At 37.8% G+C, this 72089-nt stretch overlaps 2 protein-coding genes, 2 long non-coding RNA genes and 1 other non-coding gene across 10 annotated transcripts in view; 3 read left to right on the plus strand and 2 right to left on the minus strand.

The window, feature by feature from the left end:
• LOC112167765 overlaps positions 1-544 on the minus strand; it is a 1804-nt gene extending 1260 nt beyond the window's left edge. The window contains exons 1-2 of one of the 3 annotated variants that reach the window (XM_024304835.2): positions 344-544; positions 1-167 (exon numbers count right to left, since the gene is read on the minus strand). The exon at positions 1-167 is cut by the window's left edge and continues 544 nt beyond it. In XM_024304835.2, the coding sequence (XP_024160603.1) occupies positions 1-90 (90 nt within the window). In that variant the 5' untranslated portion in view covers positions 91-167; positions 344-544. Of the gene's footprint in view, positions 168-319 lie in introns of all 3 variants that reach the window. The other 2 variants (XM_024304838.2, XM_024304836.2) reach the window with 2 other exon arrangements.
• Positions 545-6376: 5832 nt separating this feature from the next.
• LOC112202601 lies at positions 6377-11899 on the plus strand. 4 transcript variants are annotated; one of them, XR_002937482.2, is made up of 7 exons: positions 6377-6642; positions 7301-7402; positions 7504-7578; positions 10437-10528; positions 10697-10840; positions 10934-10996; positions 11633-11899. It is a non-coding gene; the product is annotated as an uncharacterized LOC112202601 (long non-coding RNA). The 4 variants fall into 4 exon arrangements; XR_002937481.2 differs by having other exon boundaries at positions 10697-10751; XR_005799076.1 differs by having other exon boundaries at positions 10447-10528; positions 10697-10751.
• Positions 11900-35229: 23330 nt separating this feature from the next.
• LOC121049224 lies at positions 35230-40230 on the plus strand. The gene is made up of 6 exons (XM_040505890.1): positions 35230-35586; positions 36244-36355; positions 36632-36739; positions 37391-37440; positions 37693-39522; positions 40089-40230. The coding sequence occupies exons 1-6, from the start codon at positions 35230-35232 to the stop codon at positions 40101-40103; spliced, it is 2472 nt and encodes an 823-aa protein (XP_040361824.1). The 3' UTR covers positions 40104-40230.
• On the minus strand, positions 35875-35981 carry LOC112168532. Its single transcript, XR_002924293.1, has one exon. It is a non-coding gene; the product is annotated as a small nucleolar RNA R71 (small nucleolar RNA).
• Positions 40231-55324: 15094 nt separating the features above from the next.
• Positions 55325-58685, plus strand: LOC112167150. Its single transcript, XR_002923610.2, has 6 exons — positions 55325-55457; positions 55546-55615; positions 55718-55765; positions 56917-56968; positions 57200-57275; positions 58655-58685. It is a non-coding gene; the product is annotated as an uncharacterized LOC112167150 (long non-coding RNA).
• The last annotated feature ends 13404 nt before the right edge of the window (positions 58686-72089 follow it).

A 72089-nucleotide genomic window follows, 5' to 3' on the forward strand; every position in this document is an offset into this window, starting at 1 on the left:
TTCAACAAGGACACTACTAGTTGGTTTGAGATGACTGTTTGATTGGTGGGCTCTAAACCAAAGGAGATTACCAAGAAACCCAAAGTTCATTTTGTTAACAACAATTTGGCCACCACCATCACAATATGTTCAACTTAACCTATCAATTAATTTGCAGAGCTCTCTATCTGCACAGAAAAAACCAACAATTCAATCAAAATACATGGGCCAGAGTGCATCAAGGCGCTTCAATTCTATCTAAAAAGGTGAAAAACAAACCAGCAACAATTTCCAAAATCATAAAAATTGGCAGAATTGAGAAGTAAAGGAGAGAACATACAACCATTTGGAGAAGGAGACGCACCTCCGATCAACCAAAGAGACGGAAAACGTCAAACCTCAGCCGGAGAGATGGATCGCGAGTACAGACCAATACCCAGAAACAAAATTCCAATACTGGGTTGGACCTATGTACAAAGGATATCCTATCACTACAAATCCCATTCCAACCCTTTTTTTTTTTTTTTTTCCTTTCTGAAATAATTTTTTTAGAAGTTTTGAGAAACAGATATTTTTTGGTCAGAAATTGATATATAATCCTATTTTCTAATATAATTGACAAATGACCATACATAGCGACAAAATATCATAAATACCCTTAATGTTAAAATCTTACCTCACTTTCCCACTCTTTTTTCTCCAACAGTCTAGTTCAATACACATACGACACTAGGGCGGGCAATGATATAAGGCCTCAATGAGGCTCAAGATTATTAGGACCAGATTTTTCTTACTGTGCAGCCATCTTTATTCACCAAATTATTCAAACCAAATCATGAAACAGGTGCTACCTTATGAGAATTTTATCAGCAACTTCTCAAATTCGCGGAAAATGAAAACCTCGAATAAAATGAAAATCATTTAGATATAAAAACATAATTCAAGTACATTCGGATCTAACCATCTTGTGATCACATTTTTCCCCAAATCCAGATTCTGGAGTCTCTTGTTATGAGCCAACTGAGCAGGGAGACCCTTGACCCAACACCGTCCTAACAATGTTTCTTTGTTGCCTTTGCAGGACAAAGTTCCTGCCTATATCATCCCTTATGTTCTAATTACTATGCCACCTTTCAAAAAAAAAAAAAAAATTACTATGCCAAAAAATTAATCAGACGACGCATCAAACGATAGAATCCTAATTTTCTGTTGTCTCAGTTTTTTAAATGACAGAAAAATCTAAGTATGTTATCTGAATACCCACTGAAACACACTTTTTTCATTTGCAATAAAAGGGTGACATTTAGATAACATATTAACGTTATTAGCTCAAAATAGAAATATACCTGTAATTTTCATTCATCTGAAGCCTAAAAGGTAGTCTTATGACATCGCTAAAAGTAAGCGAGCAATTTAACCCTGAAAATATCATCGTTAGTATATGGTAAATAGGGATCATTCTAACCGGGGATTGAGGGTACACCTGTCATTGTAAAACAAATAAAGAATTAATAAAAGTATAAAGTATAAATTTACAAAAAGAATATATACAAATAACGAAACAAAAGGGGGATTTAAGAATTAGGGTTTCGAAAATTAAAATAAATAAAAGAAAATATAAAAACACATATACAAGAATGAAACGTAAGAAACAAAGATCAAAACCAATTCCATGTAATCAAACTCAATTCAAACCCTATAATCGATCATCTAAGTCATGAGAAAGAAGTTGATCATGTGAAACATTCAAAGCAAATGATCTCCCATATTTTACTTTTCTTTACTAATTAATCTAAGTGAAAGCACCTAGATCAATCCTATTAAACATGCAATCAAAGTCTAGAAAGCTAGCTAATCAAGACATGTTCAATGCAAGAAGCATAGAGAAATGTTATCAACTTAAGTGCACAACCTAGTATGAATAAGTTCATCTATTTGCAATCCTCTTCAATTGAATTCAACCTTTGTCCAAAGCCTTTACTACTTTTGAAATAGGTTCACAAAACTATTAGGTGAATTTTATACCTAAATCTAGCACCAATTACATGCAAATCCTATAAGTGTCGACCCATATAAGATAAACATATAAAAGATATCAATCAAGCAAATTCAATTGAACAAACTCACATAAGTAATTTAGAATCACAATTATGGAATTCTAAATCTTTATTCAAACATAAAATTGGGCTTAAACTTTGCCCTAAACGTTATTGTTAACTAGAAACAAGTTCATACGAATTCAAACAAGGAAAACCAAAAGGTTACAAGGAAAAAGATCGAATTACACCGTGAGTGGAGATGGAGATGGAGAGCTTGAACGTTGGATCTTGAATCTTGGAAGCAAGTCTTCAAGGTGGATGATGGAGGCTATGTCTTCACGTGACAGGACCCGCCCCGGATTTCACCCTGAAATCCGAAGTGACCCTGCGGGGCCCACCTTAGAAGAAATTCTACCAAAAATTTGGCGGAACTTCCCCTAAAATGGGCTACCCAAACCTGTAGAAAACATTTACACTTCTCCATCAATTCATCCTTATGCTCCTGGAGCCACCCTGCTCCCCAAATCGACATCAGTCTCCAATTCACAAAACACACATCTCAACTCGGATAGAATAAATCCCATAGGTAATCAGAGCAATTCTAACAGAAAGGTATAAGAGGAAACCTAATTCAAAGACAAATGCGGAAGCCATGCTGTTGACTATGCCTCAACTCCGTGTACGCCCGACCTCAACCAATTCGCCTGCAAACTGGGCATTTGAAATCGAAGGGCCCAGGGGAAAGTAAATGAAAACGTTAGCGTGAGTGGACAAAAATAAACAATTTCAAACAAAAAGGATTTTATACTTTCCCACATTTATTTCTTTAAAAATTCCCGATGCATGCAAGGATTAACGAAAATAAAACAATAGGAGTTCCACTCATGAAAACCGACTAGCCCCGCTAGTCACATACGATTTAAAAGAAAGAGTTGGAACTCTGATCTCAAGGAAAATAAGACCAGCCCCGCTAGTTAAACGAAAATCGAGCTAGCCCCGCTATCTTAAGTAGTAAAGTGAGTAGGGGAAGGCGATAGCCATACGAGTGAGCCTCCCAGGCTTGGGTGATAGCCTCCCAGGCTAAAATACTCCCATAACTCCCGTAATATACCCTTACGCCACTAAGTGTAGCGATAGGATACCGGGCTACAGAATTACTGTCACATAGACAGTAACCTGCGCCACAAAGGCGGAAGGGCTACGGTGATCTCATCACTGCGCCACAAAGGCGGAAATCAATGCTAGCAATGATAAGTCACCCAAAGTATGGCAAAAGAAACCCGAAAACCAAGTAAATCCATAAGTACATAAAGCTTCCCCATCTCTCGTAAAGGAATTTCCAACGACGTGTCCCACACGCCAAGATAATCTCAAGTTCAAAATAAATAGGAGAAATAATATTACTCGTAAACCAGAACAAAATCAATTTCCAAAATCTCAACAAGGCATTCCCAATGCCAAAACCGAAGTCGATAACTAAATAAGCATTAACTTCATCGAAATCCCATTTCAAAAATCTTTCTAAAAAATCTCATTAATAAAATAAATGGGAGGGAAATAAGCATTCCAATGACGTGACCCCGCATGCCATAAAATCTTCAAATAATCATAAATCCAAATCCATTTTCGAAAATAACCATATGCTCGAAAAAGTAAATTGATAAATAAATAGAGCATAATCAAGAAATAAATGCATGCATCATTTACTTAAAAACAAAAGTCCACTCACAGTACTATTCCGACGGTCACGCATTCGAGTTCCGTCATCGAGCAATAGCTCGGTACGTCGTCCTGTACACAATTATATTCCGTGAATAATTCTTCAACAATTTAATATGATTCCTAAACTGAATTCCTCATAAATTATATCTCCCATTCTCCTCGGATTCCGCCCAAATTATACCACTAATACTAATTCGTTAATTTAAAGGTTCCAAGGCAGAAGCGGGAGATATCCGACGGTCGGATTCTCGTAATTCGATAATCGAAACCCTAAACTTCAAAAAATCATAATTAATTCCAAGCTTCTCCAAAAATTACCAAACCTCACATACAAGCTCCAATAAATTTATAGGATTTAATGGGCTAAAAACCGGAATCAAAGCACTGCCCTACACGCCTCCACGCGCCACCCACAGTGGCGGCGCGTGAGCCTCACGCGCCGGTGGCCACCACCTCCAATGGTCACCAAATTTTGACAACAGCACCTACTCAACACACTGATCATTTTTCTCAACTACAACACATCCCAATTTTACTTCGAAGAGCTCCAATTTAGCCGTTGAACACAAGCCCAGAAAACCCAAGAACCTTAGAATCGGGTTCTCCTTGATTCTCCTTCTACACTGCAAATCGTGGCTCAAGGCTAGGGGCAAAATAATCCTTGGCAAAAACCGCGCCTTCGACAATGGTTTGGTGGCCGGAAACGGCCGGAATCGCCGGAAATCGACGAAACCTCCGTTTGGCTACAGTGGACTTCTTGGCTCAAATCCGAGCTTCTCCGGCCGAGCCACCGCAAAACACCACCCCAGGCATGACAAGAAGGAGGAGGCGAGCTTGCCAATGCCCGGATTCCGTCATGGGGTGGCCGGAAACGGAAGAATTCGCCGGTGGAAGAAAACGGCAGAAGCGGAAGGAAAATCGGGGAAGAGGAGAGAGAAAATTCGGTAGATTTCCGAAAATGGAAATCTACCACAGTAACTCAGCTATTTACAGAAAGTTACCGTAGACAGTAACCATAAACAGTAACTTTAATCTTTCGCATACGGGCTCCGATTTTAGCGCACCACATATGCACGCGCTCGATTTAACGTCCTCTACAACTTTCTTGAAGGAAGTTTTCTCAAATTTTGGTCCGATCAAAAAGTCAACTTTTAGGGCCACTAAAATACCGAATTAGGGTAAAAAGTGAAAGTAGTTGTTGTTTATCGTCCAAATGACTAGTAAACGGGTAAGTGAAGATACGGGATGTTACATCACGGCTCCTTCTTCTTCTTCCTCTCCTTGCTTGAAAACGCAGAAATTGAACTAGAGAATAGAGAGAGAGGGAGAGCTTATGATGATGTTATGGTAGAATTTTCTGAATGAGAGAATGTGTGTGTAAAACGTCAAGCATGGGGGGAGTATATATAGCGGATGGCCAAGCTTCATGATCCTTCTTTTAATTTCCCAAGGAATTAATCTGATAATGTCACACAACTTCGACAATCACGTAGCGCCACGTCAGCTCTGTTGTGTCATCGAACTAATCAAAAAGCTCCAAAATAAGTCCATAATCCTTTAATATATATATTTGCCGAATTTCCAAGGATTATTTCTGATTTTATTCATCATTTTCAGCCAAATATCTAGGGATGTACCTAGACAACGTATCTGGACGCTTTTTGAACCTTTTCTCCCTTAAAATCTCCATGGCCTTATCTTTAACGTCCCCCTTGATTTTCAAGTTAAAATGAAGATTTTATTCACAATTTTCATCCAAAATATCTTGAGGGGATTTAGGAACGAATCTGGACTTGTTTTGAGCCTTATCTTGTTGCACAATCCCTTGAAACTCTCCCTAGTATATCTCCAACGTAATCTTTTGATTTTCACGTTTTCTTCATCCATTTTCACGGCAAAACCAATTTTAGTCTCCAAAAATATATCTTTTATGTCCAACAACCCAAAATCTAATGGGCTTTCTTCATTTGCCGAAAATCCACATTAACCTAGAAGGTTCTTGGGCCTCCATGTGTCATCTTCAAGCCATATAGTCTCCTAGTGCCTCCAGGACTCTTCTTCCAACGCCATTTTTCTTCATTCTTTCGATCATGCTTCCTGGTTGGCTCAGGAGTCTTGCTTTGACAAAGTTTCCTCTTCTGAACAGGATTTCCTTGTTGAGACAGGATTTCCTAGCGGGACCAGGAAAACTTCATTTCTTCGTTTCAGCTCATTTATGCAGCCCTTGTGCCTTGTCTCAGCTCTCTCCAACGTTTCCTAGTTTTTCTTTCCCTTTTTGAGCTCATTTCAGCTTGTTTGCTCCAAGGACCTGAAAATAGAAACTTTTACTGAAAATAGAAACTTTCTAGAAGTAGAAACTTTCCAAAACAAAAAGGATTTATTTAAGGAAATAACTAAGTAAATATGAGGAAATAACAATTAAAACGTCGCATTAAAATACTCCTATCATCTTATTCTAGGCAACGGTGATAAGGAAAATATGTTGTTTGAATATAAATGGTTGAAATTTTGGAATTCTCCCTCCATCCTCTTTTGACCATTTCCCTCTCAAAATGGTCAAACCCTAGCTGAGTCAAAATAAGGGTAACATTCAGATAACAGATTTAAGGAAATTGTGCTGTCTAAATATATTGCAGTCAATTTTTTAGATTTTATCTTTCTTTTCCTTTGAAAGCCCTCAGTCCTTAAGCCCGATACTTTATTCACTTGGTCTAAAACTCTCAAACTCTTTCAAGTCTCGAGCAATTCACCCCTTCTCCATCATTCTTCCGCTCTCTACTTGTTTCTTTCCGTCATCAGATTATTGAATGAGGAACTAATGTAGCATTTGGGTCACCCGTTCTTCAAACCCTAGTTCTCTTCATTTTCAATGAAATCCTTCACAGTTTGAGTCTCGTCTACGGTACTTCCTTTTTCTCCTCTTCCTGTATCTCCGCTCTCTCTTTGTTTGGTTAATTTAGTTTTTCATTCGTTTACTTAAATCTCTAGCAACCGATCTGGAAAATTAAAATCAATTTCACTTCTATCTATCTTGGGTTATTCTTCCTCTTGTAATATGTCTGTGTTTCTCATGGTTTCTATTTTTTGATGAGTGTATGGCTTATTAAATTGTTCAATTGCTATTCAAATTGAGAGTTTGTAGCAGTAATTTTGGATTGTTTTCTAGAATGGGTATGTTTCAATTCACAATGATACTAGATCTTGTTCGCACTTATGCAACAGCCATGTACCTTAATTGCATTGTTTTGTACTGTCTATGTAAGGTTCACTATGGCTTCGCCCCTCTTTAACAGTTTGATTGTGTTTAGTATATTTTTGGTGTTATTATCTTCCTTGGAATAATTTCAGGTCTCTTATGTGAACGCATTTTCTTGTTTTCATTGAGCAGGCTCATAACAAAATATTGACACTTAATTTGGCAATAATTTTGGAATTTGGTGCATTGATTTGGTGTGTGATATTTGTTATAGTGAATACAACTGTTATTTAGCTTCTTATTGTCCTCTCAAATTTCATTTACCGTTGTCTTTGCTTTGATTTTTTTCCAAGTTTCTTTGCAGAGCTGCTTCCCATTCTTGTTTTCCGACCTCTGGAATCCAATTTTACACCTGGAGAGCCGAGACTCAAACTTCATATTAAGTGTCTACATGTGTTAGTGCCGTGTGAGTGCTTCAGTTTAAAGTCGTTTTCTTTTATATGAACTTCAGTGGCCAGTTGGGGATTCTTAGATGTGAACTGATTACTTTTATGTTCTTATTATCAGGTTAAGTTGAACGATGAAGAAACCTCAAATTATCAAGATCGTCTTCTTCCTATCATCATTGGGTTGCTCAGAACAGTGAGTAATTATGGGTTGTTTAACTACGAGTAATTAATTGCAGCTGTTATTGCATAATATTATCCATGTTTCGAAAGCCAGAGAGTTGAAGAAAGGAAAGAGAGTAAAAGAATTTTATGTTTTGAAATTGGAATAAGGTGTTATATAGGTATTATAATTTAGATGGAGCATATAATATGGATAGCTTTGTTGGGTCTTGCAAGAATGTTATGATGGAATAATCTTCACCCGTATGTACGGATTCAACTCTCTGTTGGTGTTTCACATCTTTTTACAACTGTACATGTGCATTGTGATGTTGTTTTTTTATTTTATTTTATCTTTTACTTATGTCCGATTGTATCCTTTTCACTTCCAAGCTAAGCTCCCTTCTGTGTTGACTGTTGAGGCTATATCGTGACCAACTTGCAGCTGATACAGATTTAGTTGGTTAATTTTCTTAAAGGCATTCATCTGTCCAGAATGGAGTACCAATCATAATCTAGCACTATAGAGCAATGTTTTAAAAGGCTGAGGCATAACCGGGAGAGCCTCAGCAAGGCGTTCGCCTTGAGGCGTAAGGCGTAAGCCTTACGTATGAATTAGCTGTATTTACGTATAGAACTAGTCTTATATATAGAACATGTATTGTCACAAAAAAAAAACATTATAAATTGTCATCCATTCATAATAAACAAGTACTAAAACCATATGATTCAACAAAATGCAGACAAAAAGTACTTCAACTCTCCGGGAATTGGTTTAGTCCATCGCCAAGCATGATCTTTCTTTGTTGTCCCACTAGTACTAGAACTCATTGTGCCTACACAATTTCAAGGTGAGAATATTACAAAGGAATCAAAGGTAATGTTCATTCATAGTCACAACATGAATGGAGTTACTGTTGTAAACAAATCTTATAGTGCATAAAGAAAAATACTAAGTGATGTGACAAATAATGCAACAGGGTAGCCTTTAAATATGATGCCACTTTTCACTGTTGAATATTCCTACAATCATCAGGAAACAAACTTATTCATGACCATGCTTTAACCCAAAGAGGATTACAAATCCATTTGGTCCCAAATTAACAGCTGTGCCTACACCATTGAACTAGGCAGTCGTGATCATCAGCCGCTTTGCTAATTGGTTTAACAATACTGGGGAACAAAATTACAAGCAAGACAAGCAGAGGCTTCAGCAGAGGCAGGGGGATATTCATCTTTACTTGTTTACTCTCTTAGCAAAAATTCAGCCTATTAAACCTTTGAAATTGAATGTTCAATTATAAACATCAAAGCATCCAGGTTGTGCATCTGGCTCTACTAAGGGATGCCATTTATCAAATAACCATGTGTGAAGTCATGAAACAGCTATGTTCACATCCATGATACACCATCCTTCTGAAACACAATTCCACAAAAACTATAAAACCACACTCGTCCTCTGTAACTTGCTAACATTTATCCAATTAAATAGAGATGGGCAACAGTGGCAAACAATTACAAGGTATCCAAAGAAAATTCCAACTACCAAGCAGATCACATCCACAGTCGTACACGCAATGCACTATCAGAAGTTCAGAACAAAATCTAGGATATGTAAATCAAATCAACACACATAATTCAAACGAACAAACAACTCACCTACAGTATGAACAATCAAGCAAAAAAACTAAAGCTAATTCAGTAATCAAATTAAAGAACAATACGAACTCTTAAAAGAACAACGAACCTTCAATCGCACAGACACAGTAGTCGCCGATCCGAATTCGACACTAAACTTGCTGATCGGATTCTATAATAGAAGCTCCAATTCGCCTCTCTCGATCGATCTGTGCGTGTGTGAGAAACTGAGAATCAGAGACAGATAGAGAAATGAAGGAAAGCAATATAAATGGGAGAGAATGAGACTGAATTCGAATGGGAGCCAAATAAACACAAAACATCCAAAGAAAGCAAGGAAAGTTGAGAGAAAAGCAAGATCATACCTCCTTCTTGTTCCCATTCTTCAAAAAACATATGGGCTCTTCATGATTTTATCAACTTTTCGATTAAGGGATTGGGATTGAGTGCTCTTGAGAGTGAAGAGTCGGGAAGGAGGCTGTTGAGGGATTTGGTGCTTCGCTCAGGTATAATACACGACCTAATGAAAACCCTCTCAAAACACCAAAACGACGTCGTTTTGGTGTGTTAAAAAAAAAAAAATTCCAGGCGTACACTCAGCAGGCCTTAAGGTGCGATTTCGCAGCCTTCCACACCTCCATCTCCTCCTTCTGTGTCTCTGCGCCTCATCTGCAAAACAGACTCACTTTTCTTCACGCCTCACGCCTTTTAAGTGGCTTGGTCTCTTTTATCAGGGACATTCTTTCCTTTCTGTTTGTTCTTTGTTCTAATCTTTTCTGTAAAGAATGTTTGTTGAGGCTATTCTTACACCCTAACATTATAAAGTGTAATTCATGATATAGAAACTATCTTTTGTATCATGCTCTACTACAAAGTAGTTCATTTGACCTGAACCTTAGAGCTGGTTTATCATATGTGTCCATGTCTTCTCTTTGTGATATCATTGTGCTTAATTTGCCAAGAAAATCTGGATATGACTGTTGGTTTTTCCCCTAGTTATTTGCTAGATTGAATAGCCTTAAATGATCTGAAGCAAAGACCATTCATGTGCCTACATATACTGTTGATATATATGAGATAGTGCATGTACGAACTTTCATAATGTTCTTTCTTTCTTTCTATGGTCACAAGTCTTTTAGCTTTGTAATGTTGGCTAGCATGTTCAAATCTAGATTTTTAGCTGCGTTGTGAGTTTCAAATAATTACTTCTGATATCAGTAATTGATTGAAATATTCGTTTACTTCATTTGATAGTTCTCAATAGGTGGACTGTGATTAGCAGAATTTGGAGTTTTCGGTTACGTGACAATTCAATGATTTCTGAAAAGGTCCCTAGAACCCAAAAAGTGAGTGTCTTTCCCTAGCTTAATTCATCATGAAAAGTAAAGAAGTTTTCTATTGGATAGTTTTGCCAACCCATTCTGAATTAATGCTCATATTATATGTTTCACCATCATTGTATATCTTAATCAAGCTGCGTTAGACACTTTCTAATCGAGTTATACATGTATTAGGTATGAAAGTTCTATACTTCAAAAGCTCTTGTTGAGTATGTGAATAAGGAAGCAGGTATTAGTTGCATCTTTAAAACAAAATTTTCACTTTTTACCCCTTTATCTTTTTGTGGCAAGTGCGGACGCTGCAAATCCCTTGCTCCTGTAAGTTTATTTTGCTACATGTTGTTTTTGTTGTTGCATCCCCATTCAATGCTGGAACAAAAGTTGACCTGATTATCTTCTATGTTCTACCAGACTTATGAGAAGGTTGCAGCAGCATTTAAGTTGGATGGAGATGTACACCGATGATAAAGCAAGGTAATTTGCTCTATTACATATTCACACTTTATTAGTCTATCCCAGTTCATGATCTGGTTCAAAAGTTAGGACATCTTCTGTGTTTTAATCTGCATTAATGTCTTATTCACCTTATGATGAATGCATATCTAAAACCTTCTCATTTTGCTAATATAAAGTCAGGTTTTATACTTGGATTGTACGTGGATTGTAATTTGTGAAAATTTCTAGCTTATTGCTGGTCCCCTTGCCATTAGCCCATTAGTGACTTGTGAGCATTTGAAACAAAGTTATATTTAGTGTAGTTTTTTTCTCTCATTGACTATGCCTTTACTGATGAAAACAACAATGCGATGCATTGGAAGAAATGTATACTGATCTGATCATCTAGTTGTCCAAAAAGAGATATAGTTCATTGAGGAAACATGAATATTTGGTCTCTGCATACCTTTAATTATCCAATCATTCTTATGTGTGGTGGGTATGAAGTTTTGTATGCTCCACACTTTCATTTAGCATGGATTGCTCATTGTTGTTTCTTTGCATTGAAGTCCCCAAAACAGCATGTACCAGATTGTTTTTTCCTGAGATACAAAACCTGCAATTTCAGCATGTTTTTTGAAATAGTTGGTAACTTTAACTTCCCATCATATGCAGTGAAAAAGTTATCTTTGTGGACTCTGAATGAACTGATAGATAATGCAGCAGCAATTTGACATTATAGTAGGCCAAGGATGCTCAGCCATAGGAGGAAAAACAAACCTCCAAGCACTAGAATACATTGCAAATTATTTTGCTATTCAGCTTCAATAGTTAGGTTTCATGGAACAATTAATGACTATTGTAGATGTATTTTGGTGGCTGTAATGACACGATATATGTGTTTCAATGAGTGAAATGAGTTATAATGAAATGACTTTTGGAGTTTTCAGAATGAATGAGAACATCAATGAATGGCAGGAGCAAACTCATGTGTCATCTGAAATACACGGCAACATCTAATTTGAGGAATAATATGTATTTAGAGCAACTAAAAAACAATTGTGATAGCCCGGAAATTCGTATTTATTTTCCGAGGATTCTAAATTCTGATTTTTGGACGATTTCATGGCTCGTGGATGGAGCGGAAGTGTTTCGGAAGAATAATTATTCGAAGAATATGGTTTTAGGGGGGTTGCAAAGGTTGACTTTTTATTCGTTGGGATTCTCCGAAAACTTCCTTCATGAAAATTGTAGAGCGCGTCGATATGAGTTCGTGGACATGTGGAACGTGTCAATCGGAGTTCATATGAAGAAGTTATGACCATTGGAACAAGTTTCCATTTTGGTATAAATAAGGAATTTCCGAAAAAGCATTTCATAATTTCACTTTCCTTTTCCGGAAAGTTTCTTCTCTCTCTCTTCTCTCTCTCTTCTCTCTCGGCTGCACCTTCAGTATCGAAGAAACCCGGCTGACCCGACCCGAACCCGGACGATCCGACCCAGATTTTCTGGCAAACTCTGGCGGTCTCCGGCGACGAAACTCTCCAGATCAGATCGCCTGCTTGCTCTGGTCGTCCCTGTGGTGTCCTCTAGTGGCGATTCTCGGTGGTGGCGACGCTTGAAGGAGGCGAAGATTTGTGTATTCAGACCCGATCGGTTCTCCGATCTCCGACGTCGGCGAGGCTTCCAGTCTTCTTGGTTGAGCTCAGAGCATCCTCCTTGATCGATCTTTGGTGGTTGTTTGGATCTATTCACGTGAAACTTGGTTCAACTCGGATTGAACAATAATCCAAGGCTTGTGAGGTAGTTTTCGATCCTTTATGCTTGTTTTTTGACTTCAAGCTAGTTATGAAAATTCACAAGCATGCTTAGATGAAACTTTTTGATGTTGGGAGTTTTGCGGAATAATGAGTTTTGGCCGGCGGCGGTGCGCCACCGCTTGTGGCGGCATTCTGGTGGTTTTCTGCCCATGTAGGGAACTGTTTTTGATATTATATTTGTTCTACTCGTTGATACAAGCGTTTCGATATATAATATGCAAATTTTGGAGTTCGAATGGATTTGTTATGATTTTTACGGTTTCTTACCGGTTGATTTATTTGATCCGTGAGGATTCGAGCTTCTGATCGACTTGTGGTTTGGACACATCGATTGTGGAAGTACTCTGGAGACTTAGGGAGGTCTCGGATGAGGTTTTGCCTCGATTGGCTTTACTCATGGGGATTTAGTTCAAAACGAGGGTTTCAAACTTTAATCACTTTGTGATTTGTGCACTGAATCAAAACCCTATGTGTTCATGTGCTTGTTGGACTTGTTGAACAGATTGTGGCGATTGTGCTTGTTTTGGTGCTCGTGTGAAGACGCAGCGGGATTCAAATGTGAGTAATCTCACAAGGTTCATTAATGAACGGATTACCTTTATCGTTTGATGAGTAAATCTCACGATATTTGTTATGAGCAGGATCGATATTTGTTATGAGCATGATCAATATTTGTTATGAGCGAGATTACCCTATTATCTTGGAGTTATTAGGTTAACTACGACTATAGTTGGTATTAGTGGTATTCCTAAGTGAATGACTACGTGTATATATATATATATATATTTACGTGAAATATATATGTATTGATGAATCTAGGTGATGATTGCCATGTTTAGCTTGTGTAGGAATATTTGTGTAATGAATCGATGACATCAGTATGATGAATCTTTGTGATGATTGTCATGTAAAGCTTGTGTACGAATATCTGTGTAGCTTGTGTAGGAATATTAGTAGGATGGTTGATATCTGTGTGATGACTAGCCATGAATCTATTGTTGACTGAACGTTCACGCATGTATAATTATGGGATTATATATCGATTTTTATTTGTGTAAAAATCAAGGGTGTGACAACAATAGAATAGAAGAAAAAATCTATTGTTCTATATATATTCAGACAACATAAAATTGTATCTTAAATGCCAGTTTAACCACAAAGAAATGTCTTATGTTATGAGTTAAAATGATAGATAATTGCAATTGAAATTTCTTTACAACAACAATAAACTATAATTGAGAACTAATACAGACAAAAAAATTTTTAGTACTGTCATCGAAATGAGAGTTAAACTACAAATGTTAAGAACTCTGTTGTTGGTCTTCATGTTTGCCAACACATTTCTGTGTTTTGAAATATTGATAACACACATATATACTTGTGATGATTCAAATAGACAATAGAAGACCTGAAACATTTCTGTTGTGTGAACGCAATCAGACGGCAGAGTTTCTATGTCGTCTGATTGCACAAGAGACGGCAAGCATCAGACAACAGAAAATCATGCAATCAGATGACGTAGAATATTTGTCGTCTAATTAACCTTTTGGCATAGTGAATGCACCCAATTGGAGAAACCAAAGTGATTGACTGACATTATCTACTTGCTTTGGTGTTCTTCATATTGAAGTATATAACTTATGGTCTATATACTATATTTGGAGTCTTTCTGGCAAAAAAAAAAAAAAATGAGGCCCAAGATGTCATGCCATATCACCTACACACATCACCTATTTGCAAAATCATGTCCATCATGTAATTCTTAAATAAAAAGACAATCTTATCATTCCAAAATCTAATGACTTTAAATTATTTTAACTTTATTCAAAAAAAAAATTGTTTTGGTTTTTTTTTCCTTTCTTTTTTTCATTATTTTGGCTTTTTTTTTTGGGGCTGTGACCACTTACCCAATTTTTGGCCAAAAATTGCCCACTTACTCCACCAAGAGTTTTTTAACCCCATTTACCAAATCTAACAGTTTTTGACAGTGTTGCCCTCATTTTAATTAACAAATTAAACTCATATCTCTCTCTCCTCCCCCTCATCGATTTCTCTCTCTCTCTCTTTCTCTCTCTTTCTCTAACCTCGTCTCAGGCTCTCTCTCTCTCTCTCTCTCTCTCTGAGCCACCACGCCCACCACTCCACCGTCAATGTCGGCCTCCACCGCCGCCGCTCCGTCCCACCAGAGGATGACGCCATCTAACTCCACGATCCCAACCCCTTTGGGCTTCGCCGGTTTTGTTCGTCAGATGTCCAGGAAGCTCTCCACTCCGGAATCGGGTCTGGGCTTCCCTTGCAGGTCTCGGACGATGTCAAAACTGTGGTCTATTGGGGGTAATAGACAGATTATTGCCCCCCACTAATTTCTTAACTGTGGTTAATTAATCACTGAAATTAGAGTTTTGATAAGTCTTATGTTGTTTTGAGTTTATTAAAGTACAATAATCTGTCAATGATAGTTAAGTGAAGGGTTCTAACTTAAAACGAAGACATTATGTGGGGGCAGTAATGTGTCTACTGCCCCCACTAAACCGTTAAAACTTGCACCAGTTAAGTGAAGGGTTCTTCTGACTTTGTATGAAGACATTATTTGGGGGCAGTAATATGTCTACTGCCCCCCACTAAACCATTAAAACTTGCACCAGTTTCAAGGATTCACAGTGTATTGCACTTTATCACAAACAAATCAACAAGAGATGATTACTGTCTCCTAAGAAAGACATTATTGGGTAGCACTAATGTGTCTACTGCCCCCAATAGACCATCAAACATTACACCGCTTCCTATGTTTCACAGATTATAAAAGTTATTCACACTCAAAACAACAGATAATGTCTAAAAACCCACATTTTGAGGGTCAATATTTTGTCTACTACCCCCAACTAGACTGACACAAACCACACAATTTTTTTCATTTATCGACTACTGCAATTTAACACTACATTTACTTTGGAATAGCAGTTTTCAGTCCGTCAATAAATAAAACAGTCATCATTGGCCCCCAATACAAAGTCTACTGGGGGGCACTAATGTAACAACTTTTATGGTTATGACTGCACAATAGCAGATAGCAGTTTTCAGTCTGTCGTCGATTCCTTCAGAAGGTCAACCCCGACCTTGCCGAGCTTCTAAGAGACGAGGACTGTTGGCTTGGCGTTGAGCTTGGCCGCGGAGAGCACGACGACAAGTTTCGGCGCCGCGATGGCGAGAGCAGGCGTCGTGGGCGACCTGCTGGAGGGATGGAGGGAGGGAGAGAGAAATCCGACGTCGTCTGGAGAGAGAGAGAGAGAGAGAGAGAGAGAGAGAGAGAGAGAGAGAGAGAGAGAGAGAGAGAGAGAGAGAGAGAGAGAGAGAGAGAGATCGGTGAGGGGGGAGGAGAGAGAAATCGGTGAGGGGGGAGAGGGCAAAAAAGTCCCAAAAATAAATAAAAAGAAGAAAAAAAGAATTAATTGGGTAAAGGGGAAATAATCTTTTAGAGTGTTTTGAGTAAACGGGGTTAAAAAACAGTTAGTGGAGCAAGTGGGAAAATTTTAAGCTAAAATTGGGTAAATGAGCATTTTCCTTTTTTTTTTTTTTTCATTATTCATATATAATTTGTCAAGAAAAAGTATGTAAAGTTATGGTATGTTAACATTTCTCATACATCAACTATTTTTACCACTTTAAGGACTCGTGTTACCACTTTGAGGACAAATATTACTATTTTGAGGACTCATACGGTAAACTAAGAAAATTTACTACTTTAAGGACTTATGTTACCACTTTGAGGACTAATATTACTATTTTGAGTACTCATGTGGTAACTACGAAAATTTACCACTTTAAGGACTCATGTTACCACTTTGAGGACTAATATTACTATTTTGAAGACTCATTTTACCACTTTTAAGGCAATTGTATGCATGTCATACGTTAACACATTGTAGAATTTTCCGTCTATATGTGTGTGTGTGTGTGTGTGTGTGTGTGTGTGTGTGTATTGTAATACCCCGGAAATTCATTATTAATTTCTGATGATTTTTTGAAAATTATTAAGTTGATTATTAGGACGATTTAGTGGTTCGGAGATGGAGTAGAAGTGTTTCGAACAACTAATTACTCGAAACGTTTTATTTTCAAGAGGTCAAGGAGTTGACTTTTTATTCGTTCAGTTTCTCTGAAAACTTTCTTCACGAAAGTCGGAGAGAGCACGTCTGTAGTACCCCGGAAATTTGTTATTATTTTCCGAGGATTTTTCAGAATTAAATTTAGTGATTATCTGACAGTTTCGTGGGTCGTGGATGGAACAGAAGTGTTTCGGACGAATTTTTATTCGAAAAGTATTGTTTTAGGGGGGTTGGGGGGGCGCAAAAGTTGACTTTTTGTATGTTGGGTTTCTCCAAAAACTTCTTTCATGAAAGTAGTAGAGCGCGTTGATACGAGTTCGTGGACATGTGGAACACAGAAATCGGAGTTCGTATGTGGAAGTTATGGTCTGCAGAAGTTTTGGAAATCACTATAAATAGAAATTTCCCTTTTGGGAAATTTACTATTTTCATTTGGGTTTCTATTTTCGGAAATCAAAACCTCTGTTCTCTCTCTTTTTTGCGTCAGACCCGACCCCAACCCGACTTTTCCGCCGATCTCTTGAGATCTCTAGCGGTGGGACCTGGACAGACCGACTCGCCTCCTTATTCCAGTCCTCCTGGTGGTGGCCTCTAGCATCGATTCTTAGTCACGGTGGTGCAACGAAGCGGTGAAACTAAGTGCAGTCGGACCCGGTCGGAAATCCTTGCTCAGGCGACGTCACGGCTTCAGGTTTTCTGGGTTGAGTTCGTAGAAGCCTTCTCATGCTATCCATGGTGTTTTTTTTGATCGATTCACGTCGGAATCGAATCAACTCACAGTTAACAATTCACGGCGGCTTGTGGCGGTGATAGGCGGCGATCTAGGCCGAGTTGGCTTGAACCCCAGGTATTAAAGTTGTTCTATTTGGTGTTCTTGACATTTTGGATGGTTGGATTAATCTAGTTTTGAGTTTTAGACCGTGGTGGTTGTGTCGCCGACTATGGCGGCGTTTTGGCGGCGTTCCGGTCATGTAAAGGATAGTTTCTGGTTTTATATATCATCTACTCGTCGATAAGAGTGTTTTGATATATAATACATAATTTTTGGTGATCGAATGATTATGTTATGATTTTTACGGTTTCGGGTCGTTTGAAAATTCGATCCGTGAGGATTCGAGCGTTCGATCGACTTGCGTGTATTGCCCCGTACCTTAAAGTCTTTATTAGTTACTTTTTACCGTGGTTGACCGAGGAGTGACTTTTTCTTTAGTCCGGTAAATTAGAAAATTTATTTGAGATTGTCGTAGAATACGAAAAATCGAGTTCGTGGACACGTAGTTTGTTTAAATTGGATTTATATCGGAAAAGTTATGACCAAAAATAGAAAAATAGAAATTTCTATTTTTGGCATGGCTTTTTGTTTGTGAGCTTCTATTTGTGGAAGGAGGGCTTATTAAATCAGATGGAAGAGAAAGGAAAGGGAAAGAATCAAAAAAAGAGAGAGAGAGAGAGAGAGCACGGGTAGAACCCGAGTCACCCCCCTCCCCCTTTTTTCTTTTCTTTTCGCCGTCGCACTCCTCCGGCGAATTCGTCGCCGTCCGGCCACCCCAAGACGCATCGTTGGGCACGGCGTGATCCTCTCTTCCTTCTCCTTCTAGCTATGTAAGTATTTCACCTTGGGTAGCTTTGGTTTTGGAGATATGAGGAGAATTGCAGAAATGGAAAAAAAATGGATTTTTGCTTTGATCTCAGTTTTCCGGCGATTTCCGGTCGAATTTCTTTGGGTTTTGGTTGTTGGGGAAGTACTGAATGTATTCCTAACCTTGTTGCAGCTCGTTTTGATCGGTGGAGGAAGATTTGAAGGTGTTTGAGACTGTGAACAGTACCGTGAACAGTAACTCTCGAATTCTTGGGTTCTTGTTTGATTTTCTGGATATTCCTACTTGAATTTGGTTGTTGTTGCAGGTTTAGAGATAGTTGTGTGGGTTATGAAGTTGATTTTGGAATAAATGGGTTGATTGGAATTGAATTTAATCTTTAAGTTTGTGTTAAATTTGAAATTGTTGGATATTGAGGTTTTGTTGGTTTTGGATTTTTGAACATGCTTGTTGGATTTGTCATGTTGGTAGTGTTGGGTGAATTCTCTTGTTAAAGGACTATTGTGAATTATTTGTTAGGTAGTAGAGTGAATTTGAGAAGGTGGAGTTGGAATCGTGAATTAGAAAAAGGGAAAAATTAAGAATGATTGTGGAAATTTTTGGAAGGATTTATATTATCGATTGGTGGTAATTTGTGATGAAGGAGGTGAGATTAAATTGATTTAGTTATCGAAAGGTTCTTGTGAAGATTTAAATTAAGTGAAGTCCTTGATCGATTGAGAATCGAATTAAAAATCGGTTGAGTAGTTTGAGTTAGAGGGCATTGAGATTTTAAGGAATTATAGAATTAATCCCAAATTAAAGTGTGGGAGTTTTATAACAATTTGTGAATAACGGATGCTTATTCCGAGGGAAATGAGTTGTTTTTGAGAGTATTTCCTTATTATGGTTAATTATATCCATGCAATTGTGACAGGACGTACTGAGCCATCGAGCGAGGAGGACACAGGCAGGCAGCAGGGTTAGCTGCGGGATTCACTTGTGAGTGGACCTTTATTTTTATTTAAATAATGCATGCAGCATGGTATTAAGTTTTGAAATGTGATTTTATGGAAAGAAAAGGATTAAAAAGGAAACAGTTGACAAGGAGGCCAGTTTGGCGCATGCGTATCTTACCTAGTCGGCAGACCCTTCTAGGTAATAGTCTGGTTGGCAGTCCCTTCCAGACTACAGCTCGGTTGGCAGTCCCATCCGATGCGTCATCTGGTTGGCAGTCCCTTCCAGATGACTTGAGGTAGTTAGTCGGCAGTCCCGTCTACTACATGTGGCTAGTTGGCAGTCCCAACTAATCACCGCCTCCTACTCCGGTTGGCAGTCCCTCCCGATGCGTCATCGGGTGGCAGTCCCTCCCCGATGGCATGAGATGCCTAGGAAGCAGTCCTTCCTAGCCATCAAATGAGTTTCATGGAAAAAGGATTGAGTTGGAACTTCATAGGGTTCAGCTGCATGATGGTTTTGTTAAAAAGAGAAATGGGGAAGCATACCATAAATTGTTTTGATTCTAGTTTCGGTTTTGTCCACTCACTCTAATGGATTTTATATGTTTTCCCCTGGGCCCTTCGTTTTCAAATGCCCAGATTTCAGATTAGCAGAGATTGCGTCCAGGCTCAAGGACTTTGGGAATCAGCGCTTCCGTTTTTGTCCGTAGGTTATTACTTAACCTACCTTGTATGATATCGGCTTAGTTTTAGTGTTGCTCTGATAAGCCTTTTCTTTTGATTTTGATGGATGTAGTTGTTCGGATTGTGGTTGCTTACGGAGGTTATATTGGGATTTGAACTTTCCGGATGTAATATATGTGCTTGGATTGTAACTATGATATTGTAGGTTGAGTAGAAGTTAATGTTGTAATCATATCCAGGTTTGTGAAATTTTTGGGTAGCCCATATTTAGGGGAGGTTCTGCCGAATTTTCGGTAGGATTTCGCTTAATGTGGGCCCCGCAGGCTCGTATCCAGGTAATTGGGGTGATTCCTGGGTCGGGTCCTGTCATTGCGGTTTTGTCATATCGATCATAGTAGGTTTCCGGAGACTTTGGGTGGTCTCGGATGAGGTTTCGCCTCGATTGGCATTACTTTTAGGGTTGTTGTTCGATTAGGGGATTTGAACTTTAATCACTTGGTGATTCACTGATTTGAGATCATTGGTGATTAAGTGCTTCTCAAGGTGATTGGACGAGTTGTTAATGTGAGTGGTAGTTCGGTTCTATATAGAACACGCAGCGGGATTTTGAGGTGAGTAATCTCACAATGTTAATTTAGGAACGAAGTTACTTTTATTGTTTTGAGAGTTATTTAGTTAACTACAAACTATAGTTGGTATTAGTGGCATTCCTGAGTGAATGACCACGTATATATATATATTTACGTGAAATATGTATATTCTTATGGGTTGATGGGTGAATTAAGCAATAGGGATTGATGGGTTCATTATATTGTTTTGAGGCTTGACCGGGAAACATTATTTTAGGAATTGAGAATTTCTATTGTTTGAAAAGTGTCAATATTTGGTGTGAGTTGCTTTAATGTGATTTGAACGTTTTGATCTAACAACCGGGGGTCAGAAGATCTGAGAGTCACAAGTGGTGATTTCTCCTTTTGATTTGATTTAACATTTTGGGTCCAGAGAAACTTGCTTAATGTTTTGATTTGACGATCGGGGAGGTCTGATGATCGGAGGTCACGGGGTGACATCTCCTTTTGAGAGTTGAGTAACTTTTGGTCCTGAGTGACAGCTTTGAAATGTTTTGATATGATGATCGGGGAGGTCTAAGGATTCTAGGTTGCTGGGAGTGACCTCAGGCATATATATCGGGACTTCACGCCTTTGGCCAGGTGAGTAGATACGATAAGTTAGAGCTCTAGTCTGTTGCCATTGTACATCATGGGGGGTAGCGGAGAGCTATTTGATGCTCATGAGTATGTGTTTTAAAAGGGAGTGTCAGAGATTCTTTCTTTTAAATGTCCAGGGAGGACTTGTGTATCATATTTAATTGTCAGAGTTTCAATTTATATGATTGTGTCATGCGGTGACTTTTGTTGATTTGAGAACTTGTTTTAAAAGGGAGTGTCGGAGATTCTTTCTTTTAAATGTCCAAGGAGGATTTGTGTATCATATTTAATTATCAGAGTTTTAATTTATATGATTGTGTCACGGGGTGACTTTTGTTGATTTGAGAAAGTGTTTTAAAGGGAGTTTCAGGGATTCTTTCTCTTAAATGTCCGGGGTGGACTTGTGTATCATATTTAAATTGTCAGAGTTTCAATTTATATGATTTTGTCATGGTGTGACTTTTGTTGTGATTTTGGGGAAATGCATATTGAATTGTCAGAGTTTCAATTAATATGATTTTTGTCACGGGGTGATTTGTGTTGTTTTTTTTTTTAGAAAAGAATGTGTTGTTTTGGGAAAACAGGGTGTGTGTTCCTTTTTCACGAGTTGATGGGTTTCCTGGTTGGGCGAGTTGTGCGTGTGTTTTTTGAGTTACTCATACGAGCTTTTGTAAGCTTACCGGGTTTGTTGTGTGGCAACCCGGTGCACTATTCAACGGTGTAGGAGTTAATCTTGCAGGTTAGGATAATCGTGGCTGAAGCTGAGGTAGCGTCTTTGCAGCTTTACGGTAAGAAGCCATTTTTGTGACTTTACCATTGATAAAGACTTCCGCATGTTACAGCTCTGAGGAGCATTTACGTATTATTTTGTTGTGGTAATTTAATTCGTAAGCTTATGTAATATATGACTCTGTGGAGCGAGTCAATATTGACATAGTGGGTTTCAGGGCATCAATATGTACTTTGTTTCCAAGTATTTTGTATTGATGGTTGAACCATCACGCATGTATAATTATGAGATTATATATCGATTTTTATTTGTGTTAAAAATCAGGGCGTGACAACGTCAATACCAATCAGTGGACAAGTGGAATGAGGAAATCATAGTTCGTATGAGGAAGTTATGGTTAGTGGAAGAACTTTCCAATTTTGAAAATTTCTATAAATATGAATTTTCCAGAAAATTTGTCATAATTTCCAACTTTCCAAAATTGGAAAGTTTTGCTGCGTTCTCTCTCCTTCAGAAAACCCTAGACCCGGCCGATTTACCTCTGACTCGACCCGACTACATCTTCTATTTCCAGCCGTCTCCCACAGTGCCATCGCCCATCGGCCCAGAACCACTCAGAGTTACCTCACCGTTCTTCCCACCAGCATCCTTTCGGTCGATTCAAACCGAAAACTGGAGATCGAAACTATCAAAAAACACAAATTCAAATCTGAATTCAAATAAAGAAATTCAAATCCGAAACGCGAAAACTCAAAAAACACAAGAAGACATTTAGAAAAATTTTCATTTAAATTAAGCGATAACACAAACCGAACTCACCAACATCAAATACAGACTTTCTCTTTAGAGTCACATATTAATGTACAAAGAGTTTACAAATTAAACTGAATGAAAATTCAATAAGTAAACGCACTCACTACACAGCGAAAGAATAAAACTAACGTACACTTTAACGTTGAAGCTACAACAATAACCAACCCTCAGTTTCGATGACTGTTACTCCGACCTGCACAATAAACCCTAAACCATGGAATAGTCCACTGGGTTGAAACAACAAACCCAGTAAGTAAGTTTTTGCAAGCTCGTATGAGTAAACCTAAATAATCTCAAAAACGCCTTTCCGACTCGAGGACAAAAATCAACACAATGATTAATTCCAACAACAAAATCCTTTTCTTTTTAAGGAACACACAGGTAGCTACCGTGACAAATCAAATCATTATAAATGAAAACTGGTAATCCCTGCATAGAAAATTAGTTCAGGAGATCACCCAGAAACACACAATTCAAAAATAGAAATCATAGTAATCCCTGCATAAAATTTAGTTCAGGAGACTACATTAAAATTAATCAATAGAAATTATAGTAATCCCTGCATATAGCTGAGTTCATGAGATTACTTAAAAATTAACAATAGAAGTAAAAAAGAAAAAGAAATAAGGAAACCAAACAATAGAAATGAAAAAGGAAATTAATTAAAGAAATCAACAACTCACGCTAATGAATCCTTCCAAAACTCAACTCCTTTTACTAAAAGGACAATTACAAGTCACCCCGTGACAAAATCATAGGAAATGTTAACCTAACAAATCAATATGAAAATCTGGTCCAACCTGGACACGTTGGCAGACAGACTAGAGCTCTAACTGATCGTAATCACTAACCCGGCCAAAGGCATGATTCCGATATATTGCTTGCGACCCCGGATCCTTAGGCCAACCTGACCCTTCTATCAAAACATTTAAACGAGTCGCAACTGGACCCAAAACATTACTCAAATCACCAAAAGGAGAAATCATAACCTGTGACTCCCACATCTTCAAACACTTTTCAAAACAATAGAAATACCATTTCCCACAACTTATTGTTTCCTGAAAAGTCATACCCCAAAACAATATATGAACTCATTCACAAATATTGTCTGCATCACACAATTCAACCAATACATGTTGTATTTCTACAGACAATAAATACTCGAAATAATATTCCACATAAAATCACCATTATATTACTTTACCCAATGCCACACCATCCAGATATATATGTTTCATATAAATATATATATATATATATACGTAATTATTCACGCAGGAATAACCACTAATACCAACTATAGTTCATACGTATTAAAACCAAGAAATTCATTTTATACTTAAATTCATTTTCTTACCTGTGAGTCGTAGCCCTATGAACCATAGTCGATCGAGTTCATATTATTTCAAACAAATCTTTATTTTTGAAAATGATTTACAATTATCAATCAATTCCACCCATTAAATAACTCGGTTCATAAATGAACCACGTGAGACTTACTCATCTCTAAATCCTGCTGCGTCTTCTCTTACAGCAGATAAGGTATCGACTACTCTCCGTCAATCACCTAAGGAATGTACATCACAACTTAGTGTACGAATCAAAAACAATTATAATTAGAACACCCATTTGCCACAAAATCTCGAAAGTAATGCCAATCGAGGCAAAACTTCATCCAAGACCACCCGAAGTCTCCAGAATACTTTTATGATCGATAACTCAAGGTTACAAGTCGATCGGCCGGCCGGATTCCCACGAATCGTAAACCGATCGAACTAAAAACCCTAAAACTTTGAAAATTCATAACTTGCTCATACAATTTTCAAAAATTACAAACCATATGTCGAAATGATCATATCAATGTGTAGATTAAAAAGAGGAAACATTAACTGTTCTGGGGGTGGCCGGAAGTGGCTGGAAACGGCCGCCACAGCCGCCGTCAAACTCAAAATTTGGCCACACTTCCTAAACTAAAAATCTTCTTCTCAACAAGCCTAACAACATTTATAACTAGCACAAAGTCAGAATCAAAGCCATTTGGCTGGAATTTACCTCGCAAGATTTGAAACCCGAAAAACCCTAGATTCTCAACGTGTGAGTTTATCTCGTGATTTGTGTGGGTTTATCCCGTGCTTTGTTTATTGATTTAAATGTGTGAGTTTATCTCGTGATTTGTGTGAGTTTATCCCGTGCTTTGTTTATTGATTTAAACGTGTGAGTTTATCTAGTGATTTGTGTGGGTTTATCCCGTGCTTTGTTTATTGATTTAAACGTGATTCGTGTGAGTTATTCTCGTGATTTGTGTGGGTTTATCCCGTGATTTGTTTATTGATTTAAACGTGATTCGTGTGAGTTATTCTCGTGATTGGTGTGAGTTGTGTGTGGTTTGAGTTACTCATACGGGCTTGCAAAAGCTTACCGGGTTTGTTGTGTGGCAACCCGGTGCACCATTCAAACGGTGTAGGGGTTAATCCTGCAGGTCAGGATAATCGTGGCTGAAGTTGGGGTTGCATACTTGCAGCTAAAAGGTAGGAAGCAAATTTTGTGACTTTACCGTTATTTGGACTTCCGTTGTAGCACTCTGAGGAGCATTTACGTTTTATCTTGTTGTTGACAATTTAATTCGTAAGCTTGTGTAATTTATAACTCTATGGAGCGAGTATATATTAACTTTGAAGGTTCAGGGCATCAATATGTACTTGTTTAAAGGAAAAAAGATTCCAGGTATTTTGTATTGATGACTGAACGTTCACGCATGTATAATTATGAGATTATATATATATATCGATTTTCATGTGTGTAAAATCAGGGGCGTGACATGGAACATCTCCGATAAAGAGAAGAATTTTAGGATATATCCCCAATAAAGTGAAGAAATATCTGTATTTATTTTTTAATCATATTTTATAGATATTTCTTCACTTTATTGGGGTTATATCCTAAAATTCTTTGCTTTATCAAAGAAATATCACAAATATTGTAGACCAGCGAGCGGCTTTTTAACCACCTAGAGTATTTTTTTTGTTTTTATAAACCTATTATAACTTGTGGTGTATAGGTTGAAGACAAAATTATAAAAAAAAAAAAAAATAATAATAATAATAATAAGCGAAGAAAAAGAAAAAAAATGGAAAAAAAAATTTTAATGAAAAAAAAACAGAAAAAAATTGCAAAAAAAAAATTCTTTTTTTTTTTTTTTGTCTTGAAAGGACCAGTTTAGCCCTCAAAAGTCAGACTTAACGGTCCAAATTGGACGGAATAGTGGAAATTGGACACGGCTAATGAATTTGAAGAGTACAAGGGTGTTACTGATTAAATTGAAACTCGAGGGACTAACATGATGACGACCCCTAACCTCAGGGGGCAAACTGAAATTAGTCCTATCCAATATAGTTTAGTGTATCACAACATTTTCTTTTGTTATAAATATCATTGATATCGAATTAAATTCCAAGCAGTAAATCAAGTGGACGTGCGGCCCAAGTATAGTCGCCTAGACACAAAGTCCCTCTTACATCCTTTAGGCAACCTTACTGAAATGGTCAGGTAGGGGAGGGCGACCATAAGAGGAAAAATCCATTTTGGTATGAGCTACTCCCACATAGTGGTTTAGGCCCATTTGCAAGCACTTCTGGATTCAAAAACCCGTCATGAACGTTGTCCCCTTCCTAGACACCATCCCACATAGGCTATACTTACTGAGATGAAAAAGGTCATAAGTGTGAAGACAGTTCAACAAGTGTTAATAAAGGCCGCTCTCAACCTTAAGGGACCTGAGCTAGGTACCAACAAAGGGTTTAGGCCAATATTAACAAACGCGACTTCACCTATTCTTCTTCAATTTACAACTTACAATTAAAACTCGTATTCAACAATATAAAAAAAAACATCCTAGTTAATTTACACTAAGTTTCAAACAATTTATATACAACACTTATAAATAAAAACAAGTGATTTTTCAATCCTCGGTAACGTAGCGAAAAATTGATACGCTAAAAGTAAGCGCATAATTTAACCCTGAAAATGTCATCGTTAGTATATGGTAAATAGGGATCGTTCTAACCGGGGATTGAGGGTACACCTGTCATTGTAAAAAAAATAAAGAATTAAAATAAATACAAACTATAATATTTACAAAATATATACAAATAACTAAATAAAAGGGGGATTTAAGAATTAGAGTTTTGAAAATTAAAATAAATAAAAGAAAGAAAATATAAAAACACATATACAAGGGTGGAACGCAAGTAACAAAGATTAAAACCACAATCATATGCAAGAAATCCAATCACAATTCCTATAGTTGATCTTCAATGTCATGAGAAAGAAGTTGACCATGTGAAACGTTAGAAAGCAAACGATTTCCCATTTTGTACTTTTCTTCAATAATTAATCCAAGTGAAAGCACCTAAATTAATCCTATTGAACATGCAATCATAGTCTAGAAAGCTAGCTAATCAAGAACACATTCAACGCATGAAGCATAGAGAAAGGATGTCAACCAAAGTGCACAACCTAGTTATGAATAAGTTCACCTATTTGCAATCCTCCTTAATTGATTTCGACTTTTGTCCAAAGCCTTTACTACTTAAATCTAGCTCAAATTACATGCATATATCCTAAGTTGGCCACCAAAGAACGCATACATACAAAAGTTTTCTATAATCCAAAATCAATCAAGAAATCTCACATAAGCAACATATCAATCAACAAAAGAAATCGTAACTTTATTTCAAAACATATAAACGGGCTTTAAACTTTGCCCTTAACGTCATGTTAACTAGAATTCATAACTCTACGAATCAAACAAAGGAAAAAGAAAAGAAAGTTTGAAATATACTGTGAAAGATGGATGACAAGGCCTTGAGATGAAGAACTTGAAAATCCTTGAAAGCAAGCAATCTTCTAGGGACGACACAAGGGTGGATGGCGGATAGGATCTTGATGTATTGCATGACTTCTTCTCCTCCTCGGTTGAGACGCAGAGCTTCTGAAGACTAGAGAATGGAGAGAATTTTTCTAATGTTTATTTTCTAATGGAGAGAAGTGTGTTGTGGTGGTGTGATGGTGTCTAAAACATCTAGAGAGAGAGAGGCTATATATAGGGGAAGGCAAGGCTTCATGAATTTAATTTCCAAAGAATTTTCTGGTTGCACCACACAGCTTCGACCAATCACGAAGTGCCACGTCAGCTCTGTTGTGTCATCCAACCAATCAAAAAGCTCCAAAATCAATCCCTAATATATTGTTGCTGATTTTCCCATGATTTAATATGATTTTATTCACAATTTTTGGCCAAATATCTAGGCATGAACCTAGACAATGTATCCGGATGCATTTTGGACCTTTTCTCCCTTAAATCTCTCCATGGCTTTATCCTTAACATCCTCCCCTTGATTTTCTCTTGATTTTCACATTAAAATTGCAGATTTTATTCTCTAATTTCAGCCAACATATCTTGAGGGAATTAAGGAACGAATCTGGACTTGTTTTGAGCATTTTCTTGTTGCACAATCCCTTGAAACTCTCCCTTGATATTCTTAATGTAATCTCCTTGATTTTCACATTATCTCCATCATTTCCCATGCAAAAATCAGATTTAATCTCCCATAATATCTCCCATGTCATCTTCAAGCCATGTGGTCTCAACTGGGATTCCTAGTTGGACCAGGAAAACTCCATTTCTTCATTTCAGCTCATTTCTTTGTCATTTATTCCAATGTACCTAGAAAATAGAAACTAAATTAAAAATTATTAAGTAAAGGAAATAACTAAGAAAAATATGAGAAAATAATTATTAAAACGTCGCATTAAAATGCTCCTATCAGAGACGATCCACAATCACCCAAATACTATCATGACCATTACGAGTTTGCGGAAGGCTAGAGATAAAATCCATGGTGACATGCTCCCACTTCCACTACGGAATTGGCAACGGCTGCAGCAATCCTGAAGGCTTCTGTCTTTCGGCTTTTACCTGTTGGTACACTAAGCACCTACTCACATATGCTGCAATTTCCCTCTTCATATTTGGCCACCAATAGTATTCCCTTAAAGTTCGGTACATTTTTGTCCCGCCGGGATGCATGGCGTAAGCGGAACTATGAGCCTCCTCCAAAATTTCTCGCTTAATAACATCGTGATCAGGAACACATATTCTATTCCCAAACATTAAGGCTCTATCCCTTCTGATCGTAAAGTCCGCTCTAGTGCCGCTACTCAGTGCTTCTTTTAATTGTGTCAGATATTCATCATCATCTTGTGCCTCCCGCACTTTGTCAATGAGAATCGGCCTCACATGGAAACTAGCTATCAACGCTCCAGATTCTTCCTCAATTGCTAAATTAACCCCCGTAGCTCGCAATTCATAAAGTAAGGGAACTCGAACTGCCCTCAAATGGGCTAAAGAGCTAAAGGGCTTCCGACTAAGAGCATTTGCTACCACATTGGCCCTTCCTGGATGATACTCAATAGTGCAATCATAATCCTTAATTAACTCCAACCACCTCCTTTGCCTCAAATTTAAGTCCCTTTGAGTAAGTAAATATTGAAGACTTTTATGATCGGTGAAAATCTGGCATCGAGCTCCATAAAGATAGTGTCTCCACAACTTAAGTGCAAGTACCACGGCAGCAAGCTCCAGGTCATAAGTCGGATAGTTCCCTTCATGAGGTTTCAGCTGCCTAGATGCATAGGCAATTACATTTCCATGCTGCATTAACACACAACCCAGGCTTTGTCTTGAGGCATCACTGTAAATCACATACTCCCTGCTATCATCAGGTAACGCCAGAACTGGGGCACTAGTTAAACGTCTCTTGAGTTCTTGGAAACTTTGTTCACACTCCTCTGACCAAACAAATTTAGCACCCTTCCTAGTCAATTTGGTAAGAGGAGCAGCAAGCATAGAAAAATCCTGAACGAAACGTCGATAATAGCCTGCCAAACCCAAGAAACTACGAATCTCTGTCACAGTGGTAGGTTTTCCCCAATTCAAAACCGCTTCCACCTTTTAAGGATCTACACTAATACCTTTCGCTGAAACCACATGACCCAAGAATCCTATGCTGTTAAGCCAGAATTCACACTTACTCAACTTAGCATATAGTTTAGCCTCCCTAGTCCAAAGCACCAGCTTCAAGTGTTTAACATGGAGTTCATCACTCTAAGAGTAGACCAAAATATCATCAATAAACACAATCACGAAACGGTCTAGGTACGGGCGGAACACCCAATTCATGAGGTCCATGAAAGCCGCAGGAGCATTGGCCAATCCGAACGGCATTACCTCAAACTTGTAGTGACCATAACGTGATCGGAAAGCGGTCTTGGGTATGTCAGATTCTCGTATTCGTAACTGATGATAACCTGACCTCAAGTCGATTTTAGAAAAGACCTTAGCACCCCTCAACTGATCAAACAAATCATCAATTCGTGGTAAAGGATACTTGTTCTTCATTGTGACTTTATTCAATTTTCTGTAATGAATACACAATCTCAAGGTGCCGTCTTTCTTCTTAACAAAAAGCACGGGGCACCCCAAGGAGATACACTTGGTCGAATGAAACCTTTATCCAACAGCTCTTGTAACTGAGTCTTCAACTCCTTTAATTCAGCTGGGGCCATCTGGTAAGGTGCCTGAGATATAGGTGTTGTACCAGGGAGCAAATCAATAGTGAAATCTATCTCTCTTACTAGAGGTAAGCCAGGTAGTTCATCAGGAAACACATCCGGAAACTTCCTGACCATATGAATATCCTCAATACTCAACACCTCCTTCCTTGTATCCACCATGTGTGCCAAGTAAGCCTGACAACCTTTATTCAAAAGCTTTTTAGCTGTTATGGCCGAAATCAGGCAAGAGGAGAGAATATTCCGTTCACCACGGAAAGTAATTTCCTGTTTTCCTGGACTTCGAAACAGTACTTCCTTACGAAAACAATCAACTAATGCACAGTGTGTCCCTAGAAAATCCATCCCCAGAATTAAATCAAACTCAACAAGATCTAGAGGGATTAGGTTGGCCTCCAAGCAAAAACCATCAACCATTACACCACAGTTATTGAAAACCCATTCTATCTTAAGGGCTTCTCCCACAAGTAAAGAAACATACCACTCGCCTATAAGAGGTGATGACAGCACATTTGCAAAACATGCGAATCTACTTGACATAAATGAGTGCGTAGCACCAGGATCAATTAAAGTTAAAGCAGGTTGATTAAAAATAAACAATGTACCAACGATAACCTTCGGTGAATCACGGCCCTTCTGCTGGGTCATGGCGTGCAGTCTAGCATGTGTCACATGACGACCTCGCTGACCCCTGCTCTGCTGAGAACCAGCTCGGCCTACCGAACTAGTGCGGGCACCACTAGTAGAACCGCCAATAGAGGACTAGCCAATATTCTGAGTGGGAGTAGATCTGGCTCCCTAAGTCAAAAGAGGGCAGTCCCTCCTGAAGTGATCCTGCTGACCACACATAACACATCCCACTGTCTGATACTGCCCAAACTGAGCTGACTGATTAGTAGAAGCCCCACTCAAACCACCATGATAACTCTTGGACCTCTCAAGCTGTTCAGACTGTCGTCCACTAAACTGGCCACGAGAGAATCTCCTGTCACGTATCCTGAATCTAGGACGGGACCTCGAACTGGAACCACTACTCTTTCCACTACCAACAGAAGATCCAGAACTTGATGTGGAAGTAGCGCTGATAGGAGCATAAAATGCGACGTTAATAATGATTAAACCCTATATTTTGCTAAGTTATTTCCTTTATCTCGATCAATTTAACTTAGTTAGTATTTTTCAGGTGAAAATGGAGTCTCAAAGTCCAAAAATGGCTAAGGAAGGCACAAGTGGCACAGAAATGGAAAGAAATGAAGAAATGGAAGTTCTCCCAGTTTGACTAGGAAAAGGAATCCCAGTTGGAGTAGGAATCAGAAGCTGACTTGGATTCAAACTCTTAAGTCGCGGAAATTAGAAGTTCTACTTGGACAGGGAAACTCAATTCTACTCAGATAAGGAATCCTAGTGTGATAAGGAGTCCCTGTTGGACAAGGATTACTCAAGAAGGTTCCGGAAGAGTGTAGAAGAATCTCGGAAAAGGAAGCAGTATTCAACTAGGAAACCTACTTGCATATGGAGTTCTACTCATACTAGGAGAGCTTGGGAACGTTCATGAAGCATCTAGAAGACTCAAGAAGATCATATGCCGTGCACATGGAAGAGGAAGCAACAAGAGATTCGAATTACAAAGCAATATGGAATTTGGACTTCTTGTTGAGTAAGGATTGGAATTTCGTGAGATTCTTGAGGGTTCTTGAAGGTTCTTGACGTTTCTACTTCAGAATAGGCGTGCAAGGCATGTGATGTGAAGGAAAACCGAATTGGACTCAACTTGTGCATTAAAAGTCAAATCCATTACAGATTCGGAAATCTGCCTGTGCAGATCAGTCAACTTCAACGGAGTGTCATAAATCTTTCATAGCTCAGAAAATTATGATCTTTATATGGTTGGAAAGATACGGATGTCTAGTTTCCAGATCGTTTTACGGTTCGTCAATAGCTATTTTCTAGAGCAAGTTATGGCCGTTTTAGTGGACTGAGGTCAATCCTGCCGGAAATCTGTTTTGTGAGAAAGAAGTCCTAAATCAACATGAACTAAGAGAAACCAAGTAGAAACGAATTGGGAGTGCCTTGGGACGTTCTACTATATATACCTTGTGTATTAGACGTTCAGGGGTCACACTTTATTCTCCACAATTTCGTTTCTCACCGGTTTGCTCTTGAGTTTCAGGTTTTTGCATCTACAAGTTCCTAGCCGTGCCATCCTCCATCCTAGCCGTGAATTCTACCTTGTGTTGCTGCCTTGGATCTACTTTGGACCTTGGGACGTAGTCAAGGGTTGTTCATACCATCTTCCCTATGTTTTCTTTACGGTTTAGTGTTTTTGTATTTGTATTTTCTGTTTTGATTTCCTTATGTGTAAAACCAAAACCATGAGATAACTTTCTGATTTTTGGATGTGATTTGGATGTTCTTTTCTATGATTGATGTGTTTGTGTGTTCTTGATCTTGATTAATTGCCGAAATATGGAATGATAATCTGGTTTTGTTTTATAGATAACTTTTATGTGTTCTTGTTCTTTGGTTGCAAACTTAGGATGATTGCATGTAATTGGAGCTAGTAATTAGGTTAAACGCTTCGTGACCCTAATTCAATATAGTAGTAAAGGCTTTGGACAAAGGTCGAGATCAGATTATGCATGTAATGAAAAGATTCGCTTCGAGTACTTGAATTTGCATGTTTATTGACTAAACTTTCACTTGCTCTTAATGATTTGAATGCATGAGATTATGAGTCGCTTCGATTGTGTGATACTTGCATTTGGAATATGTTGGTTTGGCGCTTCGTCGATCAATTGTGTAAAGGGAAGTCATATAAGGGACATTGGGCGCTTGTAACTTTGTTTCTTGGTTGATATCTTTCCATGGTAATTAACAAGATTAAGGGATGCATGAAAATGTTGTTCTTGAATTGTTCTTGATGAATTGTTTTCCAAAAATCCTTCTTTTCCCACCTTTGTAAATAAAATGTTTTTGTTCTTTAATTGTTTTCTGAAAATTTATATTTCAATCTTCAAAAACCCCCCATCTTTATGTTTTCTTGTTTGTGTAAATAATTAAAATTAACTTAGAATTTTTAAGGTAGCATGTTCATATAAATAATAAATAAATAAAAAAAAAATGTTTTTAATTTCGTGAATAGTGTCTCCGTGAATAGTAAATATGTGTTTGTTTTAGTTTTAGTGTTTTTTAGGAGTTTGTTATGAGTTTGTTAGGTCTCCTTAATTTAAGGGATAGGTTCCTAAATTTTAGGGAAAGTAGTTAGAGTTAGTTTTGACTTAGGATTTAATGTTTGACTTGGTCAATAATTTGTTTTCTTAGTAATTAAGTAATCCTAATTAGTATATAACTAGTAATCCTTGTTGTATATGGATTCCCAATGTGATATGGACTTGTAAATTGTGTATAAATAGGAGTAGGATTTCTAAACCTTTTCTAACTTGTTTTCTCTCTTATTTTCGTCCATGCCTATATATATACTTGTATATTTTTGTTATTCTCTCATTCCTTGCTCTCTAAATTCGTGTGAATGTATGTATGCTCTCTAATTCTTTGTTGTTTCTTTTGTTGTTCGAAATTTATGCATGTTTGTACTTGTAAATTTGTAATTTTCGTAGAATTGTATATTCTATTCTTTAATTTGTTTCTCACATGTTAGCACCCTCAATCCCCGGTTTGTTCGATACCCTATTTGCTCTATAATAATGATGATATTTTTCAGGGTTTAAATTGGCGATGCTTTGCACGTATCAATTTTTGGCGCCGTTGCCGGGGATTGAAAAGTCTTCATGTGATGAAAAAAAAAAAACGCCACTAAGGTATGATTTTGGTAAGGGATTTTGAACTATTATGGAATAGGTGAAGTCTCGTTTGTTGATACTAGCCTTAACCCCTTATTTAGCACCTGATTCAGGTCTTTTAAGGTTGAGGGCAGCTTTTATTAACACTTGAAAAATGTCTTGCACTTAGACCTTTTCTTATCTAAGTAAGTATAGCCTATGTGAAATGGTGACTAGGAAGGGGACAACGTCCATGATGGGTTTTGAATCCAGAAGTGCAATCAAACGAGCCAAAACCACTATGTGGGAGTAGCTTGTGCCAAAATGGTTTCTACCTCTCGTGTTCGTCCTCCCCCGCACTGGCCATTTCAGTAAGGTTGCCCAAAGGATTTGAGAAGAAATATGTGTAGAGGCAAGGACTTGGGCCGCACGTCCAAAACAATGGTTCATTATGTCTTATTGAAGTCATACACTTAGACAATTTTTGAAAGAATTGGTTTTGGTAAGAAGGATGTGAGTCATAACGGAATAGGTGAGAGTTCTTTTATTAATACTTGTCAAGCAACTCCTTTTATCTCTGCGGCGCACCTTAGTAACACAGGGTGTCTAGGTTGATTGGATACGAGAAGTGCTTACAAGAGGGCCAAAACCACTATGTGGGAGTAGCTCCGCCAAAATCGTTCCTCTACTACCTGGCTCTGTGCCAAAAGAGTTACCAAAAGATAAAGGGGGGGAGACTTGTATTAACATTAGAATCTCTGGGCCGCACGTCCAAACCTTGACTTGCAAAACTCTTATTGAAATTGATTAATTCGAAAGTTGTAGAAGATTGTAACTAACCACTATAATTTTCGTTGACCATGTGTATACTTGTATATATGTGACGTTTTAATGTGTGTACCTTGGTCCACGTCATGTTTATACCTTACTAACATTATTCTTTTGTTCTACTACAGATCAATGAATGTCTGGATCGTCTGAACCACCCAAGTACACCAAAACGCCCCTCCACGTCATTCAAGCACGAATTGAAAAGCTTAAGAAAAACTCGGATCTCTTTGACATCCAAGTTACCACTCCACTTCAATTTCGTGAGCTTCAATTAGATAGTGAAGGGAATAGAGTAGAGGGAGGATCAGAAGCTTCTGACACTTCAGTTGTTCCATCACCTCACCAAACGCCACCTCAATCACCTCGTGCACTCTTAGTCATTCAACCACCACCACCACCAATGGCTCTCACCATCAGGCAACTCTCTACATCTGTGATCCCACCTGGTGGCGTTCCAACTTGTATAACCTACCCTGCTGCAGCTGAGGGGGTAACAGCTGATTTTGAATTGAAGTCTGGGCTACTTCATCGTCTTCCTACATTCCATGGACTCTCTATGGAAGATCCCAACAACCACTTGATGGAATTTCAGTTCATCTGCACTAGCATGAAGCCTCAAGGAGCTGATGAGCATATTTTGAAGTTGAAGGCCTTCCCATTTTCGTTGGTTGACAAGGCAAAGCAATGGCTTTATGAGTTGCCAAGTGGACGGATTACATCTTGGGCTGATATGATGAAGGCGTTTCTTGAGAAGTATTTCCCTACATCTCGCATCATCATGCTTAGGAAGAAGATAAGTGGAATCCAACAAGGGCAAGATGAGTCCTACGCAGATTACTATGAAAGGTTCAAGTCTCTCACCACTCAATGCCCTCAACATGGCATGAAGGATGAGACCTTGCTCACTTGTTTTTATGATGGACTCACCAACTTGGAAAGAGACATGCTAGATGCAGCTTCTGGTGGATCGTTTGTTGACAAGGAACCTGCAGCTGGAATGATCCTTATTGAGAATAGGGCCTTGAATCAACAACAATATGGAAGCTCTAGGCCCAAATCCACCACCACACGTGAAAGGGTCCATGAGGTAAGTACTTTAGCTCAACTGGAGGATAAAATTAACAAACTTACTTCTCTTGTGTCCCAGGGATCACATGGACAAGTCATGGTGTGTGAAGTTTGTTCTATGCAAGGGCATGCGTCTAACCAATGCCCTCAACTCATGGAGGAAGGAGGACAAGAAGGTGTCAACGCCATAGGTTTCCAACAAGGGTACCAACGTCCTAGGAATGATCCATATTCGAATACTTACAATCCTGGATGGAGGGATCACCCTAATTTTCGTTGGAAGGACAATGAGAACGTTCAAAGTGCACCTCAAGGCTTCCAACCACGTCCTCAAGGCTTTTATCAAAAGCCTCAACATCCTAACCCTACTCCTTTCAATTCAAATTTTAATTCAAATGCTTCTTCTTCTTCTTCTAATGATGAATTAATCCGAACTCTAACTAAGTCTACTCAAGCTTTAATTGCAGGTCAAACTCATCATGGGAATCAAATCAATGCTATATCTACGGATGTGAATGAGATGAAGAAGCAAATGAGTCAAGTTGTGGAGTTTATGGGTAAGTTTCATGAGCAAGGTAAGCTACCAAGTGGTACCATCCCAAATCCTCACTTTGAGCAAGCCAAAGTCGTCACTACAAGGAGTGGTAAGACCCTTGTAGATCCTCCAACGCCTCCCAAAAAGATCTCAACGTCCATTTTAGAGGAGGAGGATGACCCTGCAACGTCTAAGGCTCATGTGACACCTCCTACTGCAGAACCGAAACCTAAAGGACAAGTTTCTAACTCTTTCAATTCGGTTATTACTAATCCATCTTCTTCTCCTTTGCCTTTCCCAAGCAGATATGCTAAGTCCAAGAAGGATGAAGCCGAAAAGGCCATCTTGGAAACTTTTAAGAAAGTGCAAATCAACATTCCTCTCCTTGAGGCCATTAAGCAAATTCCTAAGTATGCCAAATTTTTGAAGGAACTTTGCACCACAAGGAGACAGAACCGTGAGAAAGAAGTGGTGAAGGTAAGTGAGAATGTCTTAGCTGTGCTTCAACGCAAAATGCCTGAAAAGTGTAAGGATCCAGGGAGTTTTTCTATCCCTTGTGTTATTGGAACCACTAGATTCGAAAATGCCATGCTAGACTTAGGTGCTTCTATAAATGTTATGCCATATTCTATTTATGCATCTCTAGGTCTAGGTGAACTTAAACATGATAATGTTATTATTCAATTGGCAGATCGATCTAATGCATACCCTAAGGGGTTAGTTGAGGATGTACTTGTGCAGGTGGGTGAGCTAATCTTCCCAGCTAAATTTTACGTCCTAGAGATGGAGGAACCCTCTCCCAAGTCAACGCCACTTTTGCTAGGTCGTCCATTCATGAGGACGGCTAGGACCAAAATTGATGTGTATTCTGGCACCTTGTCAATGGAATTTGATGGAGAAGTTGTTGGCTTCAACATTTTCGAAGCCATGAGGTATCCATTAAGTGACTTTCAATCATGTTTTTCTATTGATATACTTGATGATCTTGCGCAGAAATTCATGGAAATAATGGAGGAGGATACCATGGTCTCAACCATTGCAAGTAGTGTTGGTTTCATGGAAGATGGTGCCACCATACCTAAGGAAGACCTCACGGATTCTTATGAATCCATCCACCTAGAAAACGTTGCTTCTCTTGAGGCAACGTCCTTTGTAGGTAAGTCAAATCCTTCTTTTTCACTTCCCATCTCTACTAATAAACCTCTACCTTCAGTGATTCAGGCACCTACCCTAGAACTTAAGCCATTTCCAGATCATTTGAAGTATGTTTACTTGGGAGATAAAGAGACGTTACCTGTGATCATATCCTCATCATTGACGTCTACTCAAGAGGATAGACTTGTGGAGATGCTTAAGAAACACAAGACTGCGATTGGTTGGACCTTAGCGGATATCAGGGGAATTAGCCCTACTACTTGTGTGCATCGGATTTTGCTTGAGGAGGGAGCCAAGCCAACAAGGGAGGCTCAAAGACGTTTGAATCCACCCATGATGGAGGTTGTGAAGAAGGAGGTTATCAAACTCCTTGATTGTGGCGTCATATACCCTATCTCGGACTCTAAGTGGGTTTCACCAGTTCAGGTTGTGCCAAAGAAGTCTGGGATAACTGTTGTGAAGAATGCAGAGAATGAGTTAGTGCCTCAGAGAACGGTGACTGGACATCGAGTTTGCATAGACTATAGGAAGCTCAACGCCACTACTAGGAAGGATCACTTCCCTTTGCCATTCATTGATCAGATGCTTGAGAGGTTAGCAGGTCACGAGTTCTATTGCTTCTTGGATGGATATTCTGGTTACAATCAAATCGCCATTGCTCATGAGGATCAAGAGAAAACGACCTTCACTTGTCCTTTTGGAACGTTTGCCTACAGAAGAATGCCATTCGGACTATGTAACGCCCCAGGTACGTTTCAAAGGTGCATGGTAAGTATCTTCTCTGATTTTATTGAGAAAATTATTGAAGTTTTTATGGATGACTTTTCTGTCTTTGGTAAAGATTTCGAAAATTGCTTAAGTAATTTAGAATTGATACTTGAACGTTGTGAAGAAACTAACCTTGTTTTAAATTGGGAAAAATGTCACTTTATGGTTAAACAAGGAATAGTTTTAGGGCATATTATCTCTAAACGTGGAATTGAAGTAGACAAAGCTAAAGTAGATCTAGTTAGATACTTACCATACCCCACAAGTGTGAGGGAGGTCCGTTCTTTTCTTGGACATGCAGGTTTCTACAGGCGCTTTATCAAGGACTTTTCCAAGATTTCTAGGCCCCTATGTCGTCTACTTCAAAAGGAAGTGGCGTTTGAGTTCAAGGAGGATTGCAAGGATGCATTCAATGCTTTAAAGGAGCTTCTGACGTCTGCTCCTATCATGCTTCCTCCAGATTGGTCTCTTCCCTTTGAGATCATGTGTGACGCCTCAGATTATGCCATTGGGGCCGTGCTAGGCCAAAGGAAGGACAAGAAGCCTTATGCCATCTACTATGCGTCAAGAACCCTCAATGATGCTCAACTCAATTATTCTACAACTGAAAAAGAACTCTTAGCTGTTGTTTTTGCCTTAGAAAAATTTCGATCTTATTTATTGGGTACTAAAGTTATTATTTATTCTGATCATGCAGCTTTAAGGTACCTAATGTCAAAGAAGGAGGCAAAACCTAGGCTAATTCGTTGGATACTCTTGCTTCAAGAGTTTGATGTTGAGATCAAGGATAAGAAGGGCTCTGACAACGTTGTGGCAGACCACTTGAGTAGGCTAGTGAGTGAGGAGGACGCCATACCCTTAGTGGAGATGTTTCCGGATGAACAACTCTTCGGAATCCAGGTAAGTGAGCCTTGGTATGCAGATATTGTTAATTATTTGGTGTCTAAAACGTTTCCTAGTCATATGCAAAGTGCTCAACGTGATAGACTTAAGTTTTTAGCTAGACAATATGTTTGGGATGATCCTTACTTGTGGAAATATTGTCCTGATAAATTGATAAGGAGATGTGTGCCTAATAATGAACAGAAAGCTATACTTGAGTTTAGTCATGCTAAGCAATGTGGTGGTCACTTTGGCTCTGATAGAACTGCTAGGAAGGTGTTGGAATGTGGTTTTTATTGGCCTACTTTGTTTAAAGATGCATATAATTTTTGTATGACATGTGATAGATGCCAAAGAACCGGTAATTTAGGCCCTAAAGATCAAATGCCTTTAAAACCTGTGATAATTGTCGAAATCTTTGATGTTTGGGGTATTGATTTTATGGGACCTTTTCCTTCATCTAATGGTTTTCTCTATATCCTCTTAGCTGTTGATTATGTTTCTAAATGGGTGGAAGCGAAAGCCACCAGAACTAATGATTCTAAGGTTGTTGCAGAGTTTATAAAGTCTAACATTTTTAGTAGGTTTGGCATGCCTAGAGCAATCATTAGTGACGGAGGTTCTCACTTTTGCAACAAGACCATTGAGGCTTTGCTCAGGAAGTACAACGTCACTCATAAGGTTTCCACGCCTTATCATCCTCAAACGAGTGGACAAGCAGAAGTTTCAAATAGGGAGATAAAGCGGATACTTGAGAAAACCGTGGGACCTTCAAGGAAGGATTGGAGCCAACGCTTGGAGGATGCATTGTGGGCGTATAGGACAGCCTTTAAGACGCCAATAGGGATGTCTCCATTTCGGTTGGTGTATGGAAAAGCGTGCCACTTACCTGTGGAATTGGAGCATAGAGCATGGTGGGCAGTTAGAACGTTCAACATGGACTTGGATGAAGCTGGACTTCATAGGAAGTTGCAACTCAATGAGCTTGAGGAAATTCGAAATGATGCCTATGATAGTGCTCGGATTTACAAGGAAAAGACAAAGGCTTTTCATGATAAAATGATTCGTGGAAAGGCTTTTGTAGTTGGTCAAAAAGTTCTTTTATTTCATTCTCGATTAAAGCTTTTCCCTGGTAAATTACGTTCTAGATGGTTTGGTCCTTTTATAGTTACTAACGTTTTTTCTCATGGTGCTATACAGATAAGGAGCCCTGCAACTGGAAGTGAGTTCAAGGTAAATGGCCATCGTCTTAAGCCTTATTATGAGGCATTTGTGGAGCACAATGTGGAGGATGTACCCCTCCAGGAGGCGCCACCAACTGAGGACTAAATGAAGGTGCAAGTCTAGGCTGAAAGACTTTAAACATTAAGCGCTGCATGGGAGGCAACCCATTTCATCCGTAGCTATGGAGGAGCCATCAACGCAGATTTGCATTCTTGAACTCTTCCCTTCTCTTTTATTTTCGAGAACTTTGTCTTTGTTTTAGGTTTCTTTGCGTTAACTCTTATGCCATGCTTGTTTGATGTTTTGTATGCTTTATACTTGTTTATACATTGAGGACAATGCATGATTTAAGTGTGGGGGAAGGGTATAACGTAACGTTTCACTTTGTTTTTAGGAGCTAGTTGTGTGGTTATAAAAAGAAAACAAAATAAAAAAATCGGAAAAATCAGAAAATAAAAAAAATTTTTGCGTTAACTTTTGTTTTAGGTTTTGTGTTATATGTTTTGGTTTTTATACTTATATGTTTTGTTTGTTTATTTTTAGAGTCAAAATGAATTTTGGGTAAATATCTTCTTCATCGAAGGCGCATCCAATGGGATGTGATGTCTAAGGTTTAGTTTGGATATGAGAAGTGCTGACAAAGGGTCTCGTCCCCTGTCAATCAAGTGAGCTGAGCTCCGCCAAAATCGTTCCTCTCTTCACCTGGTCATGTTCCAAAAGGAGTTACCGAAAGGAGAAGGGAAATAACCCTAAGTCCAAAACGTTTTTGCTTGTTTGTTGCGTCAGTTTTATGTTAGTTTTTGTGTTGTTTTGTGATCGAGTCTTAGGATGCCCTTTTAACTGTCTAGGATGAACTTATATCTCTGAAATTAAGGCTAAAAGAGGATCACAAGATTGAGATAATGTTTGATGATATTCTTTGGTTAATTATGATTTATGAAAAGCATATGAATGTGTAGTAGATATGGTGCATGCGTAGCTTTGGTACAGAATATGAACATGTGGAAGATAAGTTGTGATTCATAATAACCCTTGTGAGAATTTGAGCCATGTGCCCTTTCTTTGTTGAGTGATTAATGAAAAAAATGAATTATACTCTTATTTTCTTGGCAATGATTTTGTGATCTCATTATTCTTTCATCTTGATTGATTACTTGCCATAGATTAAGTTTGATGGACTAGAGAATGCTAGAATTCACTTTTGTGCTTGTTGAAACTTTTATCAATACATGTCCCTGATTCTGGAAAGGATAAAGGTACTTACTTAGGATTTTACCACCATTGCGAAATAAAGCCTGTGTCCCTAATTGTGCCCGTCGTGGGACTCCCCTAGTTTAACCATTTTGAGCCTACATTGAGCCTTTTTCTTTCATCACCCTCAAAACTCCTTAACCCTTAACCTTAGTATAGTTATATCCGTACCCTTTGTTCTAAAGACTTAGTGGAGCATATTTTTGAGACTTTGCTTGGAGTTTTGGCGTCAAGGAAGATTTTTGAAGACATGAAGAAGTTCAAGTGTGGGGGTAGACTTGTCCATATGAATTTGTGTTTGTAATTGCCGAAAAAAGAAAAAAAAGAAAAAGAAATCGTAAAAAAAATAATAAAGGAATATTTCGGCAATTAAAGAAAAAATGTGTGCTATTGTTTATGTTTATGGATTTTAGTCCCCTATACTTGGTGAATTTGGAGTTTGTTTTAAATTGAAGGCCCATTGTTGAAAAATTTGGTCTTTGTCCAATTCACTTGTTCGAAAGAAGGTTAGAATGAAGTATGGGCCCAACATGATGGCACTTGGCCCTTTTATAAAGCTCTGGAGGACATGACGTTTGCTATGCTTGGTGGATTCGAAATTTGGTCTCTCTACATCTACAAGTGCTCTACTAGGTTTTTAGGATACTTTGTGATTTCCCTATCCCTTCGTTTCTTTAAACCTTAAGCCTTGGCCCCATTACAACCTTAAATTGTAAGACCTCTTTGATCCTTAAGATGGGACAGCCTTTGATCTGTGGAGATGAGTTATGACTGTTGAACTTATGGCTTGGGTTCATCTGTGCAAGTAGTTGATATCTTTCATGAGATCTTTTGAAAAAAAATGAATATATGTGCTTTCGTTTCTTATGTATGTGATCTACTTTGTAATCTTTCACATATAATTGAGTGATAAGCTTTTAAGCATGAGCCTTGAATCTGAGAGAAGAAAGAATGATATATCTGTGTGAGGCTTGAATCATGACTTATTTGAAATATGTTAAAGAACCCATCACCATTGTTTACCCCCAAGTCTTACATGCTTATATGTAGATTATATCTTGTAATTAGCTCTTGAATATCTTGATGATGTGATGCTTGGTTAAGTGCTAATCTTGGTGACTTGGAAGTAAGAGATTTCTGAGATAATATGTTAAAGGGCGTAGAAGTCATATGTATGTGTCTTTGGTTTGTGACGTTTTTATCTTGATTTTTGTTTAAGTGTTTTTACGTTTTTGAGTCTTTGTGTCCTTGTGTTTTTCGTTTTCTATACTTAGTTTATTTTCGTAGTTTCTTTGTTTTGTGTCTTAGTCTTTTGGTTTGTTATGTTGATTTTGCTAAGGGACTAGCAAAAGCTAAGTGTGGGGGAATTTGATAGGAGCATAAAATGCGACGTTAATAATGATTAAACCCTATATTTTGCTAAGTTATTTCCTTTATCTCGATCAATTTAACTTAGTTAGTATTTTTCAGGTGAAAATGGAGTCTCAAAGTCCAAAAATGGCTAAGGAAGGCACAAGTGGCACAGAAATGGAAAGAAATGAAGAAATGGAAGTTCTCCCAGTTTGACTAGGAAAAGGAATCCCAGTTGGAGTAGGAATCAGAAGCTGACTTGGATTCAAACTCTTAAGTCGCGGAAATTAGAAGTTCTACTTGGACAGGGAAACTCAATTCTACTCAGATAAGGAATCCTAGTGTGATAAGGAGTCCCTGTTGGACAAGGATTACTCAAGAAGGTTCCGGAAGAGTGTAGAAGAATCTCGGAAAAGGAAGCAGTATTCAACTAGGAAACCTACTTGCATATGGAGTTCTACTCATACTAGGAGAGCTTGGGAACGTTCATGAAGCATCTAGAAGACTCAAGAAGATCATATGCCGTGCACATGGAAGAGGAAGCAACAAGAGATTCGAATTACAAAGCAATATGGAATTTGGACTTCTTGTTGAGTAAGGATTGGAATTTCGTGAGATTCTTGAGGGTTCTTGAAGGTTCTTGACGTTTCTACTTCAGAATAGGCGTGCAAGGCATGTGATGTGAAGGAAAACCGAATTGGACTCAACTTGTGCATTAAAAGTCAAATCCATTACAGATTCGGAAATCTGCCTGTGCAGATCAGTCAACTTCAACGGAGTGTCATAAATCTTTCATAGCTCAGAAAATTATGATCTTTATATGGTTGGAAAGATACGGATGTCTAGTTTCCAGATCGTTTTACGGTTCGTCAATAGCTATTTTCTAGAGCAAGTTATGGCCGTTTTAGTGGACTGAGGTCAATCCTGCCGGAAATCTGTTTTGTGAGAAAGAAGTCCTAAATCAACACGAACTAAGAGAAACCAAGTAGAAACGAATTGGGAGTGCCTTGGGACGTTCTACTATATATACCTTGTGTATTAGACGTTCAGGGGTCACACTTTATTCTCCACAATTTCGTTTCTCACCGGTTTGCTCTTGAGTTTCAGGTTTTTGCATCTACAAGTTCCTAGCCGTGCCATCCTCCATCCTAGCCGTGAATTCTACCTTGTGTTGCTGCCTTGGATCTACTTTGGACCTTGGGACGTAGTCAAGGGTTGTTCATACCATCTTCCCTATGTTTTCTTTACGGTTTAGTGTTTTTGTATTTGTATTTTCTGTTTTGATTTCCTTATGTGTAAAACCAAAACCATGAGATAACTTTCTGATTTTTGGATGTGATTTGGATGTTCTTTTCTATGATTGATGTGTTTGTGTGTTCTTGATCTTGATTAATTGCCGAAATATGGAATGATAATCTGGTTTTGTTTTATAGATAACTTTTATGTGTTCTTGTTCTTTGGTTGCAAACTTAGGATGATTGCATGTAATTGGAGCTAGTAATTAGGTTAAACGCTTCGTGACCCTAATTCAATATAGTAGTAAAGGCTTTGGACAAAGGTCGAGATCAGATTATGCATGTAATGAAAAGATTCGCTTCGAGTACTTGAATTTGCATGTTTATTGACTAAACTTTCACTTGCTCTTAATGATTTGAATGCATGAGATTATGAGTCGCTTCGATTGTGTGATACTTGCATTTGGAATATGTTGGTTTGGCGCTTCGTCGATCAATTGTGTAAAGGGAAGTCATATAAGGGACATTGGGCGCTTGTAACTTTGTTTCTTGGTTGATATCTTTCCATGGTAATTAACAAGATTAAGGGATGCATGAAAATGTTGTTCTTGAATTGTTCTTGATGAATTGTTTTCCAAAAATCCTTCTTTTCCCACCTTTGTAAATAAAATGTTTTTGTTCTTTAATTGTTTTCTGAAAATTTATATTTCAATCTTCAAAAACCCCCCATCTTTATGTTTTCTTGTTTGTGTAAATAATTAAAATTAACTTAGAATTTTTAAGGTAGCATGTTCATATAAATAATAAATAAATAAAAAAAAAATGTTTTTAATTTCGTGAATAGTGTCTCCGTGAATAGTAAATATGTGTTTGTTTTAGTTTTAGTGTTTTTTAGGAGTTTGTTATGAGTTTGTTAGGTCTCCTTAATTTAAGGGATAGGTTCCTAAATTTTAGGGAAAGTAGTTAGAGTTAGTTTTGACTTAGGATTTAATGTTTGACTTGGTCAATAATTTGTTTTCTTAGTAATTAAGTAATCCTAATTAGTATATAACTAGTAATCCTTGTTGTATATGGATTCCCAATGTGATATGGACTTGTAAATTGTGTATAAATAGGAGTAGGATTTCTAAACCTTTTCTAACTTGTTTTCTCTCTTATTTTCGTCCATGCCTATATATATACTTGTATATTTTTGTTATTCTCTCATTCCTTGCTCTCTAAATTCGTGTGAATGTATGTATGCTCTCTAATTCTTTGTTGTTTCTTTTGTTGTTCGAAATTTATGCATGTTTGTACTTGTAAATTTGTAATTTTCGTAGAATTGTATATTCTATTCTTTAATTTGTTTCTCACATGTTAGCACCCTCAATCCCCGGTTTGTTCGATACCCTATTTGCTCTATACTAATGATGATATTTTTCAGGGTTTAAATTGGCGATGCTTTGCACGTATCAAGCGCTCTTAGATGGACCCTGGCTAGGGCCACCAGGATCCCTAGGGTGAAAACTAGCAGGTGAGTCTGACTGAATGTCCTTGGCATAAGATACTCCCTCACCAAAACTCCTGTACGGTGTGCCTAACATCTTATCCTTAACTTTCCTCGAAGCCCCTGGACAAACCTACGAATCTTACTTTGCTCAGTACGAACCAAATCTGGCATATGGTGAGCCAATGAGAGAAACTCCTGCTCAAACTCTAACACTGACCGATCATCTCTCTTCTCCAAATTCAAAAACTGGTCCTGCATCCGATTAAGGTGGGCATCACTAAAGTACCGTCCATAGAAATAGGCCTTGAACATATCCCATGTCATCGGGCCAGCATTTGCAGGGTCATTGACAACACCAGTCCACCAATGCCAGGCGGTATCCTCAAGGAATTGCACCGCCAAATTCACTTTCTTGTCCTCTGGAAGCTCCATTTGGGAGAAGACTCTCTCCATCCTATCAAGCCACCGCTGAGCCTCTATAGGTGAGGTGGAGGAAGCAAAAGTCTGAGCCCCGTGCCTCCTAGCACGCTCCACAGTATAGTCGGTACGTGAACCGAGAAGCGCTGCGGTAAACTGCCGAAAGAACTGATCAAAAGTATCCGCAAACCTCCTAGGTATCTGCTCATCGTCCTCAACAAGAGGAGTTCCCCTACGTTCTCTGCGATTACGAGCCGTAGAACCTGAAGAAAGAGTATTAAGAAGTTCAAGGACCAGTACAACAAATTATCTACTTTACATGCATAATAACACATTAGCACCGAAGAGCACACGATGGGGATCCGCCGCGGTCGGGCCATCACTCGGGAGATACTAGGCATCATTAGGCATATAAAGTAGTAAAGATACAAAGAAGTCTACAGAACCTAGCAACCTAATGCTCTGACACCAACTGACAGGGCCCGCCCTAGATTTCACCCTGAAATCTGAAGTGGCCCTGCGGGACCCACTTTTAAAGTAAATTTTAAGGAAAATTTCAGAAAAACCTCCCCTAAAAGTAGGCAACCAAAACCTGTAAGAAACCAAATACACTTCTAATAACCCAACTATATCCTCCTGGAGCCACCCTGCTCCCATATTCCAACCAACTCAAACTCAAGGATAGAAATAATAATTCAAAAACCTAAAGTCCAACGAAGCTCCATAATTAAAATACAACAATTCACCAAAGTTAGGTCATGGACCTCAAATACAATTCATTACAAGTCTGGGTCACAATTCCCATAGTAGTCAAAGCAATCTAAAACCAAAATTTATATAAAGTTCAATAGGTTAAACAGGTAACCTACTATATGAGATGACGGATGCAGGTGCGGTCACTATCGCTCACTCCTAATGAGCCGAGCAGCAACGCTGTGAACTGGGCATTTGAAAACGAAGGGCCCAGGGGGAAAAGCATTTAAAACGTTAGCTTGAGTGGACAAAAAAATAAGTAATTGTAAAGAAAAAAAATGGACTTATGCTTTCCCACATTTAACTTTAATTGAAATTCCGATGCATGCAAGATTAGAAAAATAAATATTATTTCCTTAACTTCAAAGAGCGTAAGAAAGGAAATGATCCAGCCCGCTGGCTGAAGTAAATAAATAAATAATATGGGGAAGAGATTTCACTATGCGGGTATAGGAACCCTTAGGCTCTACCCTCGACTACTACCTACACATAGATTGTGTGAGGAGGAGAACTAATAACATCAACTACCACTCAAGTGAGGAGGAGAATCCTCGACTGCCACTCACAAACACAAAGTAAGTGAGGAGGAGACACTAACAGAAAGACCCGAGTATGGTGAGGAAAAACATTCGAAAAATGATGCGGCTAAAATAGCCTCACAATTTAACCCTGCAAAATGTAGTTGTCAGTATAGGATAAGCAGGGATCGTTCAGTCTGGAGATTGTAGGGTACCCCTACACAAAAAGGTCAATTAACAAATAAAAGAATAAAATAGGGGTTTTGAAAGTTGGTTTCTAATCGACTTAAAATAAAAACAAAACAAATAAAATTATCTACAATGATCGACTTCCCTAACCAAGACCAATACCACTTGGAAATTACTAAGTGTAAAAACAGAAAATCCATTTCAACATGCTACAAAAATGTGCCCATCTTAAATGCCTAGATAAGAGCCCAAATGAAAAGCCTCAGCGGATCAATCCATTTATCTGATTCGTTCTAATGTAGGCTTGGATCAGAAAAGTCCTTACCAAGCCTAATACCACTAATTTTCAAAAACACTCAGCGTAATTCTCTTAACTAGTAGTATTATCTAACCCTCGAATCAACTCACACGTGCAAATTAACCATTACACTTAGAATTTAACACGTAATTTCCAGAATTGTTTAACACTTCGAAGCTTTCCTCAGCGGCTTAGCAATACGGTGATGAACTCATCTATGCTATGGTGGTGGAGCGTCCTTGACTCAGCGCCTAAGTGCTTCGTAGATTGATGGATTCATGGTGGTCACGGTCTTGTAGGAGATGGAGGTTTGAGGAGTGAATTGGGCAGTCCTAGAATGGTTTTTGGCCAGGAAGTGATCTTGGCTGGGAAGTTATGCTAATTCTGTTCTGGACGTTCCCTATTTATAGGGGAGCATTGGTTGGCTTTTGTCGATCATACCCTTCATCATTGGACGGATGGGATTGCATCATAATTCCTTTAATTTCCCAACTGAAACATCTCATTTATGGCCTTAACTCCTCTCATAATGGGGCAATTCCTTTAATTTCCAAGCTGAAACATCTTTCTCTTATTTATTTTCCAGTTGAAACATCTTTCTCTTTTATTCCTCAACTGAAAACGTCTTTCTTCTTTATTCTCCAACTGAAAACGTCTTTCTCCTTTATTTCCCTTCTTCATTTCTTGGTCAAATATCTTGATTGCTTTATTTTATGACTCCATCATTGCTGTTTCCAAGAGTTCCACCAGGCAAGGTTTCCTACAACAAGCAGGAGAATATCAGATTTTTCTAGAGAAAATAAAGGGAATTAAAATGTAAAGACCCCAAAAACAGTCAACAGTGAGGAATCCTGATCCAGCTTGGATTTTTCATGAATTTTACTTTTTCCGCCTATTTCACTCCAAACACTCAACAAGACTCTCAAAATGACTTAATGACTCAAAACACTAAACTAAGGGAGAAATAAGGCTAAAATGAGGCACATATTCAATAATATCGGCACACTTTTTTGCTCCTATCAACTACCCCACACTTAGCTTTTGCTAGTCCCTTAGAAAAACAAAAATACAAAACAAAACAAAGACTCGACAAAAAAAGAGTAAATGAGTCTACTTTCCCTAACTATTGTCTCAGAGACTCCAAACTCATGGCTTTAACATTAAACACTTAATCAAAATTGCAGAGATAATTCCATGGTTAATAAACATGTGACACTCATATGACTAAGCAAGATATGGAGAACTTAAGTTATACAGTGAATGATAGCATGTTTTGAACAAGTCCAATCCAAACTCACAAGGCATACTCTCGATTTTTCTCTCAGAAATGGCAATGCTTAAAAGCTTCACACTCAAGTATATGCAAGAGAACAAATTGTAAGGCAACAAACAACTTGCATATTTCATCAATAAAAGCATTTTGTGAAGAATTATTAAAGACCTCAAGAAATGACTAAGTGCACAAATGGACCTAAACCATAAGCTCAACTTTGTACCTGACTCCACTAACCAAAGGCTACCCATCTCAAGGATCAAGTAAACACTTAAAACAGGTTGTAATGGGGCTAAACTAGGGTTTTTGAAATGAAGATTAAGGATACAAAAATCCTAAGGACCTAGCAGAGCATATATGGACCACCTTATGTCACCGTTTTTGTGGGCCAATTATCATTGTTTTGGGCCCAACCTTCACTCTAACGAACATGGAAAAGGACAAAGGCCTAATTTTCAACTTTGAGCCTTCTACAAATTTGAAAGTCAAAAACCACAGTTAAACAATTTCCCAAGAGTGTTCTTTTCAATTTTTCTTCTCTTTTGCCGTTTTTCTTTCTTTTCATTTTTTTTTCATTTTCTTTCATTCATTTTTCACGGCAATTGTTTTTTTTTTCTCTTCTTTTTTCTTGGATTTTCCCCCACTTGTCTTTCATCGTCACCCCTACACACTATGTCATGCTCTACTAAGTCCCTAAGACAAGGGTAGAGATATCCTGTACTAAGCTCATGGTAGGGTAGTGAGGGTGATGAAATGAAGGTTTTAAACGTAGGCTCAAAGGGGTTCATTCTAAGAGTCCCACGACGGGTACAATTGGGGACACATGCTTGTTTGGCTATGGTGGTTACCCTAATGCCTTCTATCCTATCCAGGATCAGGGCATATTATGGCATACAAGTTTTGACAGTCACAATAGCCGAGTTCTAGCATTCTCTAGTCCATTAAAATCTATGGCACATGATCATTGAATTTTCAAAGAATGATGAGGTTTTGCAAATACAGCCACGAAATTCTGGATTTATCATTAAGCACTCGAAAAGAAAGTATTTTAGCTCAACAGCTCACTTAGGGTCAAATGAATCAGACTTAATCCTAGCATGCTTAATGAACCAAGTTACAATCCTATCTCAAATCTTCATACAAGTATCACAACGTCGATTAACCACAGAATTCAATTAAGTCCTATTTTGATTGTGAAAACCGTCAGCCATGAATTCAGAGACATGTTCATCTTAGACGTTAGGGGCATCCTAAGACTCAGACACACAAAAAGACTCTAAAACCAATTTTTTTTTTTTTAAAAGTAAAATAAAGGTGTAAACTAAAATAAACTAAACTAAAATAAAGGTGTAAACCCACCCTACACTTAGAATCTACATTGTCCTCAATGTAGGCAAGAAATATGGTATATAGACCCTAAATATGGGGGGCTACGAAAATAAGAGAAGGGTAAAATAAATAAACAAACAAAGACACAAGTACAATTCAACCTAAGCAAGTGAAGGGATAGAAATTTCAAACTCTCGTTGATGGCTCCTTCACAGCTTCGGTTGAAATGGGTTGCCTCCCATGCAGCGCTTAATATTTATAGTCCTTCATCCTGGACTCTTCTTCTTGTTCACATATGCTCATTCATTGGGTCAAGTGTTAGTAACATATACAAGAGTCGGATACAAATAGTATGCCTTTCCTTAACTTTCTAAGTTACATTTACATTTACATGCATACTTAGGTACTGGAACAGTGGACCTCGTTTGTGCAATGAGACTATAGAACAGCTACCCTCGACAAGGTCATGTTTAATCCAATATACGTTAAGCAGGTCACACATCATTTTTTATTTTTATTTTTTATTTTTATTATAAAATAGTTAATATCTCAATTGATTCCAAGTTGTAAGTCGAGCCCAATAGAAACCACTACTATTGGTGAGATACGATATAGAGATAGTCGCCCAGACATAAGTCTCTTTCCTTTGTTTCAGAAGGCCGAATGGCCAGATTAAGAGGTAAGTGAGAGGGAGGACTTATTTTAGTGATACTACGGAGGCTACTCCCTCATTGAGGTTTAGGCCCCTATCGGCTGCTCCTACATAGTGGTTTAGGCTCATTCTATAGTATCTTTGAGATCCAATTGAACCCATCACCCAGCGTCCCAATCTAAGACACCAATCCGTATGCCCCTTACTCAGCTGGGAAATTAACTTATGTGTTAGACCGTTCTCCAAGTGCTAATAAAGGCCGCCCTCAACCTCGAGAGATCTGAGCAAGGTACTAATGAAGGGTTTAGGCCAATATTAACAAAAGGGCCCTTGTCTACTCATATGATTTTACACACTTACAACAATTAAGTATTTAGCTAAATTCATAACCTAAAAATATTAATCTAAGTGAAACACATACAATTTACAACATGCTAACAAAAACAACCTCTACATATTGTACAACAATTATAAAAGACATGCTTAATTTCGTAACACTCATAAAACTTAAACTAAATCACAATTATATGTTGGCCGAACATAAATAGCAATTTGTCACCATTCCACAAGTGTAGAACAAAACTTTAGCATGCATTCTATATAAACAACAAAATCGATGACACTTTAAGTACAAGAGATTTTAACAATCCCCGGCAATGGCGCCAAAAATTGATGCGGCTAAAATAGCCTCACAATTTAACCCTGCAAAATGTAGTTGTCAGTATAGGATAAGCAGGGATCGTTTAGTCCGGAGATTGTAGGGTACACCTACACAAAAAGGTCAATTAACAAAGAAAAGAATAAAATGGGTGTTTTGAAAGTTGGTTTCTAATCTACTTAAAATAAAAACAAAACAAATAAAATTATCTACAATGATCGACTTCCCTAACCTAGACCAATACCACTTGGAAATTACTAAGTGTAAAAACTGAAAATCCATTTCAACATGCTACAAAAATGTGCCCATCTTAAATGCCTAGATAAGAGCCCAAATGAAAAGCCTCAGCGGATCAATTCATTTATCTGATTCGTTATAATGTAGGCTTGGATCGGAAAAGTCCTTACCAAGCCTAATACCACTAATTTTTGAAAACACTCAGCGTAATTCTCTTAACTAGTAGTATTATCTAACCCTCGAATCAACTTACACGTGCAAATTAACCATTACACATAGAATTTAACACGTAATTTCCAGAATCGTTTAATCATTAAAGCATGATTTTTACCACTCGTTAGAACTAATTACTACTTGTTTAACTCAGCGTCTTAACAAATAACAATTACTCTTGGAAAATTAAGAAAACACACAAGAACTTACACCATTATTCTAGCATGCAAACTTAGGAACCTAACTCTGAAAATTACCTAAACACGTAAAAGGGCACAAGATTGTAACATGCATCATAAAAGAATTCTCGAAATTAACTCAATAATAAACTAAAAATCTCAAAAATATTAATAAAAATATTTTGAAAATTTCATGTCTCCAATTACACAACTCGCAAATCCAAACACACAAAACCGAAACAAAAATTATAAGTAGAGTCATAGTTACACTTTGAAGCTTTCCTCAGCGGCTTAGCAATACGGTGATGAACTCGTCTCTGCTATGGTGGTGGAGCGTCCTTGACTCAGCGCCTAAGAGCTTCGTAGATTGATGGATTCATGGTGGTCACGGTCTTGTAGGAGATGGAGGTTTGACGAGTGAATTGGGCAGTCCTAGAATGGTTTTTGGCTAGGAAGTGATCTTGGCTGGGAAGTGATGCTAATTCTGTTCTGGACGTTCCCTATTTATAGGGGAGCATTGGTTGGCTTTTGTCGATCATACCCTTCATCATTGGACGGATGGGATTGCATCATAATTCCTTTAATTTCCCAACTGAAACATCTCTTTTATGGCCTTAACTCCTCTTATAATGGGGTAATTCCTTTAATTTCCAAGCTGAAACATCTTTCTCTTATTTATTTTCCAGTTGAAACATCTTTCTCTTTTATTCCTCAACTGAAAACGTCTTTCTCCTTTATTCTCCAACTGAAAACGTCTTTCTCCTTTATTTCCCTTCTTCATTTCTTGGTCAAATATCTTGATTGCTTTATTTTATGATTCCATCATTGCTGTTTCCAAGAGTTCCACCAGGCAAGGTTTCCTACAACAAGCAGGAGAATATCAGATTTTTCTAGAGAAAATAAAGGGAATTAAAATGTAAAGACCGCAAAAACAATCAACAGTGAGGAATCCTGATCCAGCTAGGATTTTTGATGAATTTTACTTTTTCCGCCTATTTCACTCCAAACACTCAACAAGACTCTCAAAATGACTTAATGACTCAAAACACTAAACTAAGGGAGAAATAAGGCTAAAATGAGGCATTTATCGTCACACTTTTTTGCTCCTATCAAAAAACAGAAAATCCATAAGGCTTCCCCACATTTCTCACGGGAAGATAAAACAAATATTCCAATGACGTGACCCCGCACGCCAAAATATTCTTAAATTCATAATAATTAAGCGGAAATAAAATAAACATAATTCTCTCGAAGAATCCCATTTCTGAATTTCTCTTAAAATCTCAAGAATTGCTAATCAATTATAATAAAAATTTCCAAAAATTACCTTGGAATAATAACTCAATCAAAATTTCCGATATAAAATATAAGTCTCAAATCGAGCATAAAAATCTCAACTCAAAAGTCCAAGTCACAGGTCAAATACTCAAAACCAAATTAAATGCTCAATAAATAAATTGATAATTTAAACGAATCCTTGCTTAAGAAAATAATCACATGCATTATTTAAAATCAAACGTCCACTCACAGTAATTTGCTAGTCCTGTCGTCGATCGGTATTCTCCTCATATAGAGACTCCTCTCGTCCTGTACAAATAGCACTCGTAAAAATATAATTACAGGACGGGAATTTAAAGTTACGATAATTAGAAATAGAGATTATAAACCCTTCTTTAACCCAACTCCTTCAATCCGCATCGAATTCCAACTAAACTACACCAAACTCACAATTACAGCTTCTACAACTCAAATACCATTTAATTAGCTAAAAATCGAAACCAAAACTCCGCCCTACACTCCACCACGCGCAACCCACAGTGGCCCGGCAACACCACCACATGCCACCAAATTTTACCAACAAACACAACTTAACAGTCCAAATATCTTTCTCAACCGCACCTAAGCCTAATTATATCTGGAATTGCCGGAATCAAAGTAAAAATCCAAAGAACACCAAAATGAACAGTGACAATTTCAATTCTTCGATTCTCCTTCCACACCTCAAATTAGATTGTGAAACTTGGAGAGATTCATCTATGAGGAGTGGGCTTTCTAGAATGCCCGGGTTTGTAGCCAAAGGTGGCCGGAATTGAAAGAAATCGGTGATTGAAGCCGACTGCTGCAAAAAAGTTTGGAGGCTTGATTTGCGAAATTCCGGCCAAATCGTCTTGAATCACCACCGTAGGTGTGTCAAGGAGGAGGAAGAGCATCGCCCATAGCCCGGAGTTCGTCGTTGGGTGGCCGGAAGGAGAAGATTTGCCAGGATTTGAAGGGAGGCCGGAGGGAAGAGGAAAATTCAGGAAAAAAGGAGAGAGAGAGAGAGAGTTATTGACCGGGGGGGGGGGGGTGGATTTCCGAAAATGGAAATCTACCAACAGTAATTTTCCATATTATACATAATACTAAAGTTGGTGGGATGGGGTACTGCTACTAAGCCGAGTAACAGTAGCGGCTCCAGCTGAGCTGATGACTGAAATTACGGTTTTGCCCTTTTTTTTTTTTCATTTTTACAGCCATGCCATTAGCCCGATATAAAAGCCTATGATCAACCTGTGCTTTTTTTTTTTCCTTCTCTTTTCTCTCGCTCTCCTCCGCTTCTAGCTCCGACCATGATTGAAGCAAAGCGTATATTGCTCAACCATGCATTAGAGGATCCTCTTAATCAACCTTTGCTTTTGTTTCTGATAGGTGAGGATTGGTTGGAGAATTTTTTTTCTGCTGGTACCTTTTTCAGTTTATCAATCTTGATGGTTTTCATTATCTAAGAATATTTCAGTTACTTGATTTGTTTTTAGCTGCATCCCTCTGACGATTTCAACAGCCCATGTTCCACTTCCCAAGTCGAGGTGCCCTTTTCTTTTATCTGGGTAGATCTAGGATTCAAAGATTGTGAATTTGGAATTCCCAGTTGGGTTTTGGTTTTGATGTTGTTCCTTTTGTTTGCTTAGGTGCTAAAAATCAATTGGTTTCAAAAGCAATCAAATGGGAACGATGCGGTAAATTTCGCGTCTTTTTTTGTTGGTTTTTGTTTTGGTAGTGTGGAATTTAGTTTGAATGTGATTTCAGTTTGGTGTTGGGTTAATTGGGTTTTCGATTTTGATTGCTTTAGTCTCATCAAGTATTACTGGTGTGTTCTAAATTTAGTTTAAAGGTTGAGAACTTGAGGTTATTGTATTTATGGAACTTGGTTCAACAGGCGATTCATCTTTTTTATTCCATTTTGTTCAAGCTAACCAACTATAATACCCCCAAATCTTCATTAGCATAGTAACACCAAAAGATTAAGACTTTGTGATCCCAATACTTCAATGTTAGAAGTAGAGACTGACTTAATTCTCAACAAACTAATGTTATCTATGACTTAAACAGTGAAGTTACAAAAACTATGAATTAATTCTCAACAAACTGATCGGGAAGTAAGTTTCCCAAATATCTCCTTCCTTCCATTGAGAAAGGTTCATTTCGAATCATAAGAGAAGTAGTGTAATATAATTGGGTGCATTGCGTTTCAAAAGTTTCCAGTATTGGGTTTCTTGATTAAGAATTGAAATTTTAAGATTATTTTTGCCATAGGGCTATCTCCGGTTTTGATAATTATGGATATTATTGTGCTATCTGGGGTTTCAGAATTGTGTGATAGCAATGGTTTCATTGCGGAAACAAATCATCATGGCCAGAGATGGAGTAAGAATTGTGAAACAAATATAATTGCAAGCACTGGCTAATAAGAAGGGGGATTTGGATCAGCTTATGTTTTTTTTTTGTCTAATTGGGTGTAGGTAGACTGAAGTCCTGCTCAATTTTTTTGATGAAAAAATTCTTTCTGGGTTTTGGTATTTGTGGGAATCAGATTTGGATTGTTTATATATATATATATTGTGTAGATACGGCAAGATCACTACCAGTACATGAAGAAGAGAAAAAGGGCTCCTAAGGAAGTTTAGACTTCATGCCAAATCCCAGATCTATGTGGTTTTGGGATTTTGATGTTGTTTTCCTTTTTTATCATTATTTGACCTCCGTTTTGTTAGGACAAGAGTTTTCGTTCCGGTAAACCTGATAAATTTGGATGCAGGAATAATTAGTTTTCAGTACTTAAGGCTACTTGCAGATTCACTAACTCCTCTCTTCCTTTTTCTTTGTGCAGTGGGTTTCAAAAAATTCATACGAGAGACTCTTTTTTCTACGATACCTGGCAGGTACTTAGACTTGCATTCCCTCTGAGTTTTCATCAGCTTTGATCGATGAATGAAGTTTGTCAAAGTTCAGTAATTGATTTTCATTTCATCAAATCATCAATTGGAATTGGATCAGGCTTAGGTTTAGGTTCAATAATCTGAATCGAGTGATGTGTGTTTATATGAGAAGGAATTGATTCAGGTGCATTTTTGTGAGAAACTTCATGATTTTTCAAGAGTGAATGCATGCAGGAGAGAAGACTACCTTGCATAACACAGAGATGTAATTGATTATGGAGAGGCTTTTGTCATGCGTGGTTTGATTAATGTATAAGATATGTTAAATTCTCGATATAGCATACTTACACATAGATTTAGAGATTAATCACAGTTTTAGTAAGTTGAATTTAACTTTCATTTTAAGGATGCAAATGTGTACGGATATACTACATTACCACAATGTGGGATTCTATATTTACCCCTGATTGATATAAAATATGATGAGTTTTGGTTTTTTCTTAAAAACAGTCTATATACCAAAAGTACTTCAAGAAAAGCCGGATAACCCCAAGATTCCAAAAACCTAGGACAATCAGGACATCCCCTATTTTTTTTAAAATTAGTTTGAATGTACTGCTATGTATTGCTAAGGGGACAAAAATATTTTATAACCAATGTAAATAATTATATTTGCAAGTTTGTAACCCTTTAATTTTTTAACTATAGAACCTAGGGCTGGCAAATTGGGCCGAACGGGCCGAACCAACCGGATTTCGAACCGGCCCGAACCGTTATGGGCCGAAATATCGGCTACCGAGAATTCGACTCGACTGAGCCGTACCGAAGCTGCCTCTTTGGCTCTGCTACGGTATGGATATATGCATACCGTCGGTATACCGTACCGACCGTATATACATACATACCGCATATATATACGAAAATTAATAAAACTTAGTAAGAGGTAAGGTTCGAACCTTAGACCTCTTACACAGACCCACTGCCCCCAACCAGTGGAGCACACTCAGCTCTTACTAAAATTTATACAAACTTTATATTTATGTGGTCCTAGCTCTTACTATCGAGTTAAAACAAAAGGCCTTTAATCATTGTTTCTCTTCTTTCGGTATCTTCTTTCTTCCTCCTCCTTTCATCAAATGCAATTACAGAATGCAGAATGCCCTCCTCCTTCTCTCTTCCCTTTATTCTTCTTCTCTCTTCGTCTTCTTTGTTCTGGGACTTGGATTTATCAAGTTAACTGTTGAAATAGCTGACTTCTATGAGGTTTCTTTCTTCGTTTTTTCCTCCTCTCCCTCTTCTTCTACTGCTGGTTTTGGATTTGGAACTATAAAATCCCCAATTCCCAAAATCCAAGAAGTCAAAATCTTCAGTTGTTCCTCCATAGAACACAGATTGGGTCCTGTGAATTTCTAATCTTTACAAAACACCATCGGGTCCATAAATTTTGAATCTTTACATGCAAATCTGGAAGAAAAGGACTGTATCAGATTCTCTTTTTCATCATCCGATTCCAGATTCGGCTCTCCTTCGGTATACTGATCTCGAGCCGAAATTCCGGTATACCGATCCGTCGGTAACTGACGCCGGCGGTTCGGTTTCAGTTGCAATTTTGGGAAACCGACCTCTGATCAGTCGGTAGCCGGTTGATGAAAATCATGCTCGGTATTCAACCGAATCCAGCCCTAATAGAACCCGCAACATCGTGCGGGCCTCCTTTCTAGTATATACTAATTATCATGAACAGTAACTTCCACATTTTAAGCCATAACTTTCACATACGAACTCCGATTCAAGTGTACCACATGTCCACGGACTTGGTTTAAAGTCTCCCACAACTTTCGTGAAGAAAATTTTCTCAAATTGTTAACTCATAAAAAGTCAACTTCTAGCACCCCCCTAAATGGTAGAAACTGAAACCAAGGACGGTAAAACGTATAGTAATTCACTTAGACACAGTAAAAGGGTAAATCGGATATAGGGCGTAACAAATTAAATTCAAATTTTTCTTGATTGTAGGAGTTCATTATGTGCACAATTGGAAGAAGATATTAGTGCAATTCAAAGGAGAGGAATAAGGGATGTATCTAGTCACTATTCAAGGAATATACAATGAGTCATTAAGTGGAAAAGAGATCAGAAAAATCAAGACTTTGTCATGAGAAAATCAAGCAAATTTGGAGGAGAAATCACCTCCAGATGAATGGTCATGATTGCATCACAAGAGAGGAGAATTCCACTATAAATAGCAGTCATTCTCAACACTTAGAGTATCACTTCCTGGCCAAAAACTAATTTCAATTCTCAAATAACCTCCATCACCTACAAGACCGTGACCACCATCCTTCCATCAATCTACGAAGTTCTTAGGCGCTAAGTCAAGGACGCTCCACCACCATAGCAGAAACGAGTTCATCACCTTGTTGCCAAGCCGCTAAGGAAAGCTTCAAAGTATAACTATGACTCCACTTATAATTTTTGTTTCGCTTTTGTGTGTTTGGATATGCGAGTTGTGTAATTGGAGACATGAAATTTTCAGAATATTTTTATTAATATTTTTGAGATTTTCAGTTTATTATTCAGTTAATTTCGAGAATTCTTTTATGATGCATGTTACAATCTTGTGCCCTTTTATGTGTTTAGGTAATTTTCAGAGTTAAATTAATAAGTTTGCATGCTAGAATAACGGTAAGAGTTCTTGTGTGTTTGCTTAATTTGCCAAGAGTAATTGTTATTTGTTAAGACGCTGAGTTAAACAATAGCTATTAGTTCTAAAAATTGGTAAAAACCATGTTTCAATGGTTAAATGATTCTGGAAATTACATGTTAAAGTCTATGTGTAATGGTTAATTTGCACGTGTGAGTTGATTCGAGGGTTAGATAATACTACCAATTAAGAGAATTACGCTAAGTGTTTTCCAAAATTAGTAGTATTGGGTTTGGTAAGGACTTTTTCAATCCAAGCCCACATTAGAATGAATTAGATAAATGGATTGATCCGCTAAGGCTTTTCATTTGGACTCTTATCTAGGCATTTAAGATTGGCACATTTTTGTAGCATGTTGAAATGAATTTTCTGTTTTTACACTTAGTAATTTTCGAGTGGTAGTGGTCTAGGTTAGGGAAGTCGATCATTGTAGATAGTTTTATTTTTTTGTTTTATATTTTTTTTTAAGTAGAATAGAAACCAAATTTCAAAACTCCCCATTTTATTCTTTTATTTGTTAATTGACCTTTTTGTGTAGGTGTACCCTACAATTGTCACGCCCCGAATTTTGAATAACAAATTCAAATCCGAAACATGAATAATAATTAATACAAATAACGTCCTGAATTTTTTCTTAACCAGCGTCTCGCAAACCATAATACAAACCATGTAGCAAACTATCTCTCGAGTCAAATATTACAATACCACCATAAATAAAAGTTACGCTCAAAAGAGTCTATAAAACACACCAAAATAAACCAAGTGCTGATGTCAACCCCGCTGCCCTACTCAACTCGCTCTCCACCTTGATCATCCTGACCTGCAGGATTACCCGCTACACCGTTTGAATAGTGTACCGGGATTGTGACAACACAAAACCCGGTAAGCTTTTTGCAAAGCTTGTGAGTAAATAAGAAATGAACGGTTGATTTATTACATCACAATTCTTTTAATTCAAGTAAAACAATCCAACAATCCGAACACACACAACAACCCCAACAATTTAATCACCAACCCAACTCACGTGGCACAAAGTACTCACAATGCAATAACCTAGTTACCACCATGACCGTACTCCCACAACAGACTAGAGCTCTATCTGAATCGTTACTTGTCACCTTGGCCCAGGTGCAAGCATCCGATATACTTCGGTTAATACTATAACCGTCGAACTTTGGGCATTTCTACCCGCAGAACAAAATACTTCATTTATCACAATGATAACCGTCGAACTTTGGACATTGCTGCCCTCAGAACAAAACACTCTGGTTATTATAACCATCGAACTTTGGACATTTCAGTCCGCTGAACAAAATATAAACAGAATCCGACCCGTTTCACAATATCACGTCTCCACCCAAATCATACTCACAACAGTACTAATTATCAATATAATCATGGCAAATAAATCCTTCATTCAAGTATAAAACGAAATCATCAAAAAAACCACATACTTCAATGTCACACCATTCCGTATAAAATCACGTAAATATATATATACGTAATCATCCACTCAGGAATGACCACTAATACCAACTATAGTTCACACGGAGTAAAAACCAAGAAATTCATTTTTTTATATACTTAAAAACTCATTCCTTAAAACCATTTTTCATGCATAGCAATTAATTATGCAATAAGAAAATTCGGTTCGTAATTGAACCATGTGAGATTTACTCACCTCCAAACTCCCGCTGCGTCTTCTTACAACTCAAAATACGATTCACAATCGTCCGCTAACAAATCTGTCAAACACTTAATCAAAACGATATTTAACTTAATGCACAATTCAAGAAATGCACTTATACGAAGATCCAACTGTCAGATTTACACCCGTGACCACACAGGCCTGATCCTCACGGATCACAAACCGAATGATCAAAATCGTAAAATTCATAACTAAATCATACGATATCCAAAATTTAAGTGTTGCATGTTGAAATGATTGCATCGACATGTAGAACACAAAAATGGGCAGAAACTACCCTTGGGACCCCCGGAGGTGGCCGGAAAAGGCCGCCGGAGTTAGAGGCAGAGCCGCCGCCGACCACCTCCAACGGCATCAGGGCCAGGTTACTCCTCTTCGTTTCATCGATCTGAGAAACTTTCATAACTAGCACGAAGTCAGAAAATGAGTGGAAGTGGTCTAAATTACCTAAAACAGTCCGGTTTGGCCAGAATTCTCCCAGTTTTCCGATAAGCTCCGTTCAACGTGAAATCGATCACTTCAGGTCCAGTCCTTCTTGGTGCTTGTTCAGCAAGTTGAGGCGAGTCTATTGAGCTAAGAATCTCGAGTTTTGGTGGCCGGAGCTGGGAGAACCAAGGGCGGCGACTGGAGGCAATTCCGGCTTCGTCTCTTCCTCTTCTAGGCGTTGTAACTCGAGCTACAGCTCGACCCACACTCGAGCTACAGACGTGTAGAGGGCAGCAAGGCGAGCAGAAACCATGTTGGAATCAAAGCAAGAGGTGGCCAGACGGAGGAGAAATAGGCCGGGGAAGGAGAGGGGGCGACTCGGGCTCGGGGAGAGAGAAAGAGAGGCCGAGTTTCCAGAAATGGAAATCCGGCTATTTTTGGCAACCTTCCAAAAATAGCTAGGGTTTTATCCTTTTATACCCAAAATGGAAACTTTTCCAAAAGCGATAATTTCTTCATACGAACTCCGATTTTTACATTCCGCATATGCACGAACTCGTATCGAAGAGCTCTACAACTTTTGTGAAGGAAGTTTTCCCAAATTCCGTACGTATAAAAAGTCGATTTTCACGACCCCCTAAATAACGTTCGTTTAGAAAATAAAATCATTCGAAACCAAATTCCTCATACAACGTCAAACGACTCAAGCCCACAATTCATAATTCATATAATTAAACAAACATTGAATTACAAAATATTTAACTGAAAATTTCAGGTCTTCACAACAATCCTCGGACAGAACGATCTCTGCTTATCCTATACTGACAACTATATTTTGTAGGGTTAAATTGTGAGGCAATTTTAGCCCCATCACTTGCTTTCAAGATTCAAGATCAACGTCTCAAGCTCTTCATCATTTATTCCATTCACGGTGTAATTCCATCTTATTCCTTGTAACGTATTTTGGTTTTCTTTGTTTGATTTCGTAGGAACCATGAATTCTAGTTAACATATATGCTAAGGGAAAAGTTTAAAGCCCGTCTTTATGATTTGAATAAATTTCAATTTCTATAGTTGTGATTTCTAAGTTGCTTATGTGAGTTTTCTCAATTGATTTTGCATGATTGAAATCTTTTATGTGTTAATCTTGATTGGTTCGAAACTTTTAGGATTTGCATGTAATTGGTACTATATTTAGGTTAACAATTCACCTAATAGTTTATACTAGTTTTATACAAAGTGAGGTGCCAAAGTTGGAAATTAGAGAGACAATTACTTGAGTTGCTGAAGTGCACCATCCACTTATTTATCCACTAAAAATGCTTTAGGCTTGCTAATTCATAAGAAGCAACCAACCATAGCCCCTGTAATCAAAACTCAAATACATTCACCTACGAAGAAGCAATCCAAAATATATGAAGTATAGAATAAAAAGACGTATCTTGCAAAGTGGCAGAATTGCATAATAAATTTGTACCATGCAGAATGGCTTTCTCGGCTGCTTTATCAATTAACTGCAGCACCACAAAATCCAATTAGACTGGAACAGATTGCAAGAATGCAGTAAGTCAGATATCAAGAAAATTAATCTGTTATCCACTAATGTGCATGCAGAAGACAGTTATATCATTCCTGCATGAGAAGTACTGCTCAAATCAAATCTTACTACCTATTAGTTTTCATCAAATCATGATTATTTCAGTATAAGCTGTTAACTGCCTAGCATATACATGAAATCAAACCGAGTAAACAAACCAACTCACATGGTAATGCAACTGAAAGTACATATGTATGCAAATCCTTCTTAGCATATTCTGCAGCTAATCAACCTCCATGCTCATCATGAATTGCAAAATCTGCACACTTGAACATTCAAATTTCAAAACTTTATGAAACACCTCACAACAATACTTCATTCACAATACTACATCAGACCTAAACAGTGAGCATAATAAACAAACTAATTATCATGATGTGCCTTGACCCCTTATCCTCTGCTACTTCAGCTTCAATTTCAAAACTCCTACTTCCTTCACATATGAATTTGGCTCACTGACGTTATTCCCCTTGTTCCTTCAGTGCAATTTATGTGCTTCAAAAAAATAACTGTATTGCCTCTAAACCTTCCAGCTAGAATGATCAACACAGTTCTAGGAGTAATGCTTGCCTTGCATAATATAAATGGAAAGCATAAAGCTTTATCCAATGAATAAATGAAATTACTTCAGCATAGGTCATTGAGGAACCAAACTAATATATAGTCTTCGCTTAACCAATGCTATTTTTGTGTTATGTCATCGATAGGTGGGAGAAAAAATATTACGATTTTCAGAATTTCTTTAGAAAATTATAACAATACAGAGTAAACGTATTAGTCCTAGTCTAGAAAAGCTAGCATTTGTGAAGTGCAGCAGCCTTACATATTTCATGTAATCATATCAACTTCACCACTTACATGTTATGCATAAAGAAGCAGTGGTAAGCTCTTGCAGATACAATATTGACTTTGATTCAATATTCTGGGTCCTAGTTTCTTTCACAAATACCTGAAATGAAGATTTATCATGACAGCAGTCACTAACGAAGATTGTACAATTTACTACCAAACTGGAAGAGGGAGTGGTAAGCTCGTGAAAATAAAGAAATATTTATTTTTTACCATAATATCTATGTGACTGTTCCGTTATATTAAGAGTGTGTTGGTACCAAATCGAAATCCCACCAAGCGTTCACGATCGTTGACGTCGATGGAAAAATTTGATCACACAGAAAAGCGAAGTTGAAGCTCGTTCATATACACTTGATCCCTCTGTTGCCAAGGCCGAACCCATCTCTCCACCATGTACTACTCTTCTTGATCCTCTCTGCAGCCCTCCACTGAACACAGTAAGTCTAAATTGACCACTTTTAAATTAAAATCACCAAGTATCAAAGGGAAAAAAATAAACTAAACCAAAAAGAGATACTTCAGTTTAACTAAAATTAATATAACTAATAAGAAAAATTTAAGAGCCTAATTTTGGAAACATTTTAGAAACAAAAAAACAACATACTCAAGAAAGAAAACACTCACGTACACTTGTTCGAATACTAAGAAAAGCATAAATTGGCAAAATGAGAGATCTTGGCTAAGTTGCAGAAGATAAAAGGACTTTACTTCTTCCATAGCTCCAGGACCTTCTTATGAACTCTGAAACTTCTTCATTTAAGTTTGAAGCCAAAACTGAAAAAGGAGAATCTTCCAAGTCTTTCTCTCTAAAGATACTAATCAGAGTTTTTAATTTAAAAGCAATTCCAAATAACACACATGCAAGCTTGTCTTGAATCTGAATTAAATACTGAGTTAAAGCCAGCCTCTGGAAAATCAACTTCTATAATTCATCTCTATCACACAGTGTGCATGGTCCCAAGAATCCAGATGACAGCTAGAATTGCCATAAGTAACATAGCATTCCCATGAGACTTCAACTTCATTTTGCTTTAATTTGAGTGGGAGATTAATGTGCCTAAATTATTGCAAACCCTTTATGAGCCCAAGAAAACAAAATGGAACTAACCACTACAATCATGTACCAAGCAGAAATGTCTACTACCCACTTAAGCCTATATAGAGTGGTATAGTGAGTGAACATATTGAGCATTTTAGCAAATAAATGATCATCATTGATCAAAAGTACGTCCTGATAGCTATACCAATCAACAGCCAATTAAGCAAGTCATCTCAATCGTCTTCATAATTAGCAACATTTGTAATAAAATCTAAAAAGCTAACACATTCTCCACCTAAGTCAGGAACCAATTTTAATATAGCAAACAGGCCACTTGAAATCAAAAAAACAAGAAAATCAATCTAGAAGAAACTACTTCAAAAAATTGGGCAGACCAAATACATAACAATGTCACAAGCTTCCAGATGACTAATTTTTCAAGCAAGAGCCGGAGCTTAAAGCCTTGAACTTGGTATTTCATACTGTCATAAACTTCAGTCCTATTGTTCATGATCAAAATGATCAAGTCCCCCTTTAAACACATTATTATTATTATTATTATTTAACACCGTCAACTTCATTGGGTACATATTTATAACAGCATTGAAAGGAAACCCACACCACAATTCGAAACAGGAAGTAACGTCCAATATAATTGAGAAACATGTTAAGCTAAAGCTATTGAAACAGCAATGTACTCTGTTTGGTTTCCTTGCTAGCCAACAAACAATACTTTGATCGTGTTCCAGCTCCAATGAACTAAACAAACAAATCCCAGGATCCCTAACTCACAAGCCAAAACAGAAAGAAACAAAAAATCCAAAATTCTGATTTAATAAATAAAAACGCAGATCCCCGGATCAGGACAAAAGCAGAAGAAAAACCTCCAAATTAGAAGAAATCAAAACAAACAAGAAATAGAGAATTAATTACCTTAAGGAGGTCGTTTATTGTGCAGATGAAGCTGAAAACGCAAACGGAAAATTGAGAAATCCAAAATTCTCTCTCTCTCTCTCTCTCTCTCTCTCTCTCTCTCTCTCTCTCTCTCTCTCGTTCCCTTCGAGAACACCTGGTTAGTTCAGAAAAGACTAGAACAGGTCACTTAATAGGGGATTGCAGGAGAAAGCGAAAGGGAAACCAAAGAAACACCCAATTTGACATATCCAAAACCAAAAAACATAACGGTTCTTCCATAAATAAGCAAAATCGAAAGTACCTTCAGATACACAAACAAATTTTCTATACTTAATTCCTCTCAGACTAGAGAAATCATACTCTTCCATTTGATAATTTGAACTAACTGAATTGAACCCACTGATGGAAGAGAGAAGATACTTGAGAGAGTGAATTGAACCCACCAAATTGAACCACTGATGGAAGAGAAAGGATACCTGAGAGACTGAATTGAACCCAACTTGAGAGATCGAAAGAGAAGAAGGTCAGTACTGACTATGGCATATGAGGTTCTTCAGATGCAGAAAAGTTTTAGGGCTGAGGAGAGGGGAAGATGGAGTATGATGTTTCACTCATCGAGAACTAAAATCTATGGCACGCCTAATTTTCGTCTCTTGGTGCCTTGTAGAGCTAGGTTAAGTTTGATTTTGATTTTAACACCCAAATAGTATATCTGAAAAATAAGTTGAAAAGTAAATAAAGGCTACGGCAATTGTAGCGAAGCAAGAATCAGGAAAAATCTTGCTACTGCATCTTTAATGCCGTCGCAATTAAAGCACTTTTATGCTACGGCTCTCCTTTGCCGTCGCAGTCTAATTTTTATTTTCCGACGCCTTGTTTTCCATAGCAAATCTATGACCAACGGCGACGGCATTTTTGTGCTGACGCTAACTGCGGTGGCCATTGCAATTTTTTTTTGTAGTGTTTATTCTCCAACTGAAAACGTCTTTCTCTTTATTTCCCTTCTTCATTGCTTGGTCAACCTGATTTAATAAAGGGCACAAAATTAAATTCTTTTAGAGAAAATAAAAGAAATTAAAACAATTTAATTTCAGAAAAATACACCCATAAATTCTCTCTTAAGGCCCACAGATTAGCATGACGGTGAGGAATCCTGATCCAGCTAGGATTCTTCATGAATTTTGAGTTTTCTGCCTATTTCACGCCAAACACTCTACAAGACTCTTAAAATTACTCGATGACTCAAAACACGAAACTTAAGGGAGAAACAAGGCTAAAATGGAGCATATACTCATGAATATCGTCGCACATTGTGCTCCCATCAACTACCCCACACTTAGCCATTGCTAGTCCCTTAGCAAAACAAAAATACAAAACAAAACAAAGACTCGACAAAAAAATAAGTAAATGACTCTACTTCCCCTAACTGTTGTCTCAGAGACTCCAAACTCATGGCTTTCACGTTAAACACTTAATCAAAATCGCATAGATAATTCCATGGTTAATAAACATGTGACACTCATATGACTAAGCAAGATTTGGAGAACTTAAGTTATACAGGCTATGTTTGGGGGGGCTTTTAGCGTTTGGTAATTCCTTCTTCAGCCGGCTTCTAACAGAAGCCAGGGCTTTTTCCACTGAAAAGCTGAAGCCAGGAGACCCCTGCTTTTAGAAGCCAGAAGCCGCTTGCTGCAACTGTAGCGCTCTTTTTAACTGTAGCGATGAGTTAATGAATCTTTCGAAATACCAATGGGTACCCTCATGGCTTGGAAGTAATTACGACCCAATACCATTCATGAAAACACTGCTCTTCCGACTCTTCCATTCGCTTCTTCTCCCTCATCTCTACCGCTCTCCTTCATAGACGTCAATCGAAACCCCGGGCTAGTTATCGGAGTAAGTAGAGAAGGAAGGAAAACTCGAGAAAAAGGATTAGTACTGGTTCAGAATCTGAGAAGGAAGACGGGAAGAGAGAGACACAGGGCGGCGGACTGACGTCATTTTGATTTTCTGGTAAGTTCTCTTCTTCTCCATTTCGCACCGGAGCCATGCAAACGGTGCCATTCTTGACCTAATAGAGTTGAGTTTGAAACGCATGTTTTTCTTCGATTGATATCTAGACGCAGACGTCTTTTCTATCAAGCAAGGCTCTCAACTGAAACCGCATCACCTAGCCTGTTTCGAACAAGTCCAATCCAAACTCACAGGGCATACTCTCGATTTTTCTCTCAGAAATGGCTATGCTTAAAAGCTTCACACTCAAGTATATGCAAGAGAACAAATTGTAAGGCAACAAACAGCTTGCATATTTCATCAATAAAAGCATTTTGTGAAGAATTTTTAAAGACCTCATGAAATGACTAAGTGCACAAATGGACCTCAACCATAAGCTCGACTGCGTAACTGACTCCACTAACCAAAGACTGCCCATCTCAAGGATCAAGTAAGCACTTAAAAAAGGTTGTAATGGGGCTAAGCTAGGGTTTTCGAAATGAAGATTAAGGATACAAAAATCCTAACGACCTAGCAGAGCATATATGGACCACCTTATGTCACTATTTTTGTGGGCCAATTATCATTATTTTGCGCCTAACCTTCACTCTAACAAACTTGGAAACGGACAAAGGCCTAATTTTCAACTTTGAGCCTTCTACAAATTTGAAAGTCCAAAACCACACTTAAACAATTTCCCAAGAGTTTTCTTTTCAATTTTTCTTCTCTTTTGCCATTTTTTTTTTTTCGTTCTTGTTTTCTCTTGGATTTTCCCCACCCCACACTTGTCTTTCATCGTCACCCCTACACATTATGTCATGCCCTACTAAGTCCCTAAGACAAGGGTAGAGATATCATGTACTAAGCTCATGGTAGGGTAGTGAGGGTGATGAAATGAAGGTTTTAAACGTAGGCTCAAAGGGGTTCATTCTAAGGAGTCCCACGACGGGCACAATTGGGGACACATGCTTCTATGGCTATGGTGGTTATCCTAATGCCTTCTATCCTATCCAAGATCAGGGCATATTATGGCATACAAGTTTTGACAGTCACAACAGTTGAGTTCTAGTATTCTCTAGTCCATTAAAATCTATTGCACATGATCATTGGATTTTTAAAGAATGATGAGGTTTTGCAAATACAGCCATGAAATTATGAATTTATCAATAAGCACTCGAAAACAAAATATTTTAGCTCAACATCTCACTTAGGGTCAATTGAATTAGACTTAATCCTAGCATGCTTAATGAACCAAGTAACAATCCTATCTCAAATCTTCATACAAGTATCACAACATCGATTAACCACAAAATTCAATTAAGTCCTATTTCGATTGTGAAAATCTTCAGCCATGAATTCAGAGACATATTCATCCTAGACGTTAGGGGCATCCTAAGACTCAAACAAACAAAAAGACTATAAAACCAACTTTTTATATTTTTTAATAATTTTTTTTTCTCTAAACTAAAATAAAGGTGTAAACCCACCCCACATTTAGAATCTACATTGTTCTCAATGTAGGCAAGAAATATGGTATATAGACCCTAAATATGGGGGGCTACGAAAATAAGGGAAGGGTAAAATAAACAAACAATAAACAAAGACACAAGTACAATTCAACCTAAGCAAGTGAAGGGATAGAAATGTCAAACTCTCGTTGATGGCTCCTCCATAGCTTCGGTTGAAATGGGTTGCCTCCCATGTAGCGCTTGATATTTATAGTCCTTCAGCTTGGACTCTACTCCTTGATCACACGTCCTGGAGTGCCTCCTGGAGGGGTATCTCTTCCAATGTGTGCTCCACAAAGGACTCACCAGATCAAGTGTTAGTAACATATACAAGGTTAAGAATACAAACATTATGCCTTTCCTTAATTTCCTAAGTTACTTTTACATTTACATACTTAGATACTGGAACAGAGGATCCAATATACTTTAAGCATGTCACACAACACATTTTTTTGTTTTTGTAGTTTATTATAAAATAGTTAATATCTCAATTGATTCCAAGTTGTAAGTCGAGCCCAATAGAAACCACTACTATTGGTGAGATACGATATAGGGATAGTCGGCCAGACATAAGTCTCTTTCCTTTGTTTCAGAAGGCCGAATGGCCAGATTAAGAGGTAAGTGAGAGGGAGGACTCATTTTGGTGATACTACGGAGGCTACTCCATTGAGGTTTAGGCCCCTATCGGCTACTCCCACATAGTGGTTTAGGATCATTCTATAGTATCTCTGAGATCCAATTGAACCCATCACCTAGCGTCCCAATCTAAGACACCATCCGTATGCCCCTTACTCAGCTGGGAAATTAACTTATATGTTAGACCGTTCTCCAAGTCCTAATAAAGGCCGCCCTCAACCTCAAGAGACCTTAGCAAGGTACTAATGAAGGGTTTAGGCCAATATTAACAAAAGGGCCCTTGTCTACTCATACGATTTTACACACTTACAACAATTAAGTATTTAGCTAAATTCATAACCTAAGTATATTAATCTAAGTAAAACACATACAATTTACAACATGCTTAAAAAAAAAAAACTCATTCTACAGTTTGTACAATAATTATAAAAGACATGCTTAATTTCGTAACACTCATAAAACTTTAACTAAATCACAATTAAGGCTTGGCCTAACAAAAAATTGCAATTTGTCACCATTCCACAAGTGTAGAACAAAAATTTAGCATGAATAAACAACAAAATCGATGACAAAAGTGTTAGGGATTTTAACAATCCCCAGCAACGGCGCCAAAAATTGATGCGACTGAAATAGCCTTACAATTTAACCCTGCAAAATTTAGTTGTCAGTATAGGATAAGCAGGGATCGTTCAGTCAGGGATTGTAGGGTACACCTACACAAAAAGGTCAATTAACAAATAAAAGAATAAAATGGGGGGTTTTGAAATTTGGTTCCTAATCTACTTAAAATAAAAACAAAACAAATAAACCTATATACAATGATCGACTTCCCTAACCTAGACCAATACCACTCAGAAATTACTAAGTGTAAAAACAGAAAATCCATTTCAACAAGCTACAAAAATGTGCCCATCTTTAATGCCTAGATAAGAGCTCAAATGAAAAGCCTCAGCGGATCAATCCACTTTAATGCCTACATCTTTAATGCCTAGATAAGAGCTCTAATGTAGGCTTGGATCGGAAAAGTCCTTACCAATCCTAATACTACTAATTTTCAAAAACACTCAGCGTAATTCTCTTAACTAGTAGTATTACCTAACCCTCGAATCAACTCACACGGGCAAATTAACCATTACACATAGAATTTAACACGTAATTTCCAGAATCATTTAATCATTAAAGCATGATTTTTACCACTCGTTAGAACTAATTGTTACTTGTTTAACTCAGCGCCTTAACAAATAACAATTACTCTTGGCAAATTAAGCAAACACACAAAAACTCTCACCGTTATTCTAGCATGCAAACTTATGAACCTAACTCTGAAAATTACCTAAACACATAAAAGGGCACAAGATTGTAACATGCATCATAAAAGAATTCTCAAAATTAACTCAATAATAAACTGAAAATCTCAAAAATATTAATAAAAATATTCTGAAAATTTCGTGTGTCCAATTACACAACTCACAAATGCAAACCCACAAAACCGAAACAAAAATTGTAAGTAGAGTCATAGTTACACTTTAAAGCTTTCCTCAGCGGCTTGACAACAAGGTGATGAACTCGTCTCTGCTATAGTGGTGGAGCATCCTTGACTCAGCGCCTTAGAGCTTTGTAGATTGATGGATTCATGGTGTCACGGTCTTGTAGGTGATAGAGGTTTTAAGGAGTGAATTGGGCAGAGTCTCGGAAAAGTTTTTGGCCAGGAATTATCTTGGTCAGGAAGTGATCTTGGCTGGGAAGT

This window comes from Rosa chinensis, chromosome 5, assembly GCF_002994745.2.
Source record: "Rosa chinensis cultivar Old Blush chromosome 5, RchiOBHm-V2, whole genome shotgun sequence".
NCBI classification, from domain to species: Eukaryota; Viridiplantae; Streptophyta; class Magnoliopsida; order Rosales; family Rosaceae; genus Rosa; species Rosa chinensis.

Excerpts from the sequence above, each read along its gene's own strand:
- LOC121049224 (XM_040505890.1), top strand. The coding sequence starts at position 35,230 with ATGTCTGGATCGTCTGAACCACCCAAGTACACCAAAACGCCCCTCCAC. Across the intron at positions 36,356-36,631 it reads AGAAGGTGTCAACGCCATAG|GTCAAACTCATCATGGGAAT; the intron begins GTTTCCAACAAG and ends CTTTAATTGCAG. Across the intron at positions 37,441-37,692 it reads TTGAGGATGTACTTGTGCAG|AAATTCATGGAAATAATGGA; the intron begins GTGGGTGAGCTA and ends GATCTTGCGCAG.